The sequence below is a fragment of the Gossypium raimondii genome, chromosome 2 (genome assembly GCF_025698545.1).
Source record: "Gossypium raimondii isolate GPD5lz chromosome 2, ASM2569854v1, whole genome shotgun sequence".
NCBI classification, from domain to species: Eukaryota; Viridiplantae; Streptophyta; class Magnoliopsida; order Malvales; family Malvaceae; genus Gossypium; species Gossypium raimondii.
The window spans coordinates 762,484-831,969 of NC_068566.1; the positions used below are offsets into that span (position 1 = coordinate 762,484).

Here is a 69,486-nt window from a genome sequence, read left to right on the forward strand (position 1 = left end):
CTCTTTAAAAACAATTACTTCACTTTAAGTGAAGATTTAACCCAAATTTTAAACTCAATTAATCACTGAATTTAAATTAAATGGAAAATTCTCCATGTAGCTTTTTAATTTTTTAAAATCACAAATTAATATAATAGTAAAATTATACTTTAGTCTCTTAAAATAATTTTACGGTTTCACACCTATTTCGTAATTAACTTTTTGTGTTCTAACTATGAAACCATGTTCTTTTACTAGCTCACACGTGTCAAATATTCATTAGACCACATGATACCAATTATTTTAGGTACCAAATCGAATTCTAAAGCTAAATTGAGTGAAAAAACGCAAGTACCAAATTGAACTTTAAAACTAAGCTCAGATACCAAATAGTATATTGAACTTTTTTATAAATAAGAAAAACAAGAGTAAAAATATATTAAAGTTTTTTTCACATTCCCTACCCTCGCATTTTTTACTCAAAATTAATAAATTAATTTTATATATTAAATAAAAAGTAAATTAATTTTTTTATTGAAATTTTCACTAATTTCTACTATTACAATGCCGGTTTCTATCCGTTAGAATAAGGTATACGTAACACACCACGTGTAACTGTTTAGTTATTCCATCAACCACATCAATTTTTAACAATAAAAATAAATAAAATTTTTAACATAACGGACCAGATTACTGTTTAATATAATGTACAAAAACTAATTTACTTAATTTTTTAAATAAATAAGATAAAATAAAATCTAACTCGTAATACGACCTATCTTACTTTTACATTCAATACAATTAAATTAATATATTATATAATATTTAATTCCAAATTTAACCTATAAACAAACTTACAAAGCCAACCGACAACACACTTCCTACACAGCACTATTGTTCATGGTTTGACTCGTTAATACACCTTTGACTTAGGGGTATTATGGTCATTTGAATTTGCCTTCTGTGGCCGCTGCTGCGTCCTGCACCTGTTGCCTACTTTTTTGTCTTTGGGGTCCCTCCACTTTCCTTCCGTTTTAATTTTATTTAGGACTAATTTCACTGGAAGTCCTCGAATTATAGTCTTGAACTTCAAAATGTTTGAATCGAGTCATCAAATATCAGTAACATATCAATTAAGCCCTTATATTCGTGTAGTCATTAATTTAGGTGTTAGCATATCTTTTAACACGTATACACGACTACACAAAATAACAACTCAGATCTAACATGCCGAAAAAAAGATAGTCGTCCTTAATTTTATTAAAATCGTCTATATTTTTAACACGTGATATCGAGTCACATATGTTTACAATTTGATCTGCTTGTTTTAACATGTTATAGTCGAACCAGCATTTAAAACAATAATTAAATTGACAAAAAGCCTTGATTCGTATAATATCAAGACTTCGAAATAGACGAATCCAAGAGGCTAATTAAGCAAACATTGTCCCTTAAAAATAGAAAAATTATAAATTAATATATGATAAAATTACACTTTAGTCTCTCGTACTTCAAAAAAAATTCTAATTTCACCCATGTATCTACCCTAATATATAAAATTTTCTCTCAGTTCTATTATTGTGACAAAATGACAAAGTTGATATCACCATTGTACTCTTCTCCAAAGTCAAAACAGTCCTTCACTTAGATCCTTTATAATACATATACATATACATATCTGTTAGACAATCCCCTAAAATAAAAATTGTAAAATTATATTTTAATCCTCCAAAATTATAAAAATTTGATTTAATCTTTTAAAATTTATAAAAATTAAATAACTTAAATAATAAAATTACATTTTTACATCCCTAAAATCGGGCAAATGACCAAAAAAAGCCCTTTTTTTCAATATTTACCGAAATGGGCCGTTTTTTAATTATTTACCGGAATGAGCCATTTTTGAAATCGCGTCACGTTAAGCGCGATGTCGAGTATCTGTCGGACATCGCGTCACGTCGTGCGATTTGCTTACGTGGACACAAATCGCGTCCTCGAGGGCGCGGTTTGCTGACGTGGCATGAACATTTTATGTTTTTAAGCTTGGAAAACTTTGAAAGGCCATAACTTTTGGCTCGGTTGTCCGATTGAGATGATTTTTTTTTTGATTTCGAATAACTTTTCAAGATCTACGCGCTGACAAACAGCCAAAGGCAGTTTGCCGCATTTTTCGTCGAAAAAGATCCCTTTTTGCCCCTAAATTTTAATTTTTTCGGTTTAAAATTAAATTTTGAAACATTCAAATCATTATTTTCCTTATTTATTTGAAGTAAACACCGGATTTTTTTTACAGAATTGTCTTATATCATCCTGTTATAGGTATAAGCCAGCTCATTCCACTTTTGAGAAGTTCCCTAAAATTTTCCATTTTATTCAATTTAGTCCCTAAAACCTAAATAGTCATATCTTCAAATCTAAGCTTCGTTTTTCAATTCAAATTCAATTTCATCCTTCCATAAAATTCAAATATTCTTAAATACAAAAATTTCATGCTAATTTTGAAATAATTACACTTTAGTCCCTATACTCGTAACTAACAAATTATACTTTACAAATTAGTCTCTATTCATCTCTAAGCAGTTTGTCAGCGCGTAGATCTCGAAAATTTATTCGAAATAAAAAAAAATCGTCTCAATCGGACAACCGAGCCAAAAGTTATGGCCTTTCAAAGTTTTCCAAGCTTAAAAACATAAACTGTTCATGCCACGTCAGCAAATCGCTCCCTCAAGGACGCGATTTGTGTCCACGTCAGTAAATCGCGCTGACGTAGACTCGATGTCCTGACATGTACCCTGACATCGCGCTTACGTCGACGCGATTTTGCGGAAAATGGCCCATTCCGGTAAATAATTAAAAAATCGGCCCATTTCGATAAATATTGAAAAAAAAGGGCTTTTTTTGGTAAAATAGCCCCTAAAATCTTTTCAACTTTCTTATCTGACATTTTCCTGCAGAAAATAAAGATTCTAGTCTGCCATTTTGCTGTTTTATTTATATAATTAACATCTTTGTGCTTATTAAAAAATAACCCATCTTCATGTGCTAATGCCATCATATTGAAGCTTCCTTTTTGAATAACATATTTATAGATTGGGAAAAAAAAATTATACTGACAAAGAATATTCTTGTCAGCCAATATTTTCAGTCTAAAATTTGTATATATCTTGAAAAGTCAGCAAAATTATTAGAGAAGAAAATAATCAAGTTGAATATATTTTAAGAAGAAATAAGTTCAGATTCAATCTTTATATTTTAATTTGACGTGAATTGAAAATGGCATTTAATGAGTATATATATATATATATATGCTTATATCTCGCAAGGTCATTTTGAAGGTTAACAATTTGACTAATGAGGATTATCTCGCCAGCTGAGATACACGCGAATTTAATGTTTTGCAAGTTCAATTTATTGTGATTAGGAGAAATTATTTTATCGATACTTCCCACTACATCATCTATGACCCTTTTCTAATTATTTAATAACATTTCAGTAATTGTTTTTACTTACATCTTAATTCTTAGACCTCAAACTCAGGGTTTGGGTTCGTGTTCGAGGTTTGGGATTCAAGGTAAAAAATTTATCAAAATTATGTATCAATGACATGAGAAAACTACTGAAATGTTATTAAATAATTAGACATGGACCATGAATAATATGGTGGGAATCGTCCGTTAAATAATTTCTTCATGACTAAATATCTAACATGGATAAAATATTTATTATTCACACGTCACGTATATTTATTCCCCGGTATTAGGACTTGTCTAAAACGACTTACGATGACAAAACATCAATAGATCAACTAATTAACGAAAAGGAACCCTAAAGATACCTTCTTCTCAAATTACTGTTTATATCAACAAAAGTCAAACCTAGGATTGATTACGTGGATCATCTTTATGAAACTGCAAAACCAAGTTCAAATCCCACATCGGATTCCACTTAATTATTTACGAGATCGTCCACTGCCATTATTACTCATTTGTGTCGTCACCTATTCATCAATATAACGTTGTCATATTGCCATTTTTAAAAGGAAAGCAAATAAAATTAAGGAAAAATTTTAGTTTTGGTCCTTTTACTATACTCAAATTTGACAAATCTGCATCAATTAAAGGTGATAGTTGATGAAATCATAAATGTAGAGGGATCAAATTATACTAAATTAAAGTATCAAAACTAAGAACCCCATGTGATGGCCTGATCGTCAAGGGTGTTCACTGTCCCAAGTGTGGCCTAGATTCAAGTCGTGCTAATCGCGTTTGCTACCCGGGCTTTACCCTATTATTGTAATTCACCAAAAAAAAAAAATCAAAACTAATTTTTTTTCAAATTTTAGCACAATAGAAAAACCAAAAATTATAATTTAACCCCTGAATTAATGAAAGGCAAAAGTTTCATTTTAAAGTTTTTTTTTTAATGAAAAGTTTCATTTTTAAAGTTGTAGCTTTTTATGGTTTATAAAGACCATTTTTCTTCATTCTTTTTAATACAAAGTGAAAAGTTTGGCTTTCAATGTTGCCCTACATGCACCTAACACATCTTTAATCTCCAAAGTTAATTTCGAGTCGAGTTAATTTAGATTCTAAAATTTTCGGGTTAATTTTGAATTTGAACCATTTCAAGTTCAAATTATTATACATTCAAGTCATTTCAAGTTTAAATTGTTTTAAATTCAGATCAATCGAGGTTCTTAAATTGGGTCATTTCGATTTTCGAGTCCAAGCCATTTTGAGTTCAAGTTATTCTATACTTGAGTTGTTTTTTGGTTTAATTCATTTGAGTTATTGAGTAAAGTCACTTCGATTTGGATAAATTTGAGTTATAACCGATTTAGGTTAATACTATTTCAAGTTACTTCCTCGATACATTTCAATCCGAACTCATTTAGGTTATTGAGGTTAATTTGATTGTTGATCAATTTGTGATTAAACTCGAGATGCAATTTTTTTATTAATCAAATAAGTTTGTTTGGGCTTGAGTCAAACTTGAACTAGAATTAATAGTTCTATTAATTTTTTTCTCAAACAATCTCATTATATGTTTTAATTATATCTGCTCTTTTTCATACAATATCTAAAATTATCCATAGCCCCTCCTCAGCCTATAAATAGAAGGATAATGCACTTCAGCGCACTCAAATTCACGTCCTCCTGCACATTAAAAATATTTATGTCAATCGAGTTAAAAATAACCAGTAAGTTTAATGATGATTTTAATAATTTGCTAAGTTGCACAAACTTTTGAGAAAAAAAGGGTTAATTAATGATTATTACAGCGACAAAAGAAAATATGAACCGTTAAAAATGGAGAGACGTTAGAACAGTTGATTTCGACGGTGATGGTGAAGTGTAAAAGAAAAAAAAAGCGCCAATGTCAAAGATTGTTCCACGTGTCTAACGGATGTGGGCCTTGATTTTGATTGGTTGGAAGTGTGATGGTTACACGTGAATATCAATAAGTTCGTGGGGCCCAGTTTTCTTCATTAATTCTTTTAAGTGTCGGTGGACGTGCCGCGCGTGACTTTTTATTATTATTTTTGCCTCTCTTTTTTTCGTATTATAGAGGTGGTTATATTAAGAGTTAAATTATAATAAAATAGATAAATTAGTTTCTATTTATTAGATCAAAAAATAAACTGGTCATTTATGTTAAAATTTTTATCTATTTCTACTGTTAAAAATTGACGTGGCTGACGAAATAACCAAATAGTTACACGTAGTATGCCATATGTATTTTATACCGACATATAAGAACCAATTTTTAATAGAATGACCAATTTTTTTCTTAAGTCTAGTATATAGGGGCTAATTTGCCCATATTCTTAGTAAAGGAGCAAAGTGCAATTCAATTTCTAATACAAGGACATCCATGGTATTTTTACCACTTTTATTTATAGTTACAAACAAAGGTGTAAATGAATGAAACAACACACTCGTAAACTACTCAAGTTCAAATTAAAAAAACTTGATCTTGATTCAGTAATTATCAAACTAAGCTTAAGTAGCTTCAGTTATTGGTCAAGTTGAATGTGGTCTTAATAATACTCGGCTTGAACGATTCACGAGCCTTATCGAGCTTTTTATTTTCAGCATATGTTTTAGACATTTTTATATTATTAAGTTATTTCCCTTAATGTGGTATTAAGCCTAAGCTTAATTATTGACAGAGCTCGAGCTCGAGCTTAAGTACGAAAGTTGACAAACGATCTTAATTGAGCTCAAACTCGAATAAATAGATTATATCTTGAACCGAACTCGAACTTAAAAATAAATGTTCGATTGAAGTCAAGTTTAATATCTAACTTTAAATTTCAAGTTCACACCTCTAAAAACGTGGAAAATTACCAAATATATATATATAATTAAAAAGAAATAGCGGAGCGGCGTTAAAAGTTTTACTAACGTCGGTGGGAATTATTCCGTTATAATGAATTGTCGGTTTTGTCCCTACCGATTCTCGGCTTGGAATATCCGTACGAGGTGTACAGATAGGAGCAATTGAACAAGTAAAGTTATCTATTGGATTAATTCCACAATAACCCCTCAAGTTATAGTCTAGATTCTAAATTGATCTAAACTTCATAACATTCTAATTGAATCTTTAAAGTATCAGTAGTGTATCAACCAGGTCCTTTCGTCAGCCTAATCATTAGCTTGGATGTTAAATGTTAGCACATATCTAATGTGAAGCATATTTAAAACATGTGGATCAAATTGTAAATAAATGTATATTTTATGTATATCTTTTTTTTTGCCAATACTTGCTTGTAGCAAGGTTAGAGCTTCCGTCTAATACCTAGACGACACACATTCAAACCTTACCATCTCCCTCCCTTCTTCTCGATATTGTAATGATAAAAAAAATACAATGTCCATTTTATTTAAATCGATGATCCATGTGATTTATGCATTAGATAAACACGTGTTTACAATTTGACTTGTGTACTTTAAATATGTTTCACGTTAGATTCAAGTAGACATTCAAACTTAATTGATACGATATTGATATTTTTAATACTCAATTAAAACATTATAATATTTAGGACCAATTTAGATTTTTTTTGAAGGAAGGGACCAATTTAAAATTAATAGTATAGTTTGAAGATGTTTGATAAAATTAACCCTACTAGTTTATTTAAAGGAAGGGGGTATATGCCGGATGGCGTCCACGTGCTTTAGATTTGGTATCTTTTGACTTTTTACTTAACTTTGACCTTTTTTGCTTTAAAATTTTTTTTGCCCTTTTTATTTATTTACTTTTCGGTAAACTACACCGTAGGTCATTCAATTAGCAAGTTTATGCTTTGGTCACTTAATTTTAAAAAGTTACAAAATAGTCACTGAACTACTTAGAAGTTTTCATTTAAGTCATTGTGTTATTAAAATTGTTGTTGCATGGCCTTCTTTATTCGCACTACCTACACTAATCAAAACCTTTTATTCTTCTTCTCTTCTACAATTCCATTTTTTTATGAAACAATTTTAGACATCACGAATTATGAACCAAAATTCGAATAGCTTTCTTCTCTAATCTCTGACTGTTAGATCAACTTATATTCTTTTACTTGTCGATGGATATTGATCCACTGTATTAATAATTGAATAGTCACTTGAAGCTCGTTAGCCAAAGTTTAAAAAAAAATCTTAATGGTCCAGTGACTTGAATAAAAACTTTCGAATAGCTCAATGGTTTAAATGAAAACTTTCAAATAGTTCAGTGATAATTTTGTAGCTTTTTGAAGTTGAATGACTAAAATGTAAACTTATTAATAATTTAGTGATCTTAGGAGTAATTTACCCTTTACTTTCTATGTTTGAGAGTATATGTGATTCGGAATCCCATTCGGATTACGAATTAAAATATATGCACATATTCAATCTATTTTTAAGTATTTGGATAAGCAGATGCGAATAGTAATTTTTGGATATCTCTGAATCTGCATTGCTTATTCAAATAATAAACTTAGATACCCAAATCCGCATCGGGATTCTAGATTCTGGTTCGAATATTCAGTGGATGTAAAAAGTGATAAATATCAAAATTATACTTGAACTTTGGTCAAATGAGCAATGTTATTCATGGATTTTGATTTTGTGCGAGTATACACATGAAATTTGAATTGCAGTTCATACGTATAAATAAAACTTTGATTTTGGTTCAGTTATACACATTTGAAGAAATGAATACATACATTTATTATCACTTCGAATTAATATAATTGTTTGTGCATGCAGCATATCAACCTAAAACGCTACTAATTCGATAATGCTGTTAGTGATTTGTGAAAACTGAATCAAATCAAATTTTCATGTGTAAAATTACATAAAATCAAAGTTCATATATCACATTACACATTTGATAAAATCTCAGTATTAATTTTAATATTTATCCCTACTTTTATATTTTACAATAAGTGCTTTTTATTATTTAGAAGCAAGGCCCCAATTTCACTCAACCACAATTATTTTGTCCAATGGCCTAAATCATTTAGGCCTATTTATAAAATTATTTTATTGAAGAGTTCTTGTGAAAATATTCTCAAAATATGTTATTTATAATAGCTATAATCAAAATAAATATGAGTTTGGATGGGCGGTGCGTTTACCTGCGGTTAGTGCAAAAACAACGGTGGCGGTGAGATTAGATACTGTAGCAACACTGTAGCGTGAGACAAAAAGTAGGCTAAATGCACCGCACCGTACCCAATCGCCCATCCAAACCCACCCTAAGAAACTAAAGTCGAGATTATAAAAAGTGAGCAACAACATTGAAACTTGTATCCCGTGATACTTTTCAATGCTTAAGTCAATAAAAGATGTAGTCTGGATAAATAAAATAAAATAAGATATAATTATTAGGTTCTGACCCAACCCAATTTGATAGGGTTATTATTAGGTTTCGGGTGGATCTAATTTTTCAAGTTTAGAAAAAACTTGATCAAGATATAATTATCAAAATACCCTTTATATATAATGTTAATTTGAATATATATAATAATAAAATTTATATTAATATTATATTTAAAAATTAATAGTATCATTAAAAATAAAAAAAAATATTTCATCTTGATAAAAATATAAAAAAATAAAAATTTTAACATGTTTGTATAGTTTTCGGGTTAAGTGAGTAAATTAATGTTTGATTTCGACTCAAGTTGAAATCGAGTAATGTTGGGGTATATCACGTTAGGGTCGGGACGAGCAAAAAACTGCTCTGCCTCGCCCAATTGTCATCTCTAGCTCGGACTTTCTTCGAGCTAAGCCCAAAGAGAAACAAAGTTAGGATTTGGATTGAAAGCCCATTGAAATCCCTCATCGTGTCCTTTGTTCGCGATCTATTCAAAAACTGTGTTTTTGGCTTTTGGCGCTGGTTTCATTTGAGCTTCATAATCACACACAGCTATGGTAAATTCTCATTTCTTGCATTAAAGATACTTTAATCACACAGTCTAAAATCCAATGCTTTTCAAGCCGAAATCAGTTCGAACCCACTTTTTTGGGTTAATTTTCTTCCAAAATTATAAACGAAATCTCTGGGTAAAACCCAGTCATCGTTATGGCAAATACAATGAAGAAGACGATGATGATAAAGACCCAAAGCTTCGAAACACGAAAGAGAACCAGTTAGACCATTTTTATTTGTATAAGAGCAAAGGCCAACATTTGCTCACTAATACACGGATTCTCGACGCTATTGTTCGAAGATCGAACATAAAGCCTACTGATACCGTCTTGGAAATCGGACCCGGGACGGGAAATCTTACTGTCAAGCTACTGGAAGCTGCCGAAAAGGTTGTCGCCGTTGAAATTGATAAGAGGATGGTGGATGTTCTTCATAAACGCGTTGCTGAGAATGGGTTGCAAGAGAGACTCAATGTAAGTTTTGAAAAAAGAAAAAATAAATGTGAAGTGTTTGATGAAATGCCTAACAGAAAGTTTCAAGTTTTAATTTTTTTTAGGAAGTAGTCTTAAGCTTTGTTAGGTGCTTATTTTGCTTTTACTAATTGCACCAAATGTCCCAAATTATTGGCTAGATTTGAAAGGTCTCTAAAATTTTCTGGATATGACGTGGAACATGACAAGTGTATGTAATTATCGCAAGAACAACATGAACTGCTTGAATTTGACTTTGGCGTGTTAGATATTAATTTTGAAATGACATAAAACATGACACTTACGTAACTATCGTATGATATGCATGTACCGCTTGAATCCGACCTGCTAGTGACCTGATAGAGGTAAGATGCTATTAATAATTTAGATACTATGTCGAACATGACAAGTGTATCTAACTATCATAAGAACCGCATGAACTGCTTGCTTGAATTTGACGTGTTAGGTGTTAATTTGGATATGATGCGTAACATGACATAATATGTTACTATAGTGTATAGTGCATGAACGGCTTGAATCTAATGTCTTAATGGCCAGATGTTATTAGTAATTGTTTTTATTACATGTAAAAGAAAAATCTTTGTTTACAGGTTATATGCAAAGATGCAATGAAGGTTGAGTTTCCTCAGTTCGATCTTGTTGTGGCCAACATTCCTTATGGAATATCTTCCCCTCTCATAGCTAAATTGGTTTATGGAAGGAACCCTTTTAGGAGTGCAACATTGCTTCTTCAAAAGGAGTTTGCACGTCGGTTACTTGCTGAGCCCGGGGACTCAGAGTTCAACCGGTTGGCCGTGAATGTGAACTTGGTAGCCGATGTAGAATTCGTCATGGACGTAAGCAAAAGGGAGTTCCTTCCTTGCCCGAAAGTCGATTCCTCCGTTGTAATAATCCGACCGAAACCTGAACTCCCTGATGTTAATCTTAACGAGTGGAGAGCTTTCACAAGGACTTGTTTTGGCAAAAAGAACAAGACCCTTGGCGCTACCTTTAAGCAGAAGAAGAAGGTGATGCAGCTACTGAAATTGGCTAAAACAACGAGCTTGAATAAAGAAAATCCTCCGACGGGGAATAACTACGAATGTGATGAGTCTTACGATGGCAAATACGAAGATGAAGATACCGATGGTGAAGAATGTTTTGCATCCTCTACCTCTGATCTTGAAATGAACTTGTTTAAGGAGAAAATTGTTGGGATTTTGAGAAAAAGTGGGTTTGAAGATAAAAGGCCTTCAAAGGTGAGTAATGAGGACTTATTACATTTACTCTCTTTGTTTAATCAAGCTGGAATATATTTTCATGATCATATTAAACCAAATGATTTAGGTAATGCAAATGCTGCTTATCTTTCATAGCAGCTTCATCATTCTTATATTCTTTGTCTTGTTATTGTTTCTCTCTCTTTAGTGTTTCACTAGCTTTAGTGACTTTTGCATGTCTGCTAGAGAAATACACCCACAAACTAGAAATTGCACCAAATTGTTGTATAGGAAGAAAAAAATATTGGGTTGGAAAGTTTGTTCAGGGAGTGCAAAATGACTCAATCGATTGAGCTAGTCGGTTTCAGTTTTGTCAGGTTAGTTTATTCGGTGTTGTTTTAGGTTGGTTGTAAAGGTCGGGTAAAATGGTTAAGTCAGTTCGGTTTTCAAAACCGAGTTACCTGAATTAATCGACTTTAAAATATTTAAACCCAACCCATATTCAAATATATTACTCAAGCCTAAACCCAAAATAAATTTAATATATCCAAATATATCATTTAAACCCAATACCAAAAAAACATGATAATGTAGGTTAAGTCGACTGACCAACTGTTTCGGTTTATTCTGCTTTATTCATATAGTTGATCGGTTTCGATTTCTATTTCTAAAAAATTGAAGTTAATAAAGTTGATTTTCAAATTTTTTGAACCAAATTGACCGAACCGTCCGATTATTCACCCTTAGTTTGTTCAATGGCTGCTTAAATAATTATGAGTTTTTAAAACACGAATTCTGATGGTTTAGGCTAGTTTAACTATTAGCTTTTACGCTATGCGTAAGTTGTGAAATTTCAATAATGACTAAAAGTAGCTATTAAATTTTTTAAATTCTACTTTTTTTAAAATCTTACGCGACAAACATAAAATCACATGTGATGTAATACCAATTTGTTATTTTCACATATTACTTAAAAAAAAAAGTTAATATGTTTAATAATTGTCGTTTTATGGTAATACTGAAATTTCAAATTTGAGAAGTATAAGGACTAAGAATGATTAAATGAGAAAAAATAGACTAAATCTATAATTTTACTCAAAGTACGTAACTAATAGCAAAATTTAATTGAACGAATTTAGCTAAAGATGTTCATGGCCCAAGCGACTTGCCCCACTCAACCAACTTTGGCCAAAGGCTCACAATTTTCAATTTTGGTCGAACCCGTTTTAATATCTATAAATGATAAAAATAATATAAAAAAATATGGTAAAATTAATGAGATTAAAATATGGGGGTTAAAATCCATAATTTTTGTAAAATACAACAACTAATAGCAAAATTTAATCTTTTTTAATGAGTTCAAGTTCAACCAACAAATCCAATAGTAAAACATTATAACTACAAGTTGACAACAAGATGCCTTGCCCCCTTGCCCCAAATGGTAAAATTGCTTTGAATTCCCTTTAAAAATTTTAAAATTATAAATTAATGTAATGGTAAAATTATACGTTAACTCTGCAAGATTTTAAAATTTCAATTTAACCTTATTGAAAATACTTAAATAATATGTTAATACGATGATAAAATTATACTTTGACCTCTTAAAAAATATAGTTAAATGTTAACTCCCTTAATCAATCAACCACTTGATTTATTTCCTTTTTATTTTTCATTCGCTATTTATCTAGAAGGCAAAATACGATGTGATCAAAAACGCGTCCGGAGCCGTATTCTAAACCTGCCCTGGAGACAAAAACATTATTGAAAGAGGACAATACCACAAATGTTACTCTCACAAAAACCAGAAGACAAATATGATCCCCTCAAGCAAATGGGGGGGGGGGGTGGGGGTAGACTATATGATCCCCACTTTGCATTCAATATTGAAGGACCAAAAAAATGGGTCCTCAAAAAGGACCTACAGTGCAATTAGAAAAAAGGGATGGTGACATAAGAACTAACACCATAACACACAAAGAGTCCCATCCCACCACCTTTCTAAAAGATCATTGCTTAGATATGTAGTTGTACAAATTCCCATTCCCAATAGCTCCTTTTTGGTGTGGGGATAAAACTTCCAAAGTTTGTGTTTGGTCATATCTATCCAATTGAGACTATATATATATATAAGAGATATTCATGTATATGGTGTTTTCATGGGGATGGGCCAAAACTATTGGTAGTTGCATAAAGGGGTGACCTTGATTGGTAGCTTCTTCTTCATCTTAACTGTTGGAAAGTAGATAATTTCATCCTCTTGTGCAACCCATCTGCATATATATAAAAGAAGTTAAAAAAAAAAAGGGCTGTTTTTTAAGTTCTGATAGATTGTAAGAGATGGTTGTTGAAGGGGGCCGGCTCTTTCGAGATAAGCCAGCGAAGTGTTGATTTAATGGGTCGATATTGTTTCCAGTGAAGGGGGTTGCCCCCTAATTCTATTGAAAGTTTGAGTGGCTAAAGAGATGTTGTGTTCATAGAGCAGGAACAAGTAGTCGAGACGGCTAATAAGGATGAGTCGTGCACTTTTCACATGGTTTCTCACATAGAAATATCGTATTTGCACTTGATGAGATTAAAATCCATGTCCTATTATTGGATAAGTAGTAACATTCCTACCCAACAATGCCTTATACACAATAGGTCATGAGTTCAAATCTTACCAAAAGTAAATATGAGATTTCATTAGTGGGTAACCATCCAACACGCATTGTCTGTCTTGTCAGGCACCCCAACGAAATGTTCCCATTCTGTGAAGCCACCTCTTCAAACACCCAGACTCCCAATAAAATTAAGAGACAAAACCCTTTGTCGAGAACAATACTAATCCATTGAGGGATCAACTAACCCTTGGTAAACAAGACTTTTAACAAACTTCTCTTCACGGAATCGACCTTCCCTCAACAATAATAAATCTGGGTACATTGATGGATTCCGATGACACCTATCTAGCATGGACAAAGGTGATTAGTGACCAAATATAAAAAAATTACCTGTAAGTGGTGACAAGATGGTGAAGGAAAATTGAAACTTCAAGCCTTGATAGTTCTAAACCAGGGCAAAGCCTTTGGCCACCTCCAAATGGTGTAAAACTATTGTTATTAGCAGCAGCTCCAATTTTCTGCAAAAAATAAATTAAATATAGAGAATTAAAGATGGAATTACATAGCTAGAACTAATTTTTAAAGCTAACCTCCCATCTCCATGGTTCAAAAAGATATGGGTTTCTGTAATTTTCCTCATCCATATGAACTGAAATAAAAGAGGTCAACACACACCATCCCTTTGGTATTAAATAACCTGCAAAAAAAAATAAAATCTTCAGATAATTTCTTTTAATATTTATGCAAATTCAAGTAGGAATAACAATACCCGAACCGCTCGATGAATTTCAAAACGAGCGGATTTTTTTAAAAAGTGGATACAAGGTGGGGCCAGATAGAAATAACTCTAAAAAATGATCCGGTGACTCTCTCATCCGTACAAATGGAGCAGAGTAAGATAGCATGAGCGCATCCAATATCCATGAAAGTGATAGCGATTTTCGAGATTATACATCTATAGTCTCATGGTGAAGTAGAACGTGTCGTCTGTAAAGTAATGGTGAATTTGACAACTTTTTCCCTACTCGTTCCGCTCCATTACCATTCCTACTTCAAAGAAATACAACAAATAAAACTACATACCTTTAATATCTATATCCTTGAGTGCTTTCCTCCAAACTCCATTGATGATATTTGCCATTCTAAGAGTTTCACTTATAACCTACCAAATAGAAATATACATAACAAATTCATTCATATATATATATATATATATCTGCAGAAGGAAAGGTTAAGAGAATATTTGAGACTCACATTTTGAGTGAAAGGCAAAGACAAGTAGTCAGTCCAACTATAATCTTCACCAGATTCCTTCTTTTGCTTTTTTAATTCCATGTTCTCCTCCTTCACAATATATTCTAAAAAATTAAAACCCAAACATAAAACCTTGATTTTTCAATGAAAAAAGCCAAACCCAATGCAATTTGATCAAGTAAAAAGGGTATTGTACAGACTTTAGAAGTTAGAACTGCCACCCATATCTTTACTTCTTTTACATACCTTCTTTAAAACTCGTGGTTAATATCTACCCTTTAATTAACTTCGAGAAGGCGGATGATTCGTTATTGAGAGAAATTTTAGTATAAGAAAAGAAAAAGGGTTTAATATAAATTTTAGTCTCTAAATTTTTTTTTTCATTTTAATACCTAAACTTGGGATAAAAGTATCATGAAAACCCTGTATGAGTTAGATTGCAATCTGCTCTCCCTACTTAAAAATTTAAAAAAATTAGTCATTTTACGTTAGATTAAAGAGGAAACTGGTCTAATAAAAAACTCCATACGTTTCCACTGTTAAAGATTGGTCATTGTATGTCAGGGTGAAGTACATGTGGCACGGCATATATGTGGTTACTCTATCAGCCACGTTAGTTTTTTACACTACAAATGGATGGAATTTTTACTAGAAATGATCAATTTACTCTTGAGCTGATATACAAAGACTAATTTGCTCTATTCAAATAAATTTGCTCTTTGAACTAATGTGCAAGAGGCTGGTAGGCCCTGACCCCTCCTAAAATGAAAAAAAAATTCATTCAGACCCCTTTATAATTTATAAAATTTTAAATTAGTAATTATAAATTACACTTTGACCCAAAAATGATAAAAAAAATTTAATTTAATATTTTAAAAATCATAAAGATATAGGCTATTAAAATGGTGAAATTACATTTTTATTGTCGTAAAATATACAGCCCCCCCCAAATTCTGGCTTCACCCTTGGAACAAAATACAATCTAACTCCTAATACAATAGTTTTTATAATACTATTACCTTAAACTTAACAACTAGATTTATTTTAATTCCTAAACTTGTATTTATCAAAATTTGATGACGTAGTACATACAGGGTGGGTTTGGATGGATAGTGCGTTTACCTGCTGTTAGTGTAAAAACAGCCGTGGCGGTAAGATTAGATATTGTAATGACACAGTAGCATAAGACAAAAAGTAAGCTAAACGCACCGCACCGTACCGCACCGCACCCAACCGTCCATCCAAACCCACCCAGAGTGCCATATCATCTGACTTCTACATACGCCACATCATTAAAATGGACCTAATTACGAATTTAAGGGCCTAAAAAGTATATTAACCCAAAAAAAGTTGCAGAGTACTCTCTCTCTCACACTCCAAAGTATGGTCTATTTTTTATGACAGAACATGGGACACGTAGAATCTGTCTCCTATCTATTATCCAATGAAAAATATAGTTAAAAAGTCAAACGGTTAAGAAAATGATCCTAGCCGTTGGATGAAAAGAAAAAAAAGGTAATCATGGTTTTTTTTTATGATACGTACCATCAACTGCTGTAGAGCAACAGGGCAGCCACTGAGGAATTTGACAGCTAAGGTCATAGCCATTGGAACAGTCTCTTCACCAGGGATCATCATCTCTATAATGTTCCCACTGATGAAATCCAACGGCAGGGATTGCTTGATCTGATCACTTGATGGTTCTTCACTGCTGTCACGTAACAGCACGTCAACTGCATCCTTGGCCATACCCTTTTCGTCTGTTTCTTCCTCCATAGCTAATTTCCTCTCTTCCACCATCTTTTTCACCACTTTCAGTAACCTTTCTTTCGCCTAAAGGAAGTTTAATGTTGAATTTGATATTCGGACAAATGACATTAAGTGATTTAATGAATGTAGCAAATCTAATATTGGAGCCAGGCTGAAGTACCAAATCGTATAATTAAACCTTAACAAAACGAAAGCTAAATGCTACCCACATATATATGCTCACCTTGAGAGATTTATACAGTCTAGTCCCTGGCAATTTGATAGGTAAGCAAATCAACCCTTTGATGAATTCCTCAAATTCACTCCTCAAAAACTCCAAATCTTCACCCGGACCGACACCCATCAACACTTTCACCAAGACCTCGAATGTTATCTGAGATAAATTTCCATCAACCAGTCACGTTCATACATACATAATGAAAAAAAATTGTGATTTGAATGCTACCTTTTTGGTTTCTTCTTGAACAAGTAACACCTGCATGTGTTGCCAAGATCCCAGTGTTGACACCACTGAGCTTTCGATGTGAGCTGTGATACGGGTTTTAAACTGTGGGGATCTTAAGAAACCTGCAATCAGTGCATGGAGTCGTTTTTGAAGATTACCATTCACTTGAAGGATGGAGTGTTCACCAAGTAACTCAGTAATGGATTTAGGGTAAGCAGGGATGAAGGTGTTGCCATGGTTCTGCAACACCACCTTGTTTACGTCGGGATCTGTGGAAACAATGATGGGTGTTCCCAATAAATGTGTTTTGAATACCTTCCCATGCCTGCAAAAAAAAAAAAAAAAAGGGTTTGTTTTGATTTGGCTTTTATAGCTTCATTGATTGAAAAACACAGGGTCTAAAAGTGGAAATAAAATGGTGGGTGGAAAGGTGAAAAAGGGTTAATATAGTATTCTTTTTTCTGTCTACTTTGATACCCGAGATTGAAAACTAGGTCTATCTTAGTCGTTGAACTTGGGTTCCATAAAAATTTGATGACGTGCCATCAAATTTTTACATTAGTCAAGTTCAAGGTAAGTACTAAAGCAAACAAAAAAAATATAAATGTCAAAATTGACCTAATTGTCAAGTTCAATGACTAAAAGTTAGATTAAACCCAAAAAGCAAAAAGCAATGGAGAACTTTTAATCTAGGTTCATTTTGATGCATGTATTTTTTTTCCACTTTGGTACTTAAACTTGACAACTGGTCCATTTTGGTCCTTAAACTTGAATTCCGTCAAAATTTTTATTATTTGTCATCAAATTTCTACATTTGTCAAGCTCAATGACCAAAACAGACCTAACTATTAAGTTCAGGTACTAGACAAAAAAATTATAAGTATTAAAGTGGACCTAATTATCAGATTTAGGGACTAAAACTTATATTAACCCAAAAAACAATGAAGAATAGGAGCCAGGGATCAATGCCTGCAACCGGTATGGCAATTGCCCATATGGTTCGTACTTACAAACTTTAATGGCTTTTGTCTTAATTCAACATTATTTTTTTAAAATACTTATAAAAAACCCTCCAACATTTTAGACCATGTCACCTTCCTTTTTGAAGCCATGGGAAGTAATTGCAGCAGGTATCTGTCATTGCTCATTAATGGAGAATTTCTTTTTGGGACATATATCATTTAATGTAAAACAAAATATATTGTGTTGGCTATGGTGTTTCATTTCTTTAGGTTAAAAAATGTAAAATAAAAAAAAACTTTTTTGTCAAAATTTACTAATTTGACATGTAAAATAAAATATAAGGATTAAATCTCAAATTCTATAAATGTATAGGAACTAATAAAATATTTTAACTTTTTTAATAAGTAATATTTAGGGCCTAGTCATTGAACCAATATTTCCAAATATATTTATACCTTTTAATGAGTAATATTTTAAAAAAATCACAATTATCTATTTTTATACAATGGGGTCCCTATGTATTTGATATTATCCTATTTTATTTCAAAAATTTAAATAATCAATAAAAAAACTTTATTTATCCTTTAGAAGAAGATATCAAAGAAAGGGTAGAATTTTCCTTTCCTTGGACTATGTAAAAATATAGAAACCTACTCATACAATAATGTCAAAAATAATAATAATAATAATAATAATAAAATTTTAATTTAAATTGTTTACCCCACAAGTTTATGATTTTTAGTTTGGAGTTGCATGTTGCATGATTTGATAGTTTTTCAAAATACCTATCGGAGTACATTAACTAATTTTCCGCATTTTATAGGTTCATTAAGGGAGTAAATGATGGTCACGAGCTTTAAAGTTGCTCCATACCCAAGATAAGAATTAAACTCTCGACCACTGGTTAAGGTAGGGGGAATTTTTGCTATCTCACTTAACTTCCGTGATTAAAGAAAAATCATTAAGGCAGTAAATGCTGACCATGAGCTTTAAAGCTGCTCCATTCCTAGAGTGAAAATTAAACCCTCAAACATTGGTTAAGGTAGGAATAATCATTTCCATCTCACCTAACCCCCATGATTAGAGAAAAATCATTAATGGAGCAGATACTGATTACGAGCTTTAAAGGGTGAGAATTAAACTCTCGAGACGTTTACTATCTCACTTAACTCTCGTGACTAAAGAAGAATCATTCTAATATAAAATTATTATATTATAATGATGATATAAGTATTTCTAATAATTGTTATAGCCATGCATGTCATTTTAATTTGCAAAATTTTGCTACAAAATTATAAGTAGGTTTCTAATCATAAATATAAATATAATTTATACAAATATCGAAAATAAGTAAAAATAAAATAAAAATCAGATATAACACTTATTTAATATTAAATTTGAATATTTTAAAAGGAAAAATATATAATTTAATTTTCAGTTTTAAAAAAAATTAAAAATGGAACTCGATTTTTCAACTCTAAATTTATTCGAAATTCAATAAAAATAAATAAAATTTCGAATTTAAATATTATAAATAAGAGATTAGAAAAGGAAGAAAAAAAAAAAGAGGTGAAGGGAAAAAAAGGCTTACAAAAGCTTGCGTTTGTCCATGAAACTGACCGGTTGAGAACTATAACCAGAAGCAATGAAATGAAGGGTTTCACCAATGAAAGGCCAACCCAAGTTCCCTTTTGGCACTACACCGCCGCCGCCGCCGCCACTGCCACCACTCTTGTTGGTTCCTCTATCTTCTTTTCTCATCATCTTCTTCATTTTGTACCAAAACCAAACAACACCCATCAAGCTAATGATGATGATCAACAACCCCATATCCTCTTTTGATTCAAAACCTTCGCTCTTAACTATGTATAAAGCCATGTGAGACTATATATATATATACATGATGATGATGATGAAGAAGGAGGAGGAGTAGGAGTCGGAGTAGGAGGTGTTTGAGAGAGAGAGAGTGTGTGTGTGTACTTTGGCAAGTCAATATAATATAAGGGGATGAAAACAAAAATGAATAAAGGTGGCTAAAAGAAGGGTGAAATTCTTGGGAGATCCTTGTATTTTAGGGACTATATCAAATTAGTCCTTCTATATTAAAAAATCAAATAAGAGTTGATATTTACATTTAATATAATTGTAATTGAAAAAAATTAATTTCATACAATTCTTACAATACAGGGATCTCTCGGGTAATTTAACCTCGATGGGGATTGAGAGATTTGGAAGATCTAGAGGGGGTTGCACTTGCACCCCTCGTATCATTAAATGAGTTGTACATATTGGGTGGCACCAAAATTGCTCCACGCTTGTTCATTGTCTTCTCTTCGTTTTGTATATACATTGATAGACCCATGCTTTTGCTCACATAATTAGATGGGAAATAGGTTTAATTATAAATTCAATCCTTCTATTTTATAAAAGTTGATAAATTAATTTTTTATAAAATAAACTTTAATTGCTTTTTTTCTAATTTTTAGTAAAAAGATTTAATAGCGTTATCGATTAGACTAATTTCTCAATTTTAATCAAATTTTGGTTAGTTTTTATTTTATAACATAAAAGGATGAAATTGTGAAATTGTGGTTTCATTGCTAAATTTGAATGAACTTCCTTTTTTTATTCTTTTAAGTAATACAGTTAACCCTTTAATTATTGCAAAAATCCATAATTGGATACACAAATGTTATTTCCTTTTTTTAAGGAATTTTCTTTTATAATCATTAAATTCATAGTTATCTTCTTCTCAAAATGGAGCCATATGGACCATGAAAAGTGAACAACTTTTCCATGGTTGACACTTGTTACCGACGTGTTCAAAAGTGGGAAGAAAATAAATTTTAAATGAAAGCCCATTGGGCCTATAGTAGGTGCTCGGTCCCGACGGTTTAATTATAATTTTAGTCCCTCTATTATGATGAAATTTAGGATTTGATATTTTTACTTTAGTTTGATAGAATTTGATCCTCTATAAGTGACATTAAATAGGGCGGAGTTTGGTTCGGTTTGGTTGCGCTTTATTATTTTCCGAACTTTCTGTGACAACTCGATTCTCGATTCTTTCGTAATAGTTTTGGGTTTTAGGTTTTCGGATTTTATTCTGATAAAATGACTTTTGTATACTATTAGGTAAAATTTAAAACAATCAATAACTCTTAAATAGTATTTTTTGAAAATTAATTTTTAATTTATATAGTATTTTAAAGTTATTTTTCACTATTTTAAATATAAAATCGTAAACAAATTAAAATTAAATAAAAATGGGATTTAAATTTTTGGTTTTTCTCTCTCTTTGAAAAGAATAAATTCTGAACATACCAAAAGTACATTAACTTATGTAATATTTTAAGGCTAATTTACCAAAAAAAGCCCATTTTTTTAAAAAATTACGGAAATGGGCCGATTTTTTAATTATTTACCGGAATGGGCCGTTTTCTGCGAAATCGCGGCCACGTCAGCGCGATGTCGGGGTACATGACAAGAGATCGCGTCCACGTCAGCGCGATTTCCCGACGTAGCGTTGTACCGGGGACGCGATTTTGACGCTGATTTTACGTTTGTGTTTTCTGGCTTTTAGGGTTTAGGGTGCAGGCTTTTTAGGGGTTAGGGGTCCCGGGAAAAGAAATTGTGAAATCGTGGCCTCGTGGACGCAATTTCGCTACAGTGGTCATGTAAGAAATAATTTTTTTTGACGTTTTCTGAGCAAATAGTATAAAATCGCTGATACAAGGATGCTATATTGGGCAGAAATTGTGAAATCATGCCCTCGTGGACGCGATTTCGCTACAGTTGGTCATGTAGGAAATAATTTTTTTTGACGTTTCTGAGCAAATAGTGTCAAATCGCGCCCTCGTGGACGCGATTTTGCTACAGTAGCAAGTTTGGGCTGAGGCTATAAATTAGGCAGAAAATGTTCCACAGAATGCATAACTCACAGCAGAAAAATTTTAGAGAGGCTAAGAAACTTAGAGTTTCAAAATGAGTGAACGTATTAGTGCTGTTATTTACTACGATGGTGAGGTTTGCCACACCGAGAATGGTGTTGTTTTTTTGTCGGAGAATACGGTGCGACTGTCATTTAGCCAAAACATAGATTTGACAGAACTCCGTAAAAGAATTAGGCGTAAAATCTTCGGAACGACGCCAATGAAAGTTCTGTCAATGACGTATCGATTTTGTTCTTCTGTTGATCCAGTGACATATGACTCGTTCGATATAAAAGGTGCTCGTAGCTTGGAGGCAATGGTGCAGACTCATCTTGCTAGCGGAGCAACTTATATTGAGTTATATGTACAATTTACATCGCCAACTGATGTACTTCCGTCCGGTGTTCGAGATGTATGCTCGAGCATATCGGATTCTTTCAATTTCGGTTGAATTTTCATTCAGATCGGGGAAGGTTGCACGTAACCAGCCCATCTCTACCTTAATTACCTCCATCCATTTTATCCGGATCAGCGCCCAAAAGCTCATAGCACACCGCCTCCCAATTGCTAGATTGGGCAGACCCGGTCACTGGGTGCCCGTCCACCGGCAATCCCAAATGCAGATGGACATCTTCTAGAGTGATACTGCACTCTCCACATGGAAGATGAAATGTGTGCGTCTCGGGTCTCCACCTCTCGATCAACGCACTGATCAGTTTCAGCTCCAACTTGAATCCCCGGCCTACCGTCGCCACGTGCCAAAATCCTGCTTCCCGGAGGTAGTTCTCTACTAACGGTGATTGAGGAGCATGCATATTCCGAATATTGCATTCCAATACGCGATCTTTAGCCTTTTATAACAAAAAATAAATTAATAAATATCTAAAAATACATAAATAAAAATATCTTAAATAAAATATAAAATATAAAATTTAAATTTAATACTTACCATGTTCATTTGCTCCACCGATATGTGATTCCTATCAAGACGAATCAATGATCCGCCATGGTTGAAAATATTAAAATTTTAAAAATATTTTAAAAAATAAAAATTGTAAAATTTTCTTAAAAAAATGAAATTTAATGGAAAAATAAATTTAATATGGATTTGGAGATTTTTTGAAGGAAATTGAGAGAATTTTTGAAGGGAATTGAGAGAATTTTTGAAGGAAATTGAGAGAATTTGTTTGTGAAAATAAAAGGGGTGGGGGGTTTATATAGTTTAAAAAAAATTTTACCGTTGGGGGGGGGGCCAATGGTCAATTTTTTGACCGTTGGGCACTGTTCACGCGCGCGGGCAACTCGCGTCCACGTCAGTGCGACCTGCCGACGTGGAAGGAAATCTCCTGTCAAGTTCCCCGACATCGCGCTGACATGGACGCGATTTCGCGGAAAATGGCCCATTCCGGTAAATAATTAAAAAACCGACCCATTTCCGTAATTTTTAAAATAAAGGGGCTTTTTTTGGTAACTTGGCCATATTTTAACCCATTGCAAAAGATCGATCCTAATTTTTTGGCATAGTGAAGGGACTAAAATCGCAATTAAACCTAAACTGGAGTTGTCTTCATCATTCTTCAATATTCTCACCACCCACCCACTGGTTCTCTCTCCCCCTCTTGTTTTTCATGCAACCTTTTATAAACTATAATGAGAATATATAAATACACACACACACACACAATCTTTTTAGGGGTAACAATTTAGAGTTTTACGACACCCAACAACGAAAGTTGAACTGTGTTTTGTCTTCGGTTTTGTCAATGGATGGCTGCCATTTTGCCATGGTTATGAAAGCCTTTAATAAAAGTCAAAATAATAAAGCAAAAAAAGGTGGTCCGTTGTGATGCATGTGAACCATGTGGGGAGGGGTGGGGAGGGGTTGCAACTGCAATGGAGGCTGGCTATGAGGGGAGAACGTGCGGTGGTGTGGTTACATCCACTTAATCACTACATATATTTCGTGATTGGTCTCGTGGTTAAGGAATATTCACTCGTAAAGGGGCGAATCCAAATATTCTTCTAGTAGAAAACGGAATTTAATTATATTTTTTTATGAATTAAAATATAAGTTTATTATGTATTAATATATAATTTTATCTTTCTTGAATAGATTAAAAAGAATTTTTATTTTATTTTTAGGGGGGCTAAATGCAATTTTACTATTATTAATTTATAATTTCTTTATTCATAAGAGGACTGAATTGAATTTTTATATTTTAGAGAGTTAAAGTATAATTTCACTATATATTAATTTATAATTTCTTTATTTATAAGAGGACTGAATTGAAGATTCTTCATTTGGGCCCCTTAGATTCGCATTTGCTTAGACTCAAGCGATAGCTAGGAAGACGAAGCATGAAGTTTATCTTTGGCGATCAAAATTAAATTATAGAACTTTAAAGAAATCAAAGTACAAATTTATCCTTGTATATGCATGTTATTTTAGAATTTTAAAGGGATTAAATTGAAATTTTTCATATTTGGGGAGCTAGAGTAAAGTGTATCTTTCATTAAACTAATTTATAAATTTTAAAAAATTCAATGGGACTAAAATAATAATTTGGCATTGGGGGCCTTTCCTTGTGTGTAGTATATATCTCTATCGTGTATGCAAGTACTAACCCTCTTATGAGGGGCAATATCATGAATATAGTGGAATCATTCAATACCCTTTTATTTAGAATTTTCTTTTCATGTAGGTTTTACGGTTTATATTCTGGGTTTGTCGCTACTCTTTTCAATAATATAGTCTCCAAAAATTCGAACATACATTCTCTTATCGGGAATACAATTTGTTTTACCATTGCACCCAATAATGATTGGTACTATGATTTAGATCTTAAGTTAGTTTCTTTCATTGAATTCTCGAAATATCATTATCGTACTAATATTTTTTTTTGTTTATTTAACTCTTAGTTCAAGTGTTAAATTCCAAACTCATATTTGAAATAGGGTATATTTAAAATATATAGATCAAATTATAAATACGCATATTTATATTACTGAGACTTTGGCAATTAATACAATGATACAAGCACCTATATAATTTGATTATATGCGGTTATATACGGGATAAAGTAGCATTTAGTCCATGCCAGTAAAAATATTTGGTAAATTTTCTCAACTTGGTCCCTGAACTTATATTCCGTTAATGTATAATGACGTGGTACTCTGAGATTGTGTTACATTATTGCACCTTAACAAAATCTAAATTGAAGAATCAAATTGAGAAAATTTGTCAAACTCAGAGATGAACATGGACCAGAAAAAACCCAAGGACTAAAATGAAAAAATATCGAATTCAAGAACCAAATAATAATATAAATTGTAATGTCAACATCAATTTTTATGATGATTTTGTGCTATGGCAGACGAGGTGGATAAATGTCATGTCATCTTTCAAGATAAAAACAACAGCTACCATAGCACTAGCCATGGTAAAGGTAGGGCCTATGAATATCCTTTTCTACTTTCTAGTACCACACATTAGCCCTTGATATCCCGGGACCAATTCAGGAATATTCTATCAAGAGTCGAGATGTAATTAAAAAATTTGGGGATAAAATGGTTTAAATTGAAATTATATTTTTTAAAGGAGACCAAAAATGCAAATTTTTATTTAATTATTTGATTAAAATGGACTCAATTGAAGTTTTATATTTTGTGAGGGGCTAAAAGTGAAATAAGGCCATTTGCTGTTGATATGAATGCAATTAAGGAACAAAAGGGAAAGAGAAGGAAAATCCGCAGCCATGATTTGCTTTTTATTCCTTTCTTGTTATTGACATATTAAAAGTGTTTAATTACATTTTTAGTCCCTCTACCGAGCTTATATTTGGGTTTTAATCCTTTTATCTTAATTTGTCATAGTTTGGTTTCTTTAGTTTTACAATGTTATTAGTAGGTCTAAATTAATAACAACTTTAGTTGTTGCTACTCAAATGATGACATAAATTAAAAAAAAAAACCCTAGTATTCGATTGACATGGTTGGTTGGATTTTTCGAGACCCTAACCATGGTCGTTAAAATAAAACAAAATTGTTCGTTGAATCAATTGAACCGGGAACAGGTGATCCAACCCATACTATAAAACTAGAGGAGGGGTCAATCGATGCAAAATCGATTGAATCAGGTAAAAAGCTGTTTGAAGCGAATTTAAGTTAGTTTTTGAATATTCAATTTTGTTGTTATAATTTGTAAAATAAATGCTTATGTTTATATTATTATTTATTTATGTTTTTCCTTATTATTTTTTTTCTAAATTTTCCTAATATTTTTAAATTTTTTATTTTTAATGATTGAATCGGGAATTGATGGTTTGACGGATTCGATTATTAGTTCGATTCTTACAACATTAACCCAAACTATGTGATTGAACAATAGTATAATAAAACTCACTTAATCACTTTAATTATAGCAATTAACAATATAATAAAAATAGAGAATTAAAATATACCAAATTAAAAGTATAAAGATTAAATATTAAATTTCAATATAGTAAAGGGATTAAAATGAAAATGATCCCAAAAAAGGAAATACAAAGAAAAGCTCCAAATAACAGAGTTCAGAGCCTACTCTTAGTATTTTTCTTTTTTCCATTGGTTGGACCAACCTAAGCATAACAGTTTAGTATAAAATGAATAGATAAAAGAAAATGACATTTGATGATTTGGGTTTAGATTATTTAAATTAAAATTTTAGAATTTCCGGGTTAGGCCATTACGAGTTTTGATAATTTAAGGTTATTTATTTGCGTCATTTCCGGTTTGATGTATTTGGGTTTTGATTCGAGATTTTTATTATTTGGGTATGTTTGAGTTTGGCTCGATTTAAATTTAGATTATTGACCTTTTAATGATCAAATCGTATTGAGTCGAGTTTGAATTTTGAATAAAATTTTCGAAATCGAATTAACATGTTTTGCAAAAGTTGTTGCATAAATGGTGTTTTCAAAATAACAAATATAATGAATTTGTATTGCAGTTTGCCAATTATTTCTCAATAGGACAATGTGAACTCTCAACATGTGATATTCCTAGAGCAAAATTTCTCTTTCAGCTTCTATATATTTGGCTCGAACTTGGACTCGTAAATTTTGTTCAAAATCTAAAAATTTGATTTGATTATTTCGAAAATATATTAATGTGAACTTGAAACTATTCGAATTTGAAATAAATTGAACCATAAGTGATCAACTTTGAAAAGATTCGAACATGTGATGACCAAACTTGAAAACCAAATCTCAAATTCGAATGATTTAAACTCAAAACAATTTGAATTTGAAATGTCACGAACCTCAAAATTAAAATCTTTTTAGAACTTGATTTGACTTAGTCCAAATTGAACCAACTCAAAATCAATCAAACTCGCCAATTTTGTTGACATATTTGGATCGGAAGGGTCACAACACGATGTTTTAATCTCATCAAAATTGAAGTCTCGAAGATACTATTGACCCATATGGGTTAAATCGAACTCATGAATTAAAACTTGAACAAGATCTATGAATTGCACATGTTAAAATCAATGTTTCTAGATTTTGGCCGGTAATTGAATTGGTTGGACCACAGATTATACATTACATTATAAATAGATCAATTATAGGAATCTGATTGAATTAGTCCATTTATTTTTAAATAGATCAATTTAATCCTGCATTATTAAAAAAATCAAATAAGGCCAAATCGAAATAGAATTAACATATATTGTTTAAAAATATTATTTACTACTTAACAGGTTAATATTTTTAAAGTTTTTATCGTTTGTAAATGAAATATTTTGTTTCCAATTGAATTGCAGTTGAAAAGAATAATTCTCAAGATATTTTTTTCTATAGTAAATGTTAACTTTATTACAATTTAAACATATTTGATTATTTTCTATAGTATTAGGACTAATTTGTTCTAGTATCTATAATATAATAATATAAGGACCTCTTAAGTACTTTAACCTATTACAAAACCGTTTTTTTTTTGGGATTTGGGCTGTGTTTGGACCAGTTCATTGGTGGGTATCAGTTTGCGATTTAACTACTCCAATCCCTTTTTTTGGATCAACATATCGATTAGTTCCGATCTATCCAGTTTAAACAACCAGAGTTAAAATAACATTATTGATGATTTCAAAAAAAATAATCCAAACTTCTAGCAACCCTAAATAATAATAATAAAAAGACTTGAAAAACTATATTATTAATCACCCAATTATTAGTGAATTTTTTTTGGGTCATCCAACTATGAAAAGTTACAAAATGATCATCTAACTATTAGTAAATTTCTTTTTGGTAACTTAATTATGAAAAGTTACAAAATAATCACTCACCTATTCAATTTTATCTTTTTTGGCCACACAACTATTTTGGATTTTTGTGTTTCTATTTTTATGTTAGCTAACTGGTGACAAAAAAAGACAAAATTGAATAGTTAGGTGACCATTTTATAACTTTTCATAGTTGGATGACTAAAAAAAACTAAAAATTGAGTAATATTTTGTAACTTTTAATAATTAGATAACTAAATAAAAATTTACAAATAGTTAGATGACTACTAGTGTAGTTTACCGTTTAAAAAACCCCGAGAATCCGAATCATCAAATCCAAAATAACCCAAACCTGAAATGGGATCCATGAAGGAACCGACGTCGTTTCATTATTGTTGAAGGAGGAGCGAAGAGAAAGGTCAATGCCTCATAAAATCGTGGGCTCTTTTTCGTTTTCTTTCCCTCTGTCGTCAAATTAGAAAGAAAAATAGTCATTCCTTTCGCTTTTTTTTTTTTCTCAAAAAATTCTCATAAATTTATGATTTTTTTTTAAAGAAAAAGCCGAGAAAAATCATATACCCAAAGCTCCCAATTAAACTATGAGCAGCTCATCCGCATCCTCTCGCAAGGTTCCTCTTTCTTCCTTTTTTTTTATCACTTTTAATTTTTAGGGTTTGAATTAATTTTTCTGGGAATTTGATTTTGTTCGTTCGTTTATTTTTGGGGTTTGAATTAATTTTCTGGGAATTTAATTTGTTGTTTTAGGCGCTGAGTAAAATTGCCTGTAATCGGCTGCAAAAAGAGCTTGTAGAATGGCAGTCCAACCCTCCTTCTGGATTCAAACATAAAGTCACAGATAATCTTCAAAGGTATACTTTTTGATTTTCATATATATATATATATATATATATATATATATATATATATATAAATACACTTGTTTAGATCTTTTAGTTCATAAAAATTAGAAAAAAGTTGATCCTTTTTTATTTTCATTGAAAAAAAAGATGGGTAATTGAAGTAAATGGAGCTCCGGGTACTTTATATGCCAATGAAACTTATCAGCTTCAAGTTGATTTCCCTGAACATTACCCCATGGAAGCACCCCAGGTTTAATTTTCATTTGAAACCTTTATTATTATTATTATTATTATTATTATTATTATTATTATTTTATATATTTTAAATTCCTTAATTTTAAAACAAAATGCAAGCTTTTATTTTTGGTGGCAGGTTATATTTCTTCATCCAGCACCTCTCCATCCACATATTTATAGCAATGGACATATTTGTTTAGGTAATAGTTGATGTTTTTTAATAATTTTAAGAGAATTCCTCTCTGGTCTTTCCACTGATTTTCATCTTTATATAATATTATGTATGTAGAAGTGTTTTGCTATTTCTATATCATGAGCTTGCTTTCATCTTAGTTTTATCTATTTTTATATGAAAGTGATGGTTTGTATATATTTTGTTGTCTCTATTCTGATTTATTGTTACCTTTAATGCTTTCTCTTTTTTTTTACATTCTTAAAAGGATCCTTGGTTGTGTTGTGTGAGGTTATTTTCACTGATATTTGGATATATATTATTGTATCTATCTACATTTATCCATTTTGCTATATGTATGGGAAAAAGAAATTAGCAATTTAGCCTGTCTCAAATATTGTATTACAGTTGAGAAAAGAATTGTTTGCTAAGGCATGTTTGGTTTCATGTGCATATGCACGGGCTTATTATGGCACACCCACGAAGTGGTGAAAAGAATTACCTAAAAAAGCAAATTAGGGTTTGGTTGAATTGGTAAAGTTGAGACTTTGGAAACCATGGTGTCCTATGGGTTTGAGTCCTACCATGTGTTGAGTTAAATTGATTTTATATGAAATATAAAAAGACAAAAAAACCCTTCGTAGTAGTGTTTATTACTTTGTAAAAGATAGGGGGGTTTTAGGCGTTTTCTAACCGAGTTAATGTTCTATTAACTTGTGACACCAATTTGGACACATTATATATAGTATAGACATTCCTCGTTTTAACACGTTTATGTGCTTTGCCAATGTTATATTTGCAAGTAGAGTATTATTGAGGCCCCTATATTAGGAGTTAGATTTCATTTTGCCCTCGATAGTCTTAATGTGTTAAATCAAAGAGCAAATTGGTCCTTCTGTTGAAGATTGTATCCATTTGTACAGTTAAAAACCGGTGCATGTATGTCAGCATGATGTACATGTGGCATGCCATGTGTTACTAACACGCTGACTAATTTGCCTATTTAATGAGAAGAGGGGGTAAAATGCTATCTGACTACTAGTATATGTCCCCATGATACTTTTACCTATATTTACATAATTTATAAAGAAACAAACATATATAATACATGATTGTTTGATTGTGTTTTGTAGATATATTGTATGATTCATGGTCACCTGCTATGACTGTTAGTTCTATCTGTATCAGCATTCTCTCCATGCTATCAAGCGCGACTGCCAAGGTTAGAACTTCAAATATAATAGACTTTTCTCGTTGCTTTTCTTGCTTGTTCAAATATTTCAAAACTGGAAACGAACGCGATATGTCATGTCCTAAATGATATACTTTTTCTCCGTGACGTTGCAGCAATGTCCTGAAGACAACGACAGGTATGTAAAGAACTGTCGGAACGGCCGATCTCCGAAGCAGACACGGTGGTGGTTCCATGATGATAAAGTTTAATTGAAGGGAAGATCATGCCCTGCATCAATTTGTTTTTAATGACTTTTTTCATGAAAGTGATGCTTGATGCCATGTAAGCACATGAATGAGAAAACTATATATCTTTATGACACTTTTTTTTTTCTTTTTCTTGGAACAATATAGAGATTTATGATCGAAACATATAGCTAAAGATAAGAATGGGTTTTAAATCCAAGGGTGAAATTTGGGTTTTTTTAAAGATTTTTAGAGCATTATAGATGCTATAGTTATGTGCGTGTATATATATATATATATCATTAAAGCAGCTTTGGCATATACCCATAGTGTTCATGTAACGAGGTGAATATTGGATATATTGTTACAAATTGCTCTTTCAAATTTTTATTAGAGCCAGAAAAATTGATGAACTGAAAATCGATCTAAAAGGAGATATAGCTATGTTATTTGAGCCGGTCCGGTTGGGTATCAATCCGGAATTATTAGATCGATTAATTGATTGAATCAAAATTTTTATTTCTTGAATTTTTAATAATTTATATGTATCAGGTAATTGAATCAATTGAACAATTAATAAAATATAAGTTTAAAATTACTGCTATCAAAATTTATTTGTATTTAATTTATAAGTAATTTTAATTTGTTATGATGTAAAAGTAAATATTTTATATTTAAAATAGTAAAATTAACTTGAATTTTTATATAAAGGATTATTTGTTTAAAATTAGAAAATAAAATTCATTTTACCAAAAAATAAATCTAAATAATAGTAGGGAAAAATCGATGACCGATTTTTATTAAATCAAACCAAAAATAAATCTAAAAATAAACCCGAAGACCTAATTGAATCGAATAAAAAAGAAAAACTCATTCTTACTTTTCACTTAGAATAGTAATAACCATAAACTATGAATTGCAATTTTTATTAAATTAGGTCTCTATAACAAATTCTCTCAAATTTTAGTGAATTATTTCTGTTCTTAAATGAAATAAACGTAAAAATTTTAATTAAAACATTCAAATTTCAACCTTAAAACCTATTAATATAAATAATATTTTGTTAAACAAAATTATATTCGTAAATTTTATTTAAAATATCATTTAAATTTCACTAATTAATAATATACTAATATATTATAGTTTCTTAACTTTTATGAAATTAGCGTGTTATTATTAGTGTATAATAATCTTCTATAGTATTCAAAATATATATATATATATATATATATATATATATATATATATATATATAGACACAAATATTTTCTTTGAATTTTAATCGACAAATGGTTGGGTGCAATGGTAAGGCACATTATACTTCTAAGGGGAGTACCTAAGTTTGAACGTTGGAGGTAACATTGTTAGGAGAGACAACCACGAACTCCGAACATGGACCATAAACTAGACATGAAGAACATAAAAAAAAAAAATATTTTCCTTGAATTTACAATCAATGAATGTCTCATTTGAAGATTGACTATAACCAAGCTCAATAAGATGACTTCATTTCTAGAACACTACTGCACAAAAGTCAATGGAGGAAAAATGTAGTTTCAAGTCATTTACGTGTTAGGCTTATTTGAAAAAGTCCATGGAAAGAAAAAACAATTTAATTACTAATATTTTAATTTTTAAGAAATTGTATAAACATTTCCTCTCGGAAATTTCTGTTGAAAATAAAAACATGTAGGGACCAAAATGATGAAATTTCCATAGTTGTATGTCAATGGAAGCTATCTAAGAAGCCGCATATAATACACCAATATCTAAATTTAGAACTTAACATTACATCTATTTGCAGAGTTATTTTCATCAAGAAAGAAAGAGAGATGGCAGAGCTTGCCGTTTCCCTGGTTGTGGAAAAGCTTACGAACTTACTTGCGCAACAAGCATCATACATGGACGGTGTTAGTCGAAAAATCGTCCAACTAAGAAACGAGTTACGATGGATGCAAAGTTTCATTAAAGATGCAGACATGAAACAAGAAGACAATGATTTGATGCAACAATGGGTGAATGATGTAAGAGATGTAGCTTACGAGACGGAAGAAGTTATAGAAACGTATGTTTCCAAGGCAGCGGCTAGAAGCACGTTTGATTTGGTTACCAAGCCGTTTTACTTGTACAAGGTGGGGAAGGAGATTGAAAGCATTCGAATGAGGATTCGGGAAATATCCGGAAGACGAAAGGCGTACGGTGTTGAGAGGAACAGTAGAGGTGAAGGGCGTGGTGTGAATGAAAGGCTGAGATGGTGGAGACAACCGTCTCCTCATGTCGAGGAAGATGATATTATCGAGCTGGTTGAAGACACGAAAGCTTTGCTTACGCAATTGACTAGCATGGAATCAAGACGCAGGGTGGTTTCTGTTGTTGGTATGGGTGGTTTGGGGAAAACGACACTTGCGAAGAGATTGTATAATCACAATGATGTTAAGAATCATTTCGATTGTAGAGCATGGATATATGTATCTAAAGAATTCAGAAGAAGAGATATCTTACAAGGTATTGTTACGGATGTGAACGCGTTAAACCGAGTTGAAATGGAAGTTTTGGAGAAGTTAAAAGAGGAAGATTTGTTGAAGAAATTGCATGAATTTTTAGAAGAACAAAGGTATTTAGTAGTTCTTGATGATGTGTGGAGTATGGAAGTTTGGGATTGTTTAGAAAAAGCATTCCCTAGTGGGAAAACTGGAAGCAAAGTGATGCTTACGACCCGGAACAAGGAGGTCGCTTTGCATGCCGACGGAGAGGGTATTCCACATGAACCGAGGATTTTAACGGAAAATGAAAGCTTACAATTGTTCTGCAAGAAGGCATTTCATGGAATAAATAGTCTTCCCCGTGAATTGAACAAGCTCGGAAAAGATATGGTCATGAGATGTGGTGGTTTACCTTTGGCTGTCGTAGTGCTCGGAGGATTGCTATCCCGGAAAAGCAAGTCGACTGAAGAATGGCACCGCGTTTTTCGTAACATCACTTGGCATTTAACCAAAGGGCAAGATCGGATAGCTGCGATTTTATCACTAAGCTACAATGATCTCCCATCCCACTTGAAATCGTGTTTCCTCTACCTAGGACTATTCCCAGAGGATGTATCGGTCCAGACTAAAAAACTGATCCATCTATGGGTCGCAGAAGGGTTTCTACTGCAAGAAGGTGAAGAAACAGCTGAAGGTGTTGCCGAGAAATGCTTAAATGAGTTGATCGATCGGTGTATGATTCAAGTAGGAAGATTGAGTTCACTCGGGAGAGTCAAAACGGTCCGTATTCATGATCTTCTACGAGACCTTGCTATATCTCAGGGAAGGGAGGAAATTTTCCTCGAAATTCATCACGGAAACAAGGCAGAGCAATCGGAAACTATCTCAACAAAGTCCCGAAGGCATGCTATCCATTCTCGGTATGATCGGTACATTTTCCTCAAAAAATTTGCTCCGCATTTACGATCTCTTCTATTTTTCAATCGAGAGTATAATGTAGATGTGGAGAGGAAGAGGATGAAAATCGGTTTCATCGAGAAGAAGCTAAATGTCATTTACAAGAACTTTAAACTGTTAAGGGTCTTGGATATGGAAGGTGTTCGTGTTGTTAGTCTACCTGATACAATCGGAAGCTTAATTCAACTACGATATCTCGGATTACGGAAAACTAATCTAGAAGAAGAGCTTCCTCTATCTATGGGGAACCTACAGAATCTACAAACATTAGATTTACGGTATAGTTGTTTTCTTAAAAGGATACCGAATGTTATATGGAAAATGGTACATCTACGACATTTGCTCTTATATACTCCGTTCGATTCCCCGGAAAGCGGCCATTTGAGGATGGACACCTTGTGCAATCTTCAAAGCCTACCATATATCGAGGCCGGAAATTGGATAAATAACGGTGGCTTAGCTAACATGACGAGTCTTCGACAACTCGGCATTGATGGATTGTCAAGAGAGCAGGTTACTTCAGTCATTTCTACGATGGAAAGATTGCAGGACATTCAATCTTTGTCGCTGTTGCTTACTGAACAAGAAATGTTTCCGATACTCACTGGATTGTCTTACTGTGAGCATCTTCAGAAACTGTGTTTCTATGGGAGAATCGAGAAGTTGCCCGACCCACAAGAATTCCCACCCAACCTGATTAAGCTAACACTTTACAATTCCGAGCTTCAGAGAGATTCGATTACCAAACTGGAAAGACTACCAAACCTTGAAATGCTAGTTTTAGGTGATGGATCATATAATTGGAGAGAGATGGCTTTTTCATCGGAAAGTTTTCCTAAACTTGAGATCCTAAAACTTCATCTATTGAAAGAATTGGAAGATTGGATAGTTGAAGAAAAGGCAATGCCAAAGCTCAAGCATTTGGTGATACATCGTTGCGAGAAACTAAAGCAAATTCCAGATGGATTGAAGCTAGCAACTACCCTCAAAGAACTCGAAATTGTTGGAATGCCGGTTGAGTTCGAATACAGACTCAGAACAAAAGATTTCTTCGAGTTCAAACACATACCGTCAATCAAATCGACCACAGACATGTTGGCAATTGGTAACCTAATCCCCTGAGTCTATATTTTCTTACCTACTTTCTACTAAAGCATCAAATATAGATCATTTATCGAAAAAGAAAGAATTCAACAATTAGATTAAGCATGAATTAAAACCTTACTTTCTAAACCCGCATCTCGATTTTGCAGGTCTCGGCTGTCACCAAAATGTTGGTTGGCCAGAAACACAATTCGGTTGACCAAACACTTTTCGAATATTACAAAGTAATAGCTTGGAGATCTCTATCTGTAAGACAAGTATATGTTAGCTCAAAGATTATCAGATGAGTGTAGCTATTTAACCATTCAATGTAAAATTTCTAGTTCTCGATATCTTTTATATGGTGAACAATGGAAGAACGTAAAGAAAACTCAGGACAGCATCAAATTTCTTTTTCCAATCATTACTTTTCGTCGATTTTAAGAATTTTAGTACATTCTCGTAAACAATTAATGTTATTGAAGAAGCAGGCACATGTCTCAGAAGGTTCGGGTTGATGCCTTTGTAAAATCCGTGAAAACCCTCGAACCTGCACACGTCCTCAGAAGCAAATACGATCAGCATGCAGAGGGAGGAAATAACAATTAATAACATTTTCGGTGTTTAACACTGAGTAAATAAACATGAATTTGGGTTTGAATATGATCTCACCGTGCAGTTTCCTTCACAACATGCTAACTATTCGTGTATCTTGGAATTCCTTCATTACTAGGTTGTTGCTACAAAAGATAAGAGATCAAATTACAGACTGTGATAAAATATAGTACTTTGCATTTGTAAATGAAAGGATTTAACTTCTCATTTACCTGTGATCGAGTTCGAATAACTTGAAAAAAAAAAATATTCCGCACACCTCATAAGGCACCATGACCAGCCAACGGAGAGAAAATGAGGTTATACAAAGACTTCAAAACCAATTATAAGGATGCATACCTGAAATGGATATGTAACAAGAATGGCAGCAATTTTAGAAGATCCACCCAGCACGGCATAATCAAATGAAATTTTTACATCAACTGGTCACGAGCTTGATTAAACCATGTGTAACAATTGACAGGCACATAATACATGTAGACAAATGCGGGCATGCTACCAGTCACGAGCTTGTACATCAACTAGTATCTGCCCTACCAACATTTAGCGTAAAGTAAAACCAAAGTTCAAATAAACAGAAACTTCATCTACTTACCAACAAATTACTAGCACCTTTGGGTTTCTTCTTTCTTTCTTCATAATCAACCATTATTATTCTACGAAGTTCTTCATATGCAGTGAACTGAATGACTCCATGGGAGACTTGCTGTAAGTCAAAAAAGCAATAACTATAGGTAATATGATAAGCTATAGTGCTATACTAGTACCTAAACAACTCGGTATTATTTAGCTCTGAGAAATCCAAATGTTGCAAAACTGATATAAAGTGACGTAAAAAGCAGGAGCAGAAATACAATTGAAACCGTCAGCAAACTACCATCAATAGGCCAGGACCAAGTCTTGTATATAGTGCAGTCCATCCTTCCTCTCTTAGAATGGTTCTTAAAGCATCTGAAATAATCAAGAGTTAAGACATATAACAAAATTTCAGGGTTAGCAGCGATAAAAAAGGACATTAAATGAACTGGAGAGCCAGTTTCTGTGATTGAAATTCCAGGTGAAAAGAATGAAGGAAAATCATTTCGGTTTGGTAGAGTTGAATCATCTATAAAAATATTAACCAGCAGAAGAAATCTACATATAAAAGGGTGTATCATCTAAAACTTCATGTATCGAGGTTTCAAGGGGAGGTTGGTTTCGAACCTAATTGCTTGCTAATACTTAGAATCAAAGTTAATATGACACACTAGGGGATATTGATATCTTGGTGAATATTATTATATTACAAACAAATTAATATAAGATGAAAAGCAGAGACCATAAACACCGGAATAAGGTCGACTTTGATGAAGAGGATTTTGAAGCTCCAATCTTGTTCTAATAAGCCAAATAGGATTCGTGCATATAGAAACCTGAAACAGTCACGAGATTGAAAATGTTAAACAGAATATAAACTGCAACATATCTTAATTAACATCAAATCAATTAGAGACAAATCCAACTTAGCATGAACCTATTACCATAAACTGCTATCTCTCTAGAGATTTTCGAATTGGAAAACATGTTTCAAAACAATGAACACTAGTGATCCAATTCAGTAAAACTAACATTCCCACTAGCCTATAGTTTATTTAAAAATTATTGAGTAAAACAAATAATTTACAAAATTCACGAACTTCAGAATTTATATATTTAGAATTATGTATTTATATCAACACAAAAGCAATACATATAAGTTCCAAAAACCATATTTTACGAACCAGAGAAGACTACCCCTAACGATATACATTTTATAGAAGTAGCTAATTGCGTTTTAGTTTTCATTCCTAGTACCGGGCCGATCTGTGTTTTAGGTAACATAAGTTCAAATACTCACCAAAGCTCCAGCTTCCGCAGCAGAGGCTAGATGAAGACTAGGACTTAGCCTCTCCTCTCTGTTTCTAAAATACCTTTGTTTAGCTCTACACACACACATACAGACACACAGGCAAATGGTATTTATAAGTAATGTATTCACTTATTAAAACACATGAAAGCAAAAGGGAAAGCTGTAAAATTTTATAGTGATACTTACAAGAAGAAATATAAACCCGTGAAACTGAAGAAGCTAAAACTGAAGGAAAGAAGCCTGCAAAAAGCCTTTTCATACCCTGTTTGAGAAACCAATTAAACTGTTAGCATGATCCAAAAAGAAAAAGTGAAAAAAGACCTCAGCTTTACACGCAAAGAAAACAAAAAGAGAGAGAGAGAGAAAGGGTGCTATCCTTTAAGCGAGTAATGGTGAAAATGGCGTGGGCAGTGTTCTTGTACGTCGGGCAATTAGTAACTGGGCCATCATTAACTGTTACAGAACTAAATCCAATTAACACCAAAAGGAAAACATTTTTTCTCTTTAAGCTCTGTGTGTGTATAGAAATGAAAGAAAGGGGGGACCTTGGAATCTTGTACGTACGAAGTCAAGTGGGTACATGGCGGTGAAGGTGGCGAAGCCCGCCACAACACCGGCGGTAGCTTCTTCCCATTGCCACTCTGATGATTGTGATTTATTCTTTTGTTAAAAGAAGCAATGCGTCGGTGATTTAGGGATCAATTGGAGCTAGAGAAGCGGCAGCAGCAAAATGAAGATGAAACCGTCGACACTCAACAGCCGATCGCATCGCGCGCAGCCGTTATTGTCCGGTTTTTTTATTACAACATTTCGGCTGCGTTCTTCATTGCTTAACAGACGGACTTTTCCTTGAAAAAGTGATTTTCTTTGAAAAGCAATGAAGAACGACCTTCGTTTGGAAGCAAATTCTCAGAAGCTGAGAAGTGCTTTTGGGCAGACGGAGAAGTGAAAATTTTTAGCTTTTCAGCCAAGAAGTGCTTTTGGCTGGTTCATTTACTTTTTTAGCCACAAACGAACGCCCTTATCTCTGCTCTCTGCTGCTTCTTTGCCCTCATCTCTGCCTTCTGCTGATTCTTTGTTCTGCCCTTTGCTGGTTCTGCCCTCTACCGGTGAGTTTATTTTTTTCTTCTCTTCTTCTCTTCTTCTGTATATTTTTGTTTGTCTGGGATTGATTTTCAATTTCCCTACCCTCTGCCCTTTGCTGGTTCTTTGGTTCTCAATTTCCTTACCTTTTTTACTTCAATTTTCTACGATTTCTCCTCGTTTTTTTAATTTTATGCTGAAATTTAGTTTCAATTTTGCGATGTTATTAATGGATTTTGATCCATTAGAATGTTTGGGTTTTCATTTCTTTGAAATTTAGTAGTAAACTATGGGATAAAATAGCTTCATTTTCTTAGCTACCAAATCGAGGAGTAATGCTTTTAAGCTGTTTGAATTAATGCCATAAAGAAAAAAAATATTTTTTATATTGTTTTTGTTTATAGTTGCAGTTTCACCAGTACCAGGTTGTTGGGAGGGCTCTTCCAATGGAGAACGATGAGCACCCTAAGATTTACAGGATGAAGCTTTGGGCCATCAATGAGGTTCGGGCCAAATCCAAGTTCTGGTTAGTGATTATTTTCATTTCTATCTGTGAATCTTTTTTTTTGGGGGAGGGGGGTTAATTTAATTCCCATTTTATTGAAGTTGTTGATTTGAGTGTTTGTTCTTGAATATTCATCAGGTACTTCTTCAGAAAGCTAAAGAAGGTTAAGAAGAGCAATGGGCAAGTCCTTGCCATCAATGAGGTAAAAATGCTTAGTGATATCCATTTGATGATTCTCTATTTATGAAGTAATTTGATGCTTAAGAAACATCCTTTTCATTATATGCTTGAATTTCGTGTTAGACTCCTAGGGTCTTTTTTTTAGTATCGGACTCTATGTTGCATCATTTAGTTTATCTGTTGAATTTAGATGGGGATTTTATGTTTTTATGCTATTGTCTTTAACTTTGCTCTGTTTTAGTAGTGTTTGAAACTATGTTGTGCGACTCACCAGCTTTTAGTTTATGTCTGTGCAATTTAGATGCGTAATTCATGTTTTATAGGCTATTTTCTTTAAATTTGCCCTGTGATAAGTTGAGAAATTTGATATGAAAAAAACATCTAATCTTAAGGCTTTCATGCCGGTTGTGTTTAACTAGAATTTATGATCATCTTGAATATAAAATTTTTGTTATGTTATGATGATAGTATAAAATGCTTAAATAGTATAAAATGCTGTTGTGGAGATTGTGAAAGAACATTACTTGGTATGTAGGCAATGCTGTTCAATTTGTTGTCAGCTTACTGCAATTGTCTCATAAATTCTGAACTCTTTTTAATGTTTTATTAGGTTATTGCAATTCCTGAGTATAACCATGCCATAGGGTATGCCTATCAATAGCAGATTACAATACACAGAAGCTTCCCCAGAAACAATTTGTGAATGGGCAGAGGTGAGGTTGATTTTAGTGACCAATCCTTTTTTGCTTATTTTTCGCTTATTTGTATATGTAAATTGGCTGCAGTAATCTTTACAACGTTGTAATTGGTGTTTGGAGTTAATATCCTCCATTGTTTAATTGCTTCAATAGCAGCTCCATTTTTGTCTTATGGATAAGGTGTCATTTTCATTTTTGTTTGGTTTCTTTTCAAGTCCTGTAGTGTTCTTGAATGCTTGTTGTGGATGTGTTACTAATGCCTATCAAGCTTAAATGCACTCGAAATGATTGATGCAGGGTTATTGCAACTGTTATGGCTCTTCCAAGTCCTGAAATGTTAGGAAGGTTGCTTTTGCTCCTTAATTCGATTGGTGAGGTCACTGAGACATCCAGTTTAAAACGGGCCAAAAAGAAGTCTAGTTGTAATGCGGGATCATTGGTTGTGAAAAATTAGTGTTTGATCTTTTAGAACTTTGTTTTTCCCTTTTTTGTGCTTGTTTGATTCAAATACATCTATTGAATACTTGTGCTAAATGCTCCATAGGTTACTGAAATAATGCCCTTGAGTTGAGATTGAAATTTGGAATTGGTTTCTGTGGACGGGTTCATATAACAGAGGTGAAATATAAGTTTCAGTATTATTGTTACTACTTATTTATGTAATAACCTTTAATGCATGTTTATATAAAAGGCATGTTTAATTTTAAATTGTCTCATTGGCAGGTAAATGACAATAATGTTCTTGAAAAGCCGTTTGGGAACTTCAAAGTTGGGCAGACAATCACTGCAAGGATTGTCGGAAAGCCTAATCAGAAGGGACTGAAATTTGTTCAACATCTGAGTGGACTGAAATTTGCTCTTCTGTTTCTCTTGTACTTTTTTACATCATGGTATGTACTAGTTTTATTACGATAAGTCTCATTCTGTTTAAAGATTTTAGCTGAACATTTAAATGAAATGCAATACACGCTAAACTGTTCAATTGAAACTATTAAATGAAATGCAATACACGCTAAACTGTTCAATTGAAACTATGTTTGCTTTTATAATTCTAAGTATTTTGTTTTATATTCTCAAACATTCAATCTAAGTGGTGATGAAATAGTTAGTTCGATCCATTGTTAATTGAACTATAATTAACTAAACCGTTAGTTGAATTGAGCTTTTTTCTGTTAAAATAATTAACCGAATCGAACCAACTTTAATTAATTTTGTCGGCTTTCTATTGAATTGTTGTTTATATAACTTTTTTTTTCTTTTGGTCCAAAGTTCATACCATTTTGAAACAATTATTGGCAAACATTACACTAAAATAGTAGTGTGCATTAAATCGGAACAAAAATATGACAAACAATGTGCATTGTCATATATTAGAACAAAAACATTATAACATTACAATACAATGACAGTTGGAACGAAATTGATAGGTGTTTAATTAATTAAAAATATAATATAATTTTATAATAATACAATCGTGTCAATATCTAATTACAAATATTTAATTTTATATTTAAATATTTAAATATAGTTTATATATTCTAATTAAAATTTATAAATAATTAATATTAATTACTTAGAAATATTTAAAATTAATATTATATATTAAAATATTAACAATAAGTTATAATAAATTATTTTTTTATATTTTTACTAAAATATAATAATATTAACTAATTTGAACATTATTTAAATACATATTTGTTACTTTATAATCTCATGTCTAAAATGGACATTTTATTCTTCAAAAGCACTTTTTGACAGCAATGCCAAACACTTAAATTTCTCAAAATCACTTCTCAAAAGCACTTCTCAAAATCACTTCTGAAAAGCACTTCTCAAAAGCACTTCTCAAAAGCAATGAAGAACTGGCCTTTCGTCGTTGGCGGTCATTGTCACCTGAATTGGTTGGGCTAAGTGGCCCATTTTTTACGTTTTTGAAGTTGATTTATACTCAAAATCGATTAAATTTATTCGTATTTAAATTTAAACACGTTTGTACTTAAGTTCTTTCTATACAATTAAGACAAAATATAATTTTATAATAAAAATATATTAAAATGAAAATTTTAATAAAAATCATAAATTTAATTCAATTGATAGCTCAAGCTTGATTTGATAGTTACTAAATCAAATTTAAAATTTTTTTGAGTCAAATTTAAATAACTTATGAACATCGATGATCTATTTACACTCCTAAAATAAATTCTGATGGCTAATTCAATTTTCAGCCCTTATGTGTTTTATTTCTAATACTTTAAAGGAAATAAAAGAAAAAATATTTAAAAATTGGTTTAATCAATTGTTGTTAATCTAGTTGCATAAAATAAATTAATTTTTAATCGAATCTATCAAATAGTAAAAAAATTACCAATAATATCATAAATTTTTAATTTTTTTTGTGCTAAGTGTTTTATACCCCATTCAACTTTTTTTTTATCATAATCAAGGAATCCACTATCGGCAAGAGTGATTAATTCCTTAACTACAAGTGCTTTCCGAAGAAATCAACAATGGACCATTATGTATTCCGTTTTCATGAACGAAAATCGAACCCCCAATTACATAATTAATCTAATGTGGTTACCCCATCCAGCTTTTAAAATCAGTATATTACTTACCAAACTAATGAATTGTTTATGTACCAAACTTAGGTTCATGAATAAATTTAAATAATATAAATTTATAATATTAAATTAAAAAATCATTAATAAAAAAAGTGACATGAAACAATGTGGAGCAGTTATGAATATAACCGTCGTCCACCACCGTCGTCCACGTATACTCGGGACAAAGATGAATGAGGCAATCCTCGCCTTATCTTGCTCCATTACCATCCCTGCCTCTTTTTTCTTTTTTACTGTTTTCTTACCATTTAGATATTAATGCAAGCTATTTACTGTCTCAACAACTTAAAAGTAAATATTTCTTCTAAAGCTGTAAAAATGGTAATATTTTCATGAGTAAGGAGGAATTTCTAAATGCTACATTGGAAATAACTACAATTATGTTTAAACTTTAAACCAGTATATATAATAGATGAAAGAAAATTGATTATACCTCTCATATCGATACCTGTGATTCGTCAGAAGAAAATTAGCTTTTTTCTTAGGGGAAGGACTGCAAAGTTTACATCGAACCATATTTGCTTTCGTTCGGTGACGGTGTCCATGTTCCTTGAGTACCACTGGATGGGCGCTCCCACGAGACTTCATTGGTAAAGCCGGTGTTAATTTCCTCAACTCGTGAGTAGCCTTGTCCTGCTCCGCTTACCTGTTGTAGACAATTTGCACATTAACTGAAGTTGTCGAATTTATCTAAGCTGCCTACTTTGCAAGTTCGCAAGGTTGAAATGAATGTTGTAATTTCGGAATGGCAAATCAAAAGAGAAAACTAATTAGGTTAAAATATGCCACATAAGTCCCTGTACTCTTAGTTGGAATTTTCAAAATTTAGGTCCACCTGTTAATAGTGTCAAAACTATTTTGTTAAATTTAGATTCATTAAAACGTCATTTTTTTAGTTACATTACTACTAAGTGAGTATTTTTTTATTTCAAAATGTCTCACCAATCAATTTAACAAAAAAATATTAACAGTGTTAACAATTAGACCAGAATTTTGAAATCTGAAAAGTAGATGGACTAAATTCCTAGAAATAAAAGCATAAGGACTAAATTCCAACCAAGAGTACAGGGATTTATGACATATTTTTAGCCAAATAATTAAAGAAGCCAATGACGACTAGTCAGTCGAGAAGTAAAATATGCAAGTTTATGATCAGGACTGGTTCGAATTCTCTGAAGCAGCTATTGAAAAATGTTCGAAAGTTCAGATAATTATTATTTGCAATAAAAGTTACATATACTTACAGTCTCTAAACAGGCAGAAAGAACTGTCATGCCCGGCAGAGCATCAATCCCATGCTGCATCCAAGACACCCCAAGTAAGATATATAAGTTATTTTAAACTATCACAATTACTAAACTATGGAATCTTCTGCCAAAAACAGGTATAGTCTAAGCAGCTCACCCGGCTTTCCATTTGTGTCTTGTAAATAAACCCTCCACAGCAAAATAGAGTTGATGAAACCATTAATCTGCTCAAGACGAACATGTTTTAATAGAAAATCATGGGTGCAACTCACACGTACAGTAAATTTCAGAACCAACATAAGAGTAAATTTTTGTCTATCTTCAGTAACAGACATGAATATACAAACTCTTGGTGGAAACTTGTGCAAAACACTGCACCCGGTGCAAATGACATTTTAATCACTTGATTTTGCATAGCTTAACACGTGTAGGACAAACGGGGGAAAAAATGGAAGAAGGAGAAACGTACATGCATGAAATTATTCCGAATATTGCCCACCCTCTTGTGGCATCTTCTTCCTGATTTTGTGTGGTCTCTGAAAATATGGGGGGAAAAAGAACTTTAAATTAGCTGATACAAGCTCTATGGCAAATGCATCATGATTACCAGAAAGATACTCAAACGGAGTCCAGAAAAACAACAGTTGATAAAAGCTAGCATTGAAGAAAACAAAATCAGGGAGCTTACCACACATCTTCGTTAGAACAAACTCGATTGATTCATAACCTTCCACTGGGATAGTGATCTTAACTTCATACGGGGTATCATGGGCCTTTACACCTGAAGGACAAAAGTGGAAGAAGAAAGGATTAGAAATGGTAATTCAGGAGATTATAATAGAAAATAACATCAACCTGCTTAAGAAAATGTTGTATATACATCTCCAATCTAAAAGCAAAGTCGATGGTGATAAAGTTGTAGGTGGATTCCCAGTTGCAGCAGTCCCTGATAACTTGACCTCCAGTCCGTTTTCCGGAAAGACCTGAGAAGGGCCCCATGCAAAAATGAAAAGGTGATAAGCATATTCATTCAATAATCACAGTTTTCTACCCCTTGAACCAAAGGAAAGAGTACCTTGACACGAGGTTTTTTTATGAGGTTGGATTGGGATGCAATAGCAGTCAAATAAAGGGTAACATGAGGCTGTTCAGTGCTGAAACTGTTCACCAAAACTTTAAAAATTATTCATGAAATGTCGATACACAAATAGTTGAACTCAATGAATCAAATTATTTCACTATATTCGAGAGAATGGATACCATACCTAAAATCAGGGTGAGATTTTTCAAAACCCAACTGAGTCAGACCATTGTGAACCTTACAATCGATAAAAGGGAACCTTTTTAATTAAATAGTTTTGACATATAAATCAAAGTAGCCCAGATAAAATGTTACTGTCTTACAATTTCCCATGATCGCGGATGAAATCCAACAGTGAAGCCCTCGAATACCCGTGGGCCAGGATTCTCACATGGAATGGCCAGTTCAACAATGGCTCTGAGAAAATGAAAATTTCAAAGTTTAGATATGTACCGTAAAATGAATTTCGATTAGTACTTTGCGGAAACTGTCTAGTAAAACAATTAATCCTGTGGTTTGGCATCAGGATTAGTGGTCTTTAAAACATAATGATTTCCCTCTACACTGCACCAAACTTGAAAGAAACGTTTAGAGAAAAGCAACATAAAAAAGAGAAAGAAGTCATAGTTCTACTTAAAATACCTGCAAGTGGATTCATAAGAGACATTGCATATGCATCCATGTTGGCCTGAGATTAAAACCAAAGATAATGAGAAAAATGTTAAAGGTTGATACGGAACAAAGCACTGGCAGTCAAGGCAAAACAAGTATAGGCCCATAACAAAATCATCAAAATCAATAAAGCCTTCCCTAAGAAGTCGGGGTTAAGAAATGAAGATTTTAAAAAGTTGATTGGCAATTGATATGGACGCAAAAATTGAAAAGAAATGAAATGAAAGAAATTTACATGAAGATAAATGTCAAAGAAACTAAGTTATCATAGCCTTTATGTTTTAATTTTACATAATTGGCTCAGGCTATTTGATGCATGCTTGAATGTAATTTATTCACAAAGCAAGGTCTTAGTAAAGGTTATGTAATAGCAGCATAAAATTGAGAGTTGATTGTCACCACAAAATGCAAATTACTGTCTAGGCATGTCACTAGTTGAAAATAGTTAGTAACGATATGAAAGGTGTCACACATTAACCAGTTGAGCAGAGGAAATATTGTAGAATAAATAGCATGGATAGTCATTTTAACCCATTGTAAAAGGACATGGGGAATAGAAAAATTCATAGTATATACGGGGAATAAGCTCTTGAAGACTGAATGAAAAGTTTACACACCTTTACATTGCCCATTTAAACACTTTCCGCATATAATATTTACCTGAAATACAATCAAGGAGATTCATTAATGCATAGACAAAATGCCATGAAGAAGTTTAATGTTCAAATTGACATAATTAATGAGCACAGAACAAAACTATAACTTATAAGACCAGTAATGTCAAACAATTTCCACCAAATTTGAGAAAGAAATAGTAGCCAACAGACCAACCTGTGCGGTGCGTCCCATTTTGTCAAAGGTGTGCTCACAATTCAGCAGGTCGCCATTGTAAAACTCCTATACATGCAGAGAAAATATATTTAAAAGGTTCCATATATCTATGAACCAATATTACAGAGTCAAAACTTAAACAGGATTTTTGGTATAATGCAACATATTGCATTAAACTGGGAACAGATTTTTTTTTTCCAATCTCAGAAGTTTTCACAAATACAAGGATTTTCAAATAATAGTAATAAATTGAATTTAAGGGCCAGAATCTTCTCATAAATTTATTTCTTCTTTTACCACCAGTAACAACCAAAAAGTGCCTACACTAACATTATATCAATCATTCATTCCCATCGAGCAAGGAGAGTTAACAACATACCCTTTCCCTTTTTATAGTTATAATTAACAAGTTCAAACCATACTTACTTGAACAAGGTCAACATGCCCTGAACCAGCAACAAAGTAGTTAAACTTATCATATCGACCAAAATCTACATATCCCTGCACAATTGGCATTAAAAGTGATGTGAATTATATTCAGAATACTAGCAGGCAAGTGCAATTTGGTACTTTCAGCTAATAAAATACATTTCTAAAGCTATTTCTTTATCTAAACTTCCTCATAAAAGAATACCATATAAGAACATTAATTTAGTACTTAAGAACATGAATTCATGGAGTACCGCTTGTGATCTACTCTCCACATCTTTGCAAAAGCGGACAACCACGTCAGTATCCTGTATTAAGAGAAAGACAAATACGCAATATTCTCTAGGCATAAATATTTATAAACATTAAACAAAGCATCAATGACATTCTATATTTAAAATCAAGCAAGGATGTTACCTTCCCCTCGTACACAAAAGGACTACCGATCCAATCACTCTAATCAATAGCTTAAGAGAAAACATTTCACTAGATACCAAAACTCTAGTTCATTGTAAATGCTTGTTTAGAACAAACTGATGTTCAGATTTATGATAACCAAAACGGAAGTAACAAAAGGATACGAAATCAAGAAGATGGCTAGAATTATCAAACGCGTAGCAAGGGGATTTAGGGACAACAACTGATGTAACGGTAAGTGCTTGTGAAAGAACAGCTGCAAAAGGAAACAGATTCACTAGCATCGACAGAAAGTTATAAAAAATAGTTAAACAAACACTACTTTCACGAACAAAATCAAATTAAGTCACCTGCAACAACTATGATTATGAAACTAGGATTTAAACAGCATTTTACACTCCACATTGTTTCGTGTATTCAATTCAAAGCATGTCCTGCGAGGGAGAGAGAGATTAAACGATTTCCAGCTCAATTTTATCATCTGAAATTTAAAATTTTCTCTCAAAAACTGTAAAATTCGAGGAAGATTTGTTTGAAACAAATGACTGTTTAAGATTGAGATCTCAAATAAATGAAAATGAATGGAATTTTAAAGCAAATATTATTTGATTAATCAGGAAATTTATATTCTACGATTGTTCTTAAAAACGAGGAAAAAACACATATACACAGTAAATCAAGGTGAAATAGCAGGGGAAATACCTGAAGAGCTTGGCCGGAGTGTCGATGCTGAAGTCTCTGAAGCTTAAGAGACACACAGAGACGGCATTTCGACGGTAATTCCAATAAAATAGAAGTATAGAATCAATTTTATTAAAAAATAAATTAAATATTGGCTAAAAAAAAAGGGTAAACTACATTCTTAGTACCCCACTGTGTTTTTTCTTTCACTCAATAATGAAAATTATAAAATGATCACTTAACTATTATTAATTTTCTTTTTGGTAATCCAACTAGAAAAATTACAAAATAGTCACTCAACATTTTAATTATGTCCTTTTTAGTCACTTAATTGTTTTGGATTTTTAGATGTTTTATCCAAAAATAAATATTAGAATTTTCTTTTATAAGAATATCATAAGTGAGATAACTATTTACAGAAATAAGTTTAGTTTTCGATTATTCATAAAATTGAGATAATTTTTTCCTCACACCAATCCAACTCAACTTGAATAATAGCAAACTCAAGTTTGAGCTTAATGCTCAGTTTGAGTTTTATCGAACATCTATTTTAAGTTCGAGCTTGATTAAGCTCACCTATCTTTGTCAATGGTACGTATTCAAGTTTGAGCATGAGTTCAACTTGATAATTAAGCTTAGGGTTAATAATACATATTAAGGACGTCAACATAATCTAAAAACATTTAAAATACATGTGAAAAGCTTGATAATTAGGATCGCGGGAAGTTCAATATGGGTATTACTAAGCATGATTTTGGCACTATCAAATAGATTAAAAATTACTGAATTGATTTAATTTTTTTAGTCGGTGTCGAATAGGTTGCAAGTATCCATGTCTCATTTACACCTATAGAAATCTCACCATGGTGGTTCATTATATATTAATTTGTTATTATACCAATCAAAATTATACACAATTGAAGGAAGACATTAACAAATTGATTAATTTAATTATCACTAGTTGCTCACGTTCAAAATTGATAGAGATTAAATTATTCTAGTTAGACTTGTTCATGGGTCGGGCTACTTGTCTAAGTCCAAAGGCCTGATTGAAATTTGAGAGGGTTTGAACAAAATTATTAGGCCCATAAAATAGTTTTGGGCAAAAAATTAGACTCGTCTAAAATATGGGTGGATTTGAGCTTGAACATTCATCACCCATACATTTTCTTTAAAGTTTATATTATTTTTATATTTTATATAATTCACAATACATAAAACTTAAATTCATAGTAATATAAAATACTATTATAATGTAAACATTAAAAAATTAAAATAAATATATATAATATTTTAATAAATAAAAATACAAAAATTTATTAAATATTAAACTAAAAACAATATAAATATATTTTTAATTTTTAAAAAATTAATATTTGCAAGCTTAAAATAGGTCTAGGTTTACCATTTACGAATACGAATGAATTTGGTCAAAAATTTAAGTCTATATTTTAAACCTCATCAAACTTAAACAAGAATAAATTATATTAGGGTAAACTACCAAAATAGTCACTTTTATTTGCCTCAGGTTACATTTTAGTCACTTATGTTTGAAATGATACATTTTAGTCACTTACGTTACCGTTTTGTTAAGAAATGACCACTTTGTCATTAAGATCTGTTGCCTCCCAAATGGTAGTCCAACGTGACAGTTAAAATAGGTTTTAAATGTCAATGTGGATGTCGAGCTGGGATGAGAAAAGTTAAATTTTTTATGAAAATATAATACAAACTTTTGTCCTAAAATTCAATTTTTTCCTATTTAAAAAGAAGCAATAGTTGAGTTTTTTTTGTTAACATAAAAAAAGAGAAGAGCAAGACAATAGAGAGGAAGAAGAGGAAGAAGAAAAGGATACATCAACCTACATCAACCTCTATACCTCTTGCTATTGTGGCTGCCCAATTATATTAAGAATTTCATGGTCGAATAAAAATTTAACTTTTCTCATCTATTTAAAACTCATTTTAATTGCTAAGTCGGATTGTTATTTGGGAGGTAACAAATCTTAATGGTAAGATAACTATTTCATAATAAAACAATAATATAAATGACTAAAAGTGGTGCTTTAGTTGCGATTAGTGTAAAAATAACTTTGATTCTCAAATTAGTTAATGTAATGTAAGAACAAAAGGAAGCAAAACTCACGTGTAGTCAGCCCAAACCGCCATTGAAAATTGAAATAATTTCATTTCTTTGAGTTAAAATTATCCCTCACTGGCACTGTCACAGTCACAGTCTTCGAACACGAAAAACCAGTAAAAAAAATCCGAGAAAAAAAGAAGAAAATTCGTAAAGAAGGAATCGAAATCCAAAGCCAAAAACCTTCTTCCAAGTGTTCCTTCGTACACCGCCAAATGTACACCTTCAGCTACTACTCAATTTCGCCAATAAACAACAATCCTTTCAAATGCCAAAGGTACTAGCATCATTACTCGATCTCGTAACCCTAGACCGAACCGAAAGAGACGATGGCGAAGCATACCGCCGTTGGCTGGGGTCATCACCACTACCATCACTTACAGAACCGTTGGCTTTTGGCTCTTCTCTTAATGCTTTCGGTTTCGACGGTGATCGCTTTTTTCATGAGAAGCGCTTTCGATTCGTGTGATCGGACTGTTTCAGCTGCTGTTGATGGTATTGGTTCGTCTCGGCATGTTATTCAAGTCGCTGAGAAGCGCACCACGCCGATCGCGGCTGTGAAGCCGAGTCCGCTTAGCTTTATGAAGTCGAAGGTTGTTCTGCTGGTTTCGCACGAGCTCTCGCTTTCTGGTACTGTTTTATTTTTTTCTCTCTTGTTAATAGCTGTCTTCAGTGAGTTTCAGTCGTTTCTTTTTGTTGAATTTCAATGTACTGGAATTTGATTTGTTTGCCTACCGTTTAGTGTAAAGTGACTTGTTAGGGTTTATTTACTGTATGATTGTTTTAATTGAAGTATGTGTTTATGCTCAGTAGCTCTGAGGTAGCCTTCTGCATCATCTATGAGTTGTCTTGGCACTAATGTGATTGATCCGTGGACACACACACATATATACACGAGGTTTATTATTGTATAGAGGAACTAAAAGAGGAATGTGCATGGATTCTTCCTGTTAATATGCTAGCCACGCCAAGAATTCTAAAAGCCATTACTGCTGGTTTATTTGGATTAATAGATGTATTTGCATATGCATTAATTACTATTCGTGGAATGTCATTTAATGTTATGGTTATCACGGTCAGCATATCATTGGCTATAAGTTTCTTTAGTTCTCCGTGAGGATATCTGCACATTCTCTTATCATGTTGAAATTCATACTAAAGTATGAAAAACACCAAATGTGCACTATAGCCCTTTCCATCTTAATCCCTTTGTAATGACCCACCGGTGTGCTAATATCTTCAAGGTTTAATTACTTTCTGAGGATCTGTTGTTAATGACCCATCCTTTGTATCCCATAGATGAAAATAATTGCATAATAATAAATCTGAAATTCTCTTTGACTGCTGACTCCTAAGTACTCTGCATGTATACTTTAGAGTATAGTTTTGGCTTGTTGCTGACACATGCTATAAATGGCTTGTGCATATATAGCATCTGTCTTTTCGTTGTATAATGTGAATCCGTCATTGTTGTTACCTTCATGAAAAATTGTTACAGAATCATCCAACTTTTTGCTTATAAAGTAATGTCGGTTGCATCCAGCTGTCAATGAATGCGCACCATGTCTAAGTATTTGATTGTGGTTTTGCTACTTCATCAAAACTAGATTTCTTTTTCATAAACGACCCTTTTCCGGAAAATATGTTTGTCAGAAGAAATCTTATTATTTATGACATTTGTGATCATCATCTTTCCTTGTGAGATGCTTTTAGAATTCATTTATTTTATCATATTTCATTATATAATTCCATTTCCTGTTTCACTAGGTGGACCATTGTTGCTGATGGAGCTGGCATTCCTATTAAGAAGTGTTGGTGCTGAAGTTTATTGGATGACAATTATGAAACCATCTGGAACAGATGAAGTAACATATAGTTTAGAACATAAGATGTTGGACAGAGGAGTACAGGTAGTCCAACTATTTCACTTTGGTTGCATATTCATTTATGGTGCCTTTACCTCAGAATAGTGAACTCTATATTAGCATTCTATCTGTTAAGGCTTAGATGATTGTTTTGTTAATATTTATCTTACTTCTAATTAGGCTTTTACCCATCTTTTCAGGTTGTCTCAGCTAAGGGGAAAGAAGCTTTAGATACTGCTCTAAGAGCTGATTTGGTTATTTTGAACACTGCAGTTGCTGGGAAATGGCTGGATGTTGTTCTTAAGGGAGATGTTCATCGTGTTCTGCCTAAGGTGTTGTGGTGGATCCATGAAATGCGTGGCCATTACTTTAAATTAGACTATGTAAAGCATCTTCCTTTTGTAGCTGGTGCCATGATTGATTCCCATGTTACAACAGAATACTGGAAGAATAGGACTCAGGAACGTTTGAAGTAAGCTTCTAAAATCCTCATGTCTACAATATCGGCATGTTTATTGTTGCTTTTAAAGTATTAATGTTCATTTCGTATGCATTGCAACACAAACCCAACAAGCTTTTTGTGCATCTAGTTCCTTAGTTAATCCATACGTTCCACGTATCTTACGTTTGGTTACACATTTGAGTCTTCTTTTTCTTTTTTTTATTCATTTGCGTTTTGCAGGATTAAAATGCCCGATACCTATGTTGTTCACCTTGGAAATAGCAAGGAACTGATGCAAGTTGCAGAAGACACTGTGGCTAAACGGGTTCTGCGTGAACATGTTCGTGAATCTCTTGGAGTGCTCAATGAGGATTTACTCTTTGCCTTAATAAACAGTATGATTTTCAGTTTTCATCTTGGATAGATTTTTATCTTCTTTAGTTTCCTCCCATTAATGCATCTAGTTTTATTATCGTTGAGTTATGCCATGAAACCAAAAGAGGTCCTCATTTCAGTTTGGTAAAAGGAGAGTTGTCAGTATCGGCTTTGTCAATTGCATAATTATTTTAACTGGGAATTCCATTTAGGCTGTTTCATTGTGCACTCAAATTTTTTGGTGAGATATTGTCTTTTCGAGGAAACTTGGAACTTTTGTAGCTTCTTCAATTGTTATGTATTGAAACTCTTGCATTTTGAGTTCTGTCAAACAGAATGTTTTGGCAACTGGCAACAACCATAGTTTGGTTCTATAGATCACCTTTTCCTAGATTTTCCATTTGTCCCTTCAGCTGCCATTGTATTATGTTCAATTAACCACCAAATCACTCTAATGTATCCTTCCCTTGAATATTTTTTTAGTTCTTTGAGGCACATAAAAGAAGGTAGAAAGGAGAGGAAAACATTTAAACTAAAAGGTGTATACTTTTCTGTTATTCATCACTAATTAGCACCAAACTCCTTCCACTGCAGGTGTTTCACGAGGAAAAGGGCAGGATCTCTTTTTACGATCCTTCTATGAGGCCTTACAACTAATCAAGGAAAAGAAAATGCAGATACCACCATTGCATGCAGTAATTGTGGGAAGTGACATGAGTGCTCAGACAAAATTTGAAATGGAATTACGAGATTATGTAGTGCAGAAGAAAATTCAAGATCGTGTTCATTTTGTGAACAAGACTCTGACAGTTGCCCCGTATTTAGCTGCCATTGATGTTCTTGTTCAGAATTCCCAGGTAATTTATGTGGTTCAAAGCATTTTCTGTTTCAAATATTATGTTTACTTCAATCTTTGCAATTCATCTAATTTGCCGTCTTGTTGATTGCTCCTTCAGTTGCTTGTGTAGTGATTTTATAAAGAAGCTATTGCCGTTTTCTATATCACGACATATAGGACAGAGTCAGAAAGATATCCGAAGGTCTTTTTACAATTAGCATTTGCTGATATGACCAATACCTTACCATAACTAGACATAGCCAGTAGTTAACTTAGTGACATTGATAATTGATTTGATGGCATTGGTTTTCTATTGTTTAGTAGGCCCAGCACTTCTGACATAATAATGATAATTTTGGTTAGGTTTTATGTTCATTTTCCAATTGTTGTTCTTAGATATGTCCAAGTTACATAATGCCACAATCACCGAGTTAGCAAGATTCTGAAGGCAAAAAAATGAACAAACTTGTAAATAACACCACCGAGGTTATAGTTTCCTTTCTTTTAATGCATATGATGGTTTTGAATTTTTCCGACCCCTTTATAAGCTTGTTATGTTATTACTAATTTTGTTCCCCCTTTCAATTCTTTTCTCCATGATTAGTATTTCATTATAAACTGCGGGCACCTTATTCTCTACTTCAACATTACTTTAAATAGAAAGGAATTAAAAAAGTTTTTCCTTGTAGGCGCGAGGAGAATGCTTTGGACGGATAACAATTGAAGCCATGGCTTTCCAGTTACCTGTACTGGTAATCTATTAACTTTACGTCTTTACCCAATTTTATTTTAATGGTGTTTGGTTTTTACTGATACCTAAGAACTTATGGTAAATAACTGGAGCTGGTTTTTGATACTGACACCATTTCATACTCAAAAACAGGGAACAGCTGCGGGAGGTACCACAGAAATAGTAGTGAATGGGACTACAGGTTTATTACACCCAGTTGGAAAACCCGGGGTTACACCTCTTGCTAAAAACATCGTCAAACTCGCCACTCACGTAGAGAGGAGGCTTACAATGGGAAAAAGAGGGTACGAAAGGGTCAAAGAAAGATTCCTAGAACGACACATGGCCGAGAGAATCGCCAGAGTACTTAAAGAAGTATTGAGGAAATCCAAAACCAAATCAAGCAGACACATCGGTTGAAAACCCACCATAAACAATGAGGTTAGAACCGGTTTCGATCAGAGCAGCGCTGGTTGGCCCAAGGCACAGGCTTAAAATAGGATGAATGCTTTTTTCTTCTTTTTCTCACTAACGGAATGACATATCTTTAGCTTTCATGTCTTATTACCATCCAGTTTGCCTTTTCTTTAGGGATGTAAATTATGTATGTGCTAAGACATTTCTAGCTTGTTTATATAGTTGAGAAGTTCTTTTCAAGGTAGCATTGGTTTCTTGATATCTTGGGTAAAAGTAGAGGCTCTTATTGTATTAGTAGTTATTGTATTTTGCTTCCTTTACTAAAAAATTAGACAATTAATTTTTATGCGTTAGATTAAAGCACAAATTGTTCTTTTCTGTTAAAAATTAGTTTGGTTGACAAAATAACCTGACATACTTGTATTAAAGAATTAGTTTTTATCATTTTTTGGGTTAGGGTTATCACATGCAAGCTGGTGGGTAATGAATAGTGATAAATGTAAGGATAAATTAATGTTTAGTTTTTGAATTTGATAATTTTTATAATTTGATCTTTAAATTTTTTTAGTTCACATATTTGTAATTTAGTTTTTTTAATTTGGTATTAGAATTTAAATTTTGTTAAGGTTTAATGATGTGGTGCATTTTATCACTTCAAATTTCAAGAGATAATTTTGCATAATTTCACAGTATCGTATTATTATATATTAATAGAATTCAGCATAAAATTATAAAAAGTTACTAAATTTTGAGATAAAAAATTTAGTGATGAAAGTGAAAAATGTTGCTAAGAGATTAAATATTTACTTTATTCTAAAAGGATATACGTATTATTTAAACTATTCAAATTTAATAAATGAAGTTATATTTTAGTAAAGTTGGGAAGTTTAATAAAAAATGTGTTTTTCATGAATGATTGCATAAAATATTTTCATACCCTCTTTAGTCTTTACTCTCAATTAAAAAAAAAACATTAAATATAAAGAAACCCAAAGCGCAGCGTTTAATCGCCACAGGTACCCCTGCGTGCGCGCTCTCTTCCCCTCCCACTCCCTTATTTGGTTATTGCTTCCTAGTGCATATACGTAGAGCTGGAGCTAGAAACTTATGGATTCCAGCATTTCTGAATTTGCATAAATGGTACACCTTTCCCACAAATTCTCTACAATACCCATAAATTTCATCCCAAAACAATTCTCCAAACACCTTCCCCAACAAATCCAATCCCAAACAACCCCTCCATTCATCCCTTTCTCTCAACGTCAAAACCAACGCTCCCTTTTAGAATCTCAACTCATTTCAGCTCTCAATTGCTGCACTTCCCTTACCCAAATCCAACAAATCCATGCTCGTATCCTCCGTAAAGGTTTTGAACAATGCTGCTATGTTCTCACCAAGCTAATACGTATCCTCACGAAAATGGAAATCCCAATGGATAGTTATGCTAAGCTTGTTTTTAATCAGGTTGAGAACCCAAACCCGTTTCTTTGTACTGCTCTTATTCGTGGGTATTGTTTACAAGGTCTTGTTAAGGAATCTGTTTTTGTGTACAGTGAAATGAGAAAAAAAAGTGTTTTGCCTATTTCGTTTACGTTTTCGGCTCTTTTTAAAGCTTGTGGTGTTGTTAATGATGTGGATTTGGGTAGGCAAATTCATGGTCAGACGATTTTGATTGGTGGGTTTGGGTTTGATTTGTTTGTTAAGAACAGTTTGATTGAAATGTATGTTAAGTTAGGGTTTTTAGGATGTGGGAGGAAGGTGTTTGATGAATTGCCTGAAAGGGATTTGATTTCCTGGACGGAGTTGATTGTTGGGTATGTGAAAGCTGGGGATATGGAATCTGCAGGGGAATTGTTTAGTGAATTGCCTAAGAAGGATATGGTGGCGTGGACGGCGATGGTTACGGGGTATGCTCAGAATGCTAAGCCTAGAGAAGCATTGGAGTTTTTCGAGAGGATGCTAAATGAAGGGGTTGAAACAGATGAGGTTACTTTGGTTGGGGTTATTTCTGCTTGTGCACAACTAGGTGCTGCAAAGTATGCGAACTGGATTCGGGATATTGTTGAGAATTTGGGGTTTAGTCCTACTCGTTGTGTTGTAGTGGGATCGGCTTTGATTGATATGTACTCGAAGTGTGGTAGTGTTGAGGACGCATATAAGGCTTTTAAGGTAATGGAAGAAAAGAATGTGTTTTCGTACAGTTCGATGATTGCAGGGTTTGCTATGCACGGTTATGCTTATGCGGCATTGGAATTGTTCCATGAAATGGTGAAAATTGGGATCAAACCAAATAAAGTTACGTTTATTGGAGTGCTTACAGCTTGTAGCCATTCAAGAATGGTAGAACAAGGTCGTCAAATATTTGAATCTATGGAGGAGAAATTCGGGATTTCTCCAGGCGTTGATCATTATTCTTGTATGGTTGATCTTCTTGGTCGAGCGGGATGTCTAGAAGAAGCACTTAACCTTGCTGAAACAATGCCATTAGAGCCTAATGGAGGTGTTTGGGGGGCATTGCTAGGAGCATGTCGGACTTATTCTAATCCTGATATCGCTCAGATTGCCGCTAACCATTTATTTGAGTTAGAACCTAATGCTATCGGAAACTACATCTTGCTTTCTAACATATACGCTTCAGCAGGGCAGTGGAACGATGTTTTAATGGTAAGGAAAATGATGAGAGAGAAAGGTCTAAGAAAAAATCCTGGATGTAGCTGGTTGGAAACCAAGAAGGGTGTAATTCAAGAGTTCTTTGCCGGAGACATGTCACATCCAAGGTACGGTGAGATGAAGCAAGTGCTCGAGGATCTTCTAAATAGGTTAAAGGCTATTGGGTACCAGCCAAACATGAATTCTATTGCTTATGATGTGAGTGATGAAGAAAAGAGACGAATACTAATCACTCATAGCGAGAAGCTAGCTCTGGCATTCGGGCTACTCGATATAAATGCTGATTTCCCCGTAAGGATTATGAAGAACATAAGAATGTGTGAAGATTGCCACTCATTTATTTGTGGTGTATCTCAAATCACAAGAAGGGTAATTATTGTAAGGGATAACTTGAGATTCCACCATTTCCATGATGGGAAGTGCTCTTGTGGTAACTTCTGGTGATCGAGGTGAAAGTTGAATATTTTTCAAGGTGCGATACAGATACATTTGATTCTTTTACAGATATATTGAATCTTATCTATCGTAGATGGTGAGATAGGATTTTGTATGCCATCATATTCTGAAATTTGCATCATAACATTGTGTTGCATTTTTCTAACCAAAAGCTGTTGGTAAAAAGACCTCTTCAGTCCGTTCACTTGTGCACAATTGAGATTGGTATAATAACAAATTTAGCCTCAACATTTACACATTTATAAAAATATTGTAGGTTAAATTTGTTAAATCATGACCAAATTGTGATAGAATGTATAGATTATGGGAGCTAGATTTGTTATTACACCAATTAAAATTATGTAAAATCGATGGAAAAATATTAAGGCCGTAATTAATTGTACTTAGTTGTTTACTTTTGAAACTGATAAGGGTTAAATTGCTTAAATTTTTTAGAGGAATCAATTTTCTCAATTTGGAGAAGTGCTTTTACTGTTTTTCATAGCTCGTAGTTTTAAGTAGGTCTTAAATGCTCCAAGCAATGCTCCCTAAACACCTCCATTAGGCTTTGTTGGCATTGTTTTTGCAAGATTAAGTGCTTCTTCTAAACATCCAGCTCGACCAAGAAGATCAACCATGCAAGAATAATAATCAACGCCTGTAGAAATCTCGAATTTATCCTCCATGGATGCAAATATTTGATGACCTGTTCTACCATTTCTGAATGGCTACAAGCTGTAAGCCCTCCAGTAAACGTAACTCTATTTGTTTTGATCCCTATTTTCACCATCGCATGGAACAACTCCAATGCCAGATAAGCAAAACCGTGCATAGCAAACCATGCAATCATCGAACCGTATGAAAGCACATTCTTTTCTTCCATTGTCTTAAAGACCTTATATGCATCCTCAATGCTCCCACACTTTGCTGATCCCACTACAACACAACGAGTAGGATTAAACCCTAAATTCTCAACAATATCCCGAATCCAGTTCGCATACTTTGCAGCACCTAGTTGTGCACAAGCAAATCGTTTCAACCCCCCCCCCCCCCGGTCATTTAGCATCCTCCCGAAAAACTCTAATGCCTCTCTAGGCTTAGCATTCTAAGCATACCCCGTAACCATCACCCTCCACACCATCATATCCTTCACAGGCGATCCCCCTGCAGATTCCCCCAACTTTCGCGTAACCAACAATCAACTCCGTCCAAGAAATCAGATCCCTTTCAAGCAATTCATCAAACACCTTCCTCCTACATCCCAAAACCCCTAAGTTGACATACACTTCAATCAAACCATTCTTAACAAACAAATCAAACCCAAACCCACCAATCAAAATAGTCTACCCATGAATTTGTCTCCCCAAACCAACATCATTAACCGCACCACAAGCTTTAAAAACAGGCAAAACACCTTTTTTTTTCTTTTTCTTCTCATTTCACTATACACGATGCCTTAACAAGGCCCTGTAAATAATATCCACGAATAAGAACAGTACAAAGAAATGGGTTTAGGTTCTTAACCTGATTAAAAACAAGCCTAGCATAACTATCCATGGGGATTTCCATCTTAGAGAGGATACGTTTCAGCTTAGTGAGAACATAGCAGCATTGTAATTGATATATTTGAAGTAAATGTAACTAAAATATATGCATATATTACAAGTTACACTGCCAAATTCTGCCATAAATAACCCAAAGCTAATAAACAAGAGTGTCAAAGGTAAACAAAATCTTGGTATAATTGCCAAGTTCCAAGGCATATAACTCTCAATAGTGTTCTTCTAGGTCATACAATAATACCGGCTCCAAAAGCATACTGTAACACAGCCGTAGAACCGAGCATCAATAAAACAATATCATCTAAGCATTTGCAGAAAGAACCTCAGGATGGTAGTGAAGCATCTCGATCCACACCATCTCTCGAATCATGTGTTCTCCCATGTTCTCATCTATGTCAAGATTGATCGGTACTTGTGCAGGTGGATTGCGTCTTGGATCATATAATCCTGACATATAAGGATGTAGCAGTGCTTCCATGACAGTAATCCTCTTAGACGGATCGAAAACGAGCATCCTTTGTAACAAATCTATGGCTAATGGATCCGCATGAGGGTATAAGTGAGAAAAATGGATGCCCCTCGAATACGGAAGTGACTTGATATACCTTCTGGCTTTCGGGTTATCAATAAATGCAAGATCAGCCTCTTGTTGGCTTCCGAGGACATTAATGATTAGCTTAAGCTGGTTGAGACATTCCGTCCCGGGGAAGATAGGTTTCCGACCAAGAATCTCAGCAAAAATGCATCCGACCGACCAAACATCAATGGAAGTCCCGTAATTATCACAACAGAGTAGGAGCTCCGGTGCACGGTACCAACGAGTGACAACATACTCGGTCATGAATTGTTCGTTGCCTCTACTGGTTCGTGCCAGCCCGAAATCGCATATCTTCAAGTCACAATTAGCATTAACAAGGAGGTTCCCAGGTTTCAAGTCTCGATGAAGGATGTTCGCCGAGTGCAGGTACTTCAGCCCTCGTAGTAACTAAAACACGCACCGAAGGTTAGACACAGATATAAGTGCTGAAACACAATATTATTAACAACCAACACGAGAAAATCAAGAAGGTGGCCATGTTTAACGAAGCAATTATGTCGACAACCCGAAAAAAGAAATAAAAACCCGAAGTTGTAACACAGGTATAAGCTCAAATTTCATTTTAAAGCTTTTCCGTATATTTAGAACGTCATACCTTCATACCCTAATCCGGATTTGGATATAAGTCCGTACAACATAACCCTTCTTTAATGAATATGTCAATGTATATTCATTGAGCATGTTGCTCCATTCATTGAGCATGTTGCTCCATTGTTGTCATCTTGTACTTTAATGAATCCATTTAACAAGTTTCCACTAGTACAAGTTGTTTATAATGAGCCTAACAACTCATTTAGCCCTTTGAACGTAAATGCAAAATGGGACCATATGAGCATGAAATGTCATCAAACCCCCCCCCCCCAAAAAAAAATTGCCATTTAGACCCTTCAAGTTTTGTGAAATTACAAGGTAATTTAAACGTAAAATTACTCTTTGATCCCCTAAATCAATTTTCTAGCTGCGCCAATGAACATAAAAAGGAGAGCTATTTAACACTAATTAGAAACTTTAACAGTATAAAAGCCTTGCAAAAAGGGAAACTATATCAATCGTTTCAATCAGTACGGGAGGGTGGCACTAGGGAGCAGGCAGGGACCTAGGCCCCCCCAAAAATGGAAAATTTCCTTATAGTCCCTTTAAAATTTTGTAATATTCTAAACAAGGACAATAGTAAAATTACATTGAACCACACATTTACACATAGTAAGACTTAGACCCTAAACAAAATGGGAACTTTCCTTACAGTCCCTCTTGAAATTATAAGATTTTAAACAAGAACAACAGTAAAATTACAATGAACCACACATTTACACATAGTAAGATTTCCTTGTAGTCCCTTTAAAATGGTAAGATTTTAAACAAGGACAATAGTAAAATTACACCAAGCCATATTTACGCATTGTAAGACTTAGAACTTAGACCGTAAACCAGCCCCTCAAAATGGAAAATTTCCTTATTAGTCCCTTTAGAAATTGTACGATTCTAAACAAGGACAATAATAAAATTACACTGAACACACATTTACACATAGTAAGACTTAGAACTTAGACCCTAATGCCTACACCCTAAATTGGCCCCAAAAATGGAAATTTCCTTAAGAGTCCCTTTAGAAACCATAAGATTTTAAACAAGGACAATCATAAAATTTCATTGAACCACACATTGAGCTAAGGCCAAAGTTCCAAAGTCCTTAACCTCACCATTGAGCTAAGGCCTCTTAAAAAATTTCAAGTACTTTGCTAAAATAGATGACACCAATTTCACAATCAAACCAATAAAAGTTTTACTTAAAGAAAACACAAAAAAGAGGGGTTAATTTGTTACCTGGAAAATGAAGTACTTGCAATGATCATTAGAAAGAGGTTGAGGAGACTTAATAATCTGATGCAAATCAGTATCCATCAACTCATACACCAAATAAACATCATTAAAACTAGCTCTATGAATAGGCATCATCACATCTTTCAAAGCAATAACATTCTCATGGTGGATATGTCTTAAAAGCTTCAATTCCCTCAATGTTCTCAATGCATCAACACGATTCTCAAACACATTATGAATCTTTTTTATGGCTACTTTCTCATTGGTTTCTCTATTGATGGATGAACAAACTATGCCATATGCACCTCTCCCTATTGGTTTGATTGGTACATACTTTGTATCAATCTCAAAAAGGGTTTGCCACATTGAATAGTAATGTTTACCTCTTGGTTTCACCCCATTTGGTGGCTCCACAAGCGTTGCCATATTTTCTCTCTGAAAATTTTCTAGGAAAATGAAACGAAAAAGATATAGAAAGGGGTTTGGAATCAATTCTTACTTGCACCTTTGATCTTTCATTAAAAAATCAAACTTTTTTGGATATCCTTTTCTTCAATCTATCAGAACACTGTAAAATCACAAACTTTCCCCTCCATTTCTCTCCCTCAAAAACACCCAATTTTCTTTAGTAACCTTTTCTTCAGCCTCTAAACCAACTCCAAATTCACAAACACAAACACAACCCCACTGTAAAAAAGAGAAAAAAAGAAAGACCCTTTATTTGTGTTCCAAAAATAAAAATCTGGTCTTTAAGCAAAGTTCTTATCTAAAACAAAAGATTTGATTTTGATCTGATTCAAAGTTTATGGTCAGACCAAAGAGAAAAGAAAAAGATATATATAGATAGAGATGATGTAAAGGGAAAGTGAAGGGGCGATTTCCCTTAAGATGTAAACGACAACTACGTACTGTTTTGGTCGTTGGGGTCTTAAGAGAGATATGTATATATATATATAATATTATATCTTCATGGACAACTAATCTTTGAAAAAGAAGGAAAATTTGCAGGTTGGGTTGCTTTGCCACGCACTAACTTGAATGTTGAAGCTTCTATCTTTATGTTATTTACACTTTCTGCAATTAAGCGGGGAAAAGTAGAAGGCTTTACTTCTTGTTTACAAATACTAAAATGAAAACGACAATGGAAGGTACTCTATTGGGACTATTCTTTTGGAAGAGTAATGAAATTTGGTAATTGAGTCTAATGGTAAAAAGGAGTTCAATGCTAAAGAATTGTATAAAATTCTTTGATAGTTACCTTTGATTCCAATATTTGATTTAGTATTTAAATTTAGTGTTTTGTCATACTTTTCGTACTAACTCAATAAATGTTTGACATATGTGCTCTAATAAAATAAACATAGGTACTTAATTGGAACAAAAAACTTTAGGTACCAAAGTGAATATTAAAACCAAATTTAAGTACTAAATTGAGAGAAAATAATTTTAAGTAACACATTAAACATTGAAATCAAACTCCGATACCAAATAATATATTAATCCTAAAATTTATATCCACCTTCATTTTAGAAAAATATCATTATAAGTTTTGATCATATCCTAAAATGGAAAATTTTTATTTAGACCCTTTAAAATTTATAAAAATTTAAATAAGTAAAGATAAAATTATACTTTGACCCCAAAGATGATAAAATTGTGACTTACTCCTTTAAAAAAGATATAGATATTAAAGTGGTGAAATTGTATTTTACTATAGTAAAAACATACAACTTAATTTCAATCCCCACTAATTTTTTTTTTTTGACTTCTCCCCTAATCATATCTGCTCTCACTCCCCAACTCATAAATAGGAAGATAATGTACTCGAACCTACGTCTTCCTATATTAACAATAATATATATCAATCAAATATCGAAAAATTATAAAAAAAATAGATAATAACAAATAATAAAAATTACAAATTGATTCAACGAAGGAGTAGCTGTAATTTTTGACCACTTAATTCTCACCAGTCACAATGTTTTGAAAATTAAGAAAAAAGAAGCTAAAAATAATTATTTATTGTAATTTTAAAATATATAATTTGCCTTTGCTTTTCCTTCAATCATATATATCTCAACTAAAATCCAATTTTTTATTCATCAATAACTTCAATTCCCAAGCGAACACGGCGCTGCCACGTGTACTCACCGTATTAGGCCGGCAGCTGTCTTGCTTTCATTTGCCGGAATTTCTAAACTTTCAAAAAGAAATTATTGTACGAATTTGGGTTTCTTTCAAAACTGATCCAAAAATAATAATTAATTACGAAAATAATTTAGGAGCAAAATCTTGTACGAGAATAACCCGTTTTTTATTATTTAAAAAAAAATACCAATCATCGACTAAATGATAAGGGGTACCGCCGTCAGTATAACAGCACCGACAGACGCTATAAAAAAAAAGATCATTCTCGTACAAGATTTTACTCATGAGTCATTTTCGTACAAGAAGGCTCTCCGGATTGTGAATAATTCTTTTTACATATCTAATTATTATTATTAATAATTTAAAAATACAAGAAGCATATAATATTTAGGTGTGGATCATATGGCTTTTTATTATTTAAAAATAGATGCATGGTTCATATAAAATGTGGAGGACTTAGGGGGTAATTTTCATATATTTGTATTTCAGCAAGGTTTTCCAAGAAAATTGACATTTTAACTTTTAAATTTAAACCATAGAAGCTGACAATAACCAAGAAGCTTTGTGGGAAGCTTCGGCCATGACAGCAACTGCAATACCTCAAAATTTCAATATACTTTACATACATACACACATGTATAAACAGTAGCGGATTCAGAAATATGAGTAAGAATAGGGGTGAAGTTAAAAAAATTTTGAGCTGATAATAAAATTATAAATTCATCATTTTAATAGCTTATATCTTTATAATTTTTAGAGAATTAAATTAAATTTTATCATTTTTGAGAGGTCAAAGTGTATACCATTATTAATTTAAATTTTTATAAATTATAAAAAGTCTAAATAAAAAAATATATATTTTAAGGGACCAGGGCTCTTGCCAAGATCCACCCCCCTAAGTACAAGTACATATATATATATATATATGCATATACATGTACATGTATGTAAACATATACTTAATACATATATATATATTGCCAATATTAATACGTGTCGAGTGTAATGGAAAGGTACATTGCATTTTTAATGACAGAAATGCAAATTCGAACTGATATTGTTAGAAGAGATAATCACGAATTCCGAATATAGATTGTAAAACGGAAAAATAGAATTAAAAAAATAAAAACATATTGGAAGCTTAGCTGACAAAAAAATGCAAAAATAATACATTTTTGATGTGGCTGCTGGGATTCGAGCCCAGGTCTCCACGGCCACAACGTGGAATTCTTACCACTAAACTACAGCCACTTTGTTGTTCAGCTTTTGTGAGTAATGATTTAATGGTAATTTTAAATTTAGGTTATCTATCATGCAAAAGAAAAAAAAAAGGGTGGGGGGGAAGGAAAATGGTGGGGTAGTGGGACACTAGTCGATGTCGGAAGGGCATATACATATATATATATATATATATATATTAAAAATTAAAGTATAATGATTAAATCTTAAATTTAGACATAATAGAGGGATCAAAATTAAAATTTAACCATTTTATTTATTATGCAAAAAATAATAATGGGGTAGTGGGACACTTGTCAATGCATAGTAACTCTATATACGTTTAGTATATTTAGAATTTAGTTTACCTACTTTTATTTTTAAGAATTTAATCTTTTACTTTTGGATTTAAAAATATACTTTTAATTTATATATAACCAAATAAAAATTTAATCGAAAAGTCAATGATATTAACTATTTGGAATAGTTAATAATATTATAAAAATATAGAGAACAAATTGTGTAAGAAATTAAAGTATAAGAATTAAATTTCAAATTTAAACATAATAGAGAGACCAAAACTGAAATTTAACCGTCAAATTATTTGAGTTCGAAGCTCGAGTGTTCTAGGCGGGCCTACATGTCATACCATTTCTAGTTTTTTGCCCATCTCATTTTAAGTTATCTGTTTAGATCATTTCATATTTAAGTTAATTCAGGTTTGATATAAACGAATTAGAGTGTTAACTTTTTTAAGATCAAATCATGTTGAATTGGATTTAAATTCAGATTAATTACAAATGTGGATCGAGAGCAAAGAAGGATCTTGGGGCCCAATAGAAAATTTTCTATTTAGTCCCTTTGTAAATGAAGAAATTAGAAGCTAATATATCACAAATTTGCACTTTGGCCAACTCTTTTTAAATACAATCCCTACTAATACTAGTACCCATAACTCCCAAAATCTTGAAGGATAATACGTGATTAAATACGTTATAAGCCACCCCTTTCTTATTGTTGCAATGGTAACGTTATTAACTAAACTAAAGCTCAATCGATTAAAAAAATTCATAAATTAATACATAATAAAATTACATGTTGATTTTTCAAAACTTTACAATTTAATTTCGACCCCTAAAAAAATTTTCTAGCTTCGTCTCTATGGGAATTTTTCGGGTTTGGGTCATGTATAATTTCAATTGTCTTGTATGAGGTAAAAATGAAAGCATGGTCCCTAATACCAGGGATTTTCTGTTCCTAAACAAAAGCCAACATATATTCTTCTAGGATTTATAAACATACTTGTCTTTTCTTTAAACCTCTTTTAATTCTCCCAACTTTTACAGTTTACACCCCCTCTTTTTAGGGATCTTTGTCACTTTCCAGTTTCACCTTCATCATGGTGCTTTTTTCTTTCATTCATAAATTTTGCTATTAGTCCCTATACTTTACAAAACTTATGGATTTAGACATTGTCCTTATACTTTAATTTGGTCATTTTAAGTCCTTGTACTTTTTGAATTTTAAAATTTCAGTCCTAGTGTTAAATTCATTAAGTTATGTTATTTTCAAAATATGATTCGCCAAATATACTATCATGTGTGTGATGCCACGTCAACTTGTTATCATATGCGTCGAGATATAAATTTCAGAATTTGAATTCAATTGGAGAATATGAACCAAATCTATAGTTGCATGCATATTACAGGATTAGTAATTATATCTAACCAAATGAATTTAACTGTTACTGTTTTGATCAGTACAAAAATTTCAAAATTCGAAAAGGTACAAGAACTAAACTTGACCAATTCAAAAAAATATAAAGACGAAATTCACAATTTTTGCAAAGTATATGAACTAATAATAAAATTTAACCTACATTATTCAACTCAGTACAGAAAGACCAAAAAAGGGTATAAAGTTAAACCCAAAAATATTACAAAATTTCATTGAAATCCCACAGTATTCTGGTGTATATTATGATCTGCAGAGAAGTGGGAACTAAATGAATTCTTTAAGCATGTATTAGACTACATACAATGACTGTAAAAGTATAGTGATATAATACATATATATACTCTATATGTGTGTGTGTGTATATATATAGCAGCAGAAAGATTATTGTATTTTATGCTCTTAAAACATTATTTTTTTTTAGCATATAATGGATCCCAACGTGGATTCCAATTGCAGGCCTATGTATTGCAAGTGGATTAGACAGTCTCTAGGAGCTCTTTTTCTCACTTTGAATTTAATATTAACATTTAACAAATTTTGCCATCTTGGTATCCCAATTTCATCCAATAATTATATAGTTTTTTAGCCCTCACTTACATATATATATATATATATATATATAATAAAAGTATTATGGTAGTTTATATATTAAAAGTTGGATCATATTTTATCCTTATACTCAAAAAATGAATAAATTAATACTTATATGTTAGATTAAAAAGCAAACCGATGTCTACTGTTAAAAACTAGTCTTTGCAAGTTAGCATAAGGTGCACTAGTTTTTAATATTACAAATGGGTGAAATTTTTAATAGAAAAGACCAAGTACAAGGACTAATTTGTTTATTTTTTTAGTTCAAAGAGAAAAATACAATCTGACTTTTTGTACAAAGACCTCAATGATCTTTTTACCACGTATACATATACACATACACATACATATGAATATACATATAGTGAAACCATGCATGAACATTGATTTGATGTTGTGGATGATGGACAACTTCAGCCTAGAAAGGAAAGTAGAAGAGAAAGCAAACAACAAATTTGCAATCTTGCCCGTATCTATCTTTTTTTCTCTCTGAGCTAACATTTTGGGTTTTATTATATTATATATATATATGTATGTATAGGTTTCTTTCTGGTGAAAAAGCACTCTTAAGTTTTGTTCAATACCAGCTAGTAGTTTTTAATATTAACCATAAATACAGCCTGCTTATAACCAAAGTCTTGATGTTATTACAGTCAATTACGATGAATATCGGCTATAAATAAACCCGAAAACGACAGAACGACGAGAGTAACATCGTGGTTGCAGCGTGTACCGGAGTCTGGTCACATACATTCATGCATATACAAAGTAAAATAAAAGTACCATTTGTAATGGATGTGCTATCAAGTACAAAGATTGTAGCTGTAAACTACTAAAGCATATTTATACATATATATGTATCGTTCAAAAAGAAAATATATATATAGTAAAAAGTAGAACTTTATTATATACTTGCCTGCACTGGTGAAATGGTGGCTAATGATTTTTAACTTTAGAATGATAACCCTACAATATGCCTATATATATATTGTATAATATAAGGTCTTAAAAGAGCTCTTTCAAATAGAATTTTCCTCTTTCAGAGTTTAGTCCCTTCCTTTGAGCATCTCACTGCAATTTCATCCATGTGATGGTGAAGACAAAAATAGAAGCTTAAAATCCAATATTACATACACTACACATATATATATAACAGCTATAGGGTACTTCACTAGCAAGCTAAAGCTGCTTAAAGTTCCTTGTGCAACCTCAAGTGAATGAGAGTTTTTGCAGTTGCAGGGAAGGGAAAATCGAGGGAGCAAGCAAAGCGGTTGAAGGCTAAACCGGTTTACCGAATCTTACTTTCGAGTGACAAGTTTTTGAAGCCACTATGGAGTATACAAATCTCCATTCTCAATCTAAGGTTGAAGAACAGTATGTTAAGTATACTTCTCTATTAACTCAAACCGGCCATCGAATATCCACCGTGGATGA

The 69,486-nt window shown here is 32.7% G+C and overlaps 10 protein-coding genes, 1 non-coding gene and 1 pseudogene across 11 annotated transcripts in view; 6 read left to right on the forward strand and 6 right to left on the reverse strand.

Annotated features, from left to right (window-relative positions):
* Positions 1-9,291: 9,291 nt before the first annotated feature.
* LOC105787504 (ribosomal RNA small subunit methyltransferase, mitochondrial) lies at positions 9,292-11,244 on the forward strand. The gene is made up of 2 exons (XM_012613924.2): positions 9,292-9,860; positions 10,469-11,244. The coding sequence occupies exons 1-2, from the start codon at positions 9,444-9,446 to the stop codon at positions 11,231-11,233; spliced, it is 1,182 nt and encodes a 393-aa protein (XP_012469378.1). The 5' UTR covers positions 9,292-9,443; the 3' UTR covers positions 11,234-11,244.
* A 1,639-nt stretch (positions 11,245-12,883) lies between these two features.
* On the reverse strand, positions 12,884-20,089 carry LOC105787502 (3-epi-6-deoxocathasterone 23-monooxygenase CYP90C1). Its single transcript, XM_012613923.2, has 9 exons — positions 19,701-20,089; positions 17,147-17,471; positions 16,925-17,074; positions 16,477-16,764; positions 14,932-15,021; positions 14,761-14,839; positions 14,268-14,374; positions 14,068-14,195; positions 12,884-13,347 (listed from the first exon to the last, which is right to left on the reverse strand). Exons 1-9 carry the CDS (start codon positions 19,985-19,987, stop codon positions 13,251-13,253), a joined length of 1,551 nt encoding a protein of 516 aa, XP_012469377.1. The 5' UTR covers positions 19,988-20,089; the 3' UTR covers positions 12,884-13,250.
* An 8,664-nt stretch (positions 20,090-28,753) lies between these two features.
* Positions 28,754-31,235, forward strand: LOC105787505 (probable ubiquitin-conjugating enzyme E2 16). Its single transcript, XM_012613925.2, has 6 exons — positions 28,754-28,932; positions 29,069-29,172; positions 29,311-29,413; positions 29,537-29,600; positions 30,706-30,794; positions 30,920-31,235. The coding sequence occupies exons 1-6, from the start codon at positions 28,903-28,905 to the stop codon at positions 31,013-31,015; spliced, it is 486 nt and encodes a 161-aa protein (XP_012469379.1). The 5' UTR covers positions 28,754-28,902; the 3' UTR covers positions 31,016-31,235.
* A 1,515-nt stretch (positions 31,236-32,750) lies between these two features.
* On the forward strand, positions 32,751-36,176 carry LOC105787506 (putative disease resistance protein At1g50180). The gene is made up of 2 exons (XM_012613926.2): positions 32,751-35,536; positions 35,685-36,176. Exons 1-2 carry the CDS (start codon positions 32,824-32,826, stop codon positions 35,732-35,734), a joined length of 2,763 nt encoding a protein of 920 aa, XP_012469380.1. The 5' UTR covers positions 32,751-32,823; the 3' UTR covers positions 35,735-36,176.
* LOC105787507 (folate transporter 1, chloroplastic-like) lies at positions 35,783-38,295 on the reverse strand (the record flags this gene model as incomplete). The annotated part of the gene is made up of 8 exons (XM_012613928.2): positions 35,783-36,064; positions 36,187-36,254; positions 36,342-36,468; positions 36,725-36,835; positions 37,007-37,080; positions 37,448-37,541; positions 38,006-38,090; positions 38,204-38,295. Coding segments are annotated over 6 exons (495 nt in total), but the record flags the coding sequence as incomplete, so codon positions are not given.
* A 5,080-nt stretch (positions 38,296-43,375) lies between these two features.
* Positions 43,376-48,615, reverse strand: LOC105787508 (uncharacterized). The gene is made up of 18 exons (XM_012613929.2): positions 48,487-48,615; positions 48,135-48,218; positions 47,949-48,040; positions 47,785-47,823; positions 47,622-47,675; positions 47,365-47,439; positions 46,939-47,004; positions 46,725-46,767; positions 46,078-46,123; positions 45,759-45,852; positions 45,620-45,672; positions 45,430-45,514; positions 45,235-45,337; positions 45,043-45,135; positions 44,824-44,890; positions 44,512-44,578; positions 44,352-44,405; positions 43,376-43,753 (listed from the first exon to the last, which is right to left on the reverse strand). Exons 2-18 carry the CDS (start codon positions 48,187-48,189, stop codon positions 43,610-43,612), a joined length of 1,230 nt encoding a protein of 409 aa, XP_012469383.1. The 5' UTR covers positions 48,190-48,218; positions 48,487-48,615; the 3' UTR covers positions 43,376-43,609.
* A 2,045-nt stretch (positions 48,616-50,660) lies between these two features.
* LOC105787509 (uncharacterized) lies at positions 50,661-55,516 on the forward strand. The gene is made up of 7 exons (XM_012613930.2): positions 50,661-51,235; positions 52,373-52,515; positions 52,671-52,942; positions 53,153-53,307; positions 53,882-54,144; positions 54,815-54,877; positions 55,009-55,516. Exons 1-7 carry the CDS (start codon positions 50,935-50,937, stop codon positions 55,273-55,275), a joined length of 1,464 nt encoding a protein of 487 aa, XP_012469384.1. The 5' UTR covers positions 50,661-50,934; the 3' UTR covers positions 55,276-55,516.
* A 778-nt stretch (positions 55,517-56,294) lies between these two features.
* On the forward strand, positions 56,295-58,669 carry LOC105787510 (pentatricopeptide repeat-containing protein At5g44230). Its single transcript, XM_012613931.2, has one exon. The coding sequence runs from the start codon at positions 56,410-56,412 to the stop codon at positions 58,384-58,386; it is 1,977 nt and encodes a 658-aa protein (XP_012469385.1). The 5' UTR covers positions 56,295-56,409; the 3' UTR covers positions 58,387-58,669.
* Positions 58,670-58,847: 178 nt separating this feature from the next.
* On the reverse strand, positions 58,848-60,015 carry LOC105787512 (pentatricopeptide repeat-containing protein At5g44230-like; annotated as a pseudogene).
* LOC105787511 (mitogen-activated protein kinase 7) lies at positions 59,969-63,427 on the reverse strand. The gene is made up of 2 exons (XM_012613932.2): positions 62,362-63,427; positions 59,969-60,924 (listed from the first exon to the last, which is right to left on the reverse strand). The coding sequence occupies exons 1-2, from the start codon at positions 62,782-62,784 to the stop codon at positions 60,241-60,243; spliced, it is 1,107 nt and encodes a 368-aa protein (XP_012469386.1). The 5' UTR covers positions 62,785-63,427; the 3' UTR covers positions 59,969-60,240.
* Positions 63,428-65,685: 2,258 nt separating this feature from the next.
* On the reverse strand, positions 65,686-65,757 carry TRNAH-GUG (transfer RNA histidin (anticodon GUG)). Its single transcript has one exon. It is a non-coding gene; the product is annotated as a tRNA-His (tRNA).
* Positions 65,758-69,060: 3,303 nt separating this feature from the next.
* LOC105787517 (transcription factor bHLH110) overlaps positions 69,061-69,486 on the forward strand; it is a 1,944-nt gene continuing 1,518 nt past the window's right edge. The window contains exon 1 of the mRNA XM_012613939.2: positions 69,061-69,486. This exon is cut by the window's right edge and continues 21 nt beyond it. Coding sequence (XP_012469393.1) covers positions 69,383-69,486 — 104 coding nt within the window. The 5' untranslated portion in view covers positions 69,061-69,382.

Excerpts from the sequence above, each read along its gene's own strand:
- LOC105787506 (XM_012613926.2), top strand. The coding sequence starts at position 32,824 with ATGGCAGAGCTTGCCGTTTCCCTGGTTGTGGAAAAGCTTACGAACTTA. Across the intron at positions 35,537-35,684 it reads CACAGACATGTTGGCAATTG|GTCTCGGCTGTCACCAAAAT; the intron begins GTAACCTAATCC and ends TCGATTTTGCAG.
- LOC105787510 (XM_012613931.2), top strand. The coding sequence starts at position 56,410 with ATGGTACACCTTTCCCACAAATTCTCTACAATACCCATAAATTTCATC.
- LOC105787504 (XM_012613924.2), top strand. The coding sequence starts at position 9,444 with ATGCTTTTCAAGCCGAAATCAGTTCGAACCCACTTTTTTGGGTTAATT. Across the intron at positions 9,861-10,468 it reads GGTTGCAAGAGAGACTCAAT|GTTATATGCAAAGATGCAAT; the intron begins GTAAGTTTTGAA and ends CTTTGTTTACAG.
- LOC105787508 (XM_012613929.2), bottom strand. The coding sequence starts at position 48,189 with ATGTGGAGTGTAAAATGCTGTTTAAATCCTAGTTTCATAATCATAGTT. Across the intron at positions 46,768-46,938 it reads AAATGGGACGCACCGCACAG|GTAAATATTATATGCGGAAA; the intron begins GTTGGTCTGTTG and ends ATTGTATTTCAG. Across the intron at positions 46,124-46,724 it reads TTTAAATGGGCAATGTAAAG|GCCAACATGGATGCATATGC; the intron begins GTGTGTAAACTT and ends TTTTAATCTCAG.
- LOC105787502 (XM_012613923.2), bottom strand. The coding sequence starts at position 19,987 with ATGGCTTTATACATAGTTAAGAGCGAAGGTTTTGAATCAAAAGAGGAT. Across the intron at positions 16,765-16,924 it reads GACTGTATAAATCTCTCAAG|GCGAAAGAAAGGTTACTGAA; the intron begins GTGAGCATATAT and ends AACTTCCTTTAG. Across the intron at positions 14,196-14,267 it reads TTGAACCATGGAGATGGGAG|AAAATTGGAGCTGCTGCTAA; the intron begins GTTAGCTTTAAA and ends TATTTTTTGCAG.
- LOC105787511 (XM_012613932.2), bottom strand. The coding sequence starts at position 62,784 with ATGGCAACGCTTGTGGAGCCACCAAATGGGGTGAAACCAAGAGGTAAA. Across the intron at positions 60,925-62,361 it reads GCAAGTACTTCATTTTCCAG|TTACTACGAGGGCTGAAGTA; the intron begins GTAACAAATTAA and ends TGCGTGTTTTAG.
- LOC105787505 (XM_012613925.2), top strand. The coding sequence starts at position 28,903 with ATGAGCAGCTCATCCGCATCCTCTCGCAAG. Across the intron at positions 29,173-29,310 it reads GTCACAGATAATCTTCAAAG|ATGGGTAATTGAAGTAAATG; the intron begins GTATACTTTTTG and ends TTGAAAAAAAAG. Across the intron at positions 30,795-30,919 it reads TATCAAGCGCGACTGCCAAG|CAATGTCCTGAAGACAACGA; the intron begins GTTAGAACTTCA and ends GTGACGTTGCAG.
- LOC105787509 (XM_012613930.2), top strand. The coding sequence starts at position 50,935 with ATGGCGAAGCATACCGCCGTTGGCTGGGGTCATCACCACTACCATCAC. Across the intron at positions 54,145-54,814 it reads TTCTTGTTCAGAATTCCCAG|GCGCGAGGAGAATGCTTTGG; the intron begins GTAATTTATGTG and ends TTTTCCTTGTAG. Across the intron at positions 54,878-55,008 it reads CTTTCCAGTTACCTGTACTG|GGAACAGCTGCGGGAGGTAC; the intron begins GTAATCTATTAA and ends ACTCAAAAACAG.